General features: G+C 41.1%; 1 protein-coding gene across 1 annotated transcript; it reads left to right on the top strand.

Annotated features, from left to right (window-relative positions):
* The first annotated feature begins 24,594 nt into the window (after positions 1–24,594).
* Positions 24,595–34,245, top strand: GJA1 (gap junction protein alpha 1). The gene is made up of 2 exons (XM_056566451.1): positions 24,595–24,750; positions 28,979–34,245. Exon 2 carries the CDS (start codon positions 28,997–28,999, stop codon positions 30,131–30,133), a length of 1,137 nt encoding a protein of 378 aa, XP_056422426.1. The 5' UTR covers positions 24,595–24,750; positions 28,979–28,996; the 3' UTR covers positions 30,134–34,245.
* Positions 34,246–72,089: the final 37,844 nt, after the last annotated feature.

Raw genomic sequence — 72,089 nt, forward strand, 5'->3', positions numbered from 1 at the left:
GGCCCTTTAAATCTTAGAGAGCTGGCGCGCGTGCCCTAAGGAGCGGAGCCGCGCGCGCCAGGACATGACAGCCAGGGGCCGGGACAGGTAAGTGACTTGGGATGCGATTCGCGAGCGGGCGCGTCCCGCTATGCGAATCGCATCCCCGCCGGCAATGTCAGTGCAGCGCTCCCGGTCTGACCGGGGCGCTGCAGAGAGAGGAACGCCGCGAGCGCTCCGGGGAGGAGCAGGGACCCGGAGCGCTCGGCGTAACAGTAGGTTTGTGGTATGCACTTATAAAGGCAGAAAAATGAGCTACCGTACGCTTCAAAAATTATTTGAGTAAAACACCAGCCGGTGAATACTTTTGGCTTTTCTTTCACAGTATGTAGGCCCTTGACAGATTAACAGGCACAAAATAGTACACTACTTAGATGTAGGTATGGGGTATGCACTTTTCTGAGGGCAGAAAAATGTGATACAGTACGCTTAAAAAAAACGTATTTTTGTAAAACACAAGCTGGGGATTACTTCGGCCTGGACTTTCACAGTATCTAGACCCTTGACAGATTAACAGGTACAAAGTGGTACACTACTTAGATGTAGGTATGTGGTATGCACTTATGAGTGCAGGAAAATGCGCTACAGTACGCTTAAAAAATTTATTGGAGTAAAACTCCAGCTGGTGATTACTTTTGGCTGTCCTTTCACAGTATGCAGGCCCTTGACAGATTAACAGGTACAAAATAGTACACTACTTAGATGTACGTATGTGGTATGCACTTATGAGGGCAGAAAAATGTGGCACAGTACGCTTAAAAAAACCTTATTTTTGCACAACACCAACAGTACACAACATTGCTGCAGCACAAAAAAAGCTGTGTACTAACCACAAAATTTCACTCTGTCAAAGACTATTAGGAATGGACTGCTGGGTATTATACCGTCTACAGACTAGTGTAACCAGCAGATGAATAGTTATTGTGTAATATTATGTCTGATACTTGTCTTTGTTTGTACCCCATAATTGTAAGCTCTGCGGAATCTGTAGGCGCTATATAAATAAAATTATTGTTATTATTATGAGTTGTTGTGGAATAAACACACAGAATTGCGCTGAAAAATTCTTCCTGCCTCTTCTGCTAAGGTTGATGAAGTTGAGGCAGCTTGTTGAAATGTATGAGGCAACACACAGCTATCGGCCCCTTTCTGTTATACAATGCTGAAGAAAGTAACTGGGAGGTTAATGGCTGCAGTAAAAATAATTTTCAGTGAAAAAAACACTGCTCGCTGATGTGACTATGATGTGAAACGCAGCAATGTCCGTCCTATCTGTATGCAGTGTAATGAATGATATGACGAGCCACAAAATGGCTACCGATTACATAGGGCGGTGACATACAGAGAGAGCCTGGGGTGACTGGCTGCTGATAGGCTGCATCCTGCATGTGATTCAGGGTGATTCATGTGATTCAGGGCCGCCTACTTCCCTTCCCGCCTTGCCTTCCCACCTTCCCAGTGTTCCTTGCCCCATGTACTGACATGTGGATCTGCCATTTTAGATGCCCTTGAACCTGGACCGCAGGAAATGGAGTTTAATGAAGCGATTTGCGCGATGGAGTCGCGGCGATATTTGCATTCGTTGCGAATCAAATATTTCATAAAATTCGTAACGAATTAGGGTTCGTCAGCTTCGGTTCGCTCATAATGGCCGTAACCACCAGAGCTCCACGCGTGACTCAGCAGGAGCTCTGGACCACTGTCTGTAAATGCCGTAGCCTTTTTCCACAACTATGGGAAAGCTGCGGGACAGAACTGGGAGGTGCGGAATGAGAAGGGAGGCGGGTGGCAGCACCGGAACACTGCGCTAGGGGCGCAACTAAAAGTCAACCGCCAACCAGGGAGTATAAGAGGCCCTGCCCTCTCCCAACTACGAGATGAAGCCTCCCAGGACCTCTCCACCGTCACCCACACCTAGGGATGAGCGAATCAAATTTGACGAATGCTGTGTGTCATACCCATCTTATGTCGTTCCAGATGCTCCTGCTCCTCCTATTTCGAGTCAGTCATTCCGCCAGCAATCCATCAGCGAAGCCATGTCCAAGAGACAACAGTATGCGCCCACTCATCCAACGGCGCAGAAGCTGAATGTGCTCCCGTCCAAGTCACTGGCGCTGCAGTTCCTCCCTTTTCAAGTGGTGGACACTGCACTTTTCAGAGAACTGATGGCTTGTGCTGAGCTGAGGTGGAGAGTGCCAAGCCGTCATTTCTTTTCGAAGAAGGCAGTACCAGCCCTGCACAATTTTGTGAAACAGAAGGTGGGCCAGTCCTCGAGCCTGTCAGTGTATACCAAATAGTGATGAGTGGCATAGGCCATATTCGAATACGCGATATTTCGCGAATATATGGACGAATATTCATCATATATTTGCAAAATTTGCATATTCGTTACATTATTTTTTTTTGCGCATATGCAAAAATATATGCGCATATGCGAAAATATATGTGCATATTCAGGAATATTGAGCCCTCCTTTCTCTGATGGTATAGGGAACTAATGGGCTATTGCAGTGGTCTCCAACCAGCCAACCAGCCGTTGGCTGTCCGTGCATGCTGGAGTTGTAGTTTTGCAACATCTGGAGGTCCGCAGGTTGGAGACCACTGCACTAGCCCATTAGTTCCCTATACCATTAAAGAAGGGAGGGCTCAATATTCCCGAATATGCGAAGAGCATAGAGGGATGCAGTGATCACTGATATGTTTCAAACATGAAAGCAGAAGACTTGAAAAAGCTGCACTCACCCACTGAGAAGTATTTGCCAAACGATGCTTTATTCCAAGTGTCCATACAGCAGACGGCAAGTCAATAGCTGGAGGTGCGTCGGGCGAGAGCCAAAGCTCTCAGGTGCGGGGGGCATACCTCTAGACATCACTGTGATGTGTACTGAGAACAAAGAAAAAAAAAGCGAATATTCATAATTGCGAATATATAGTGCTATATTTGCAATATTCGCGAATATGCGATATTCGCGATTAAAATTCGAATTTCGAATATTCGTGAGCAGCACTAATACCAAAGTGCACGGCAGTGCCGACGTGTGGAGCTGCCAGGAACAATACATGTGTTTTACAGACCACTGGGTGAATATGGTTCCTGCACAAGAACAGCAACTTGGACAGGTCACGTCGCTTCTGCCTCCACGCTCACAGGCCGTTGGTCTTGTGACAGTGTGTGACTCCGCCTCCTCATCCTCCAATGTGTCCTCAACCTCCACTGCATGGACAAGTCTTTGTGCCCCTCCAGCATACCATGTGTGCAGGGCATGTCGGTGTCACGCTGTTCTTCAAATGGTTTGCCTTGGCGAATGGAGTCAAACAGGGGAGGAACTGCTAAGTCATTCATCAAGAAATTGAATCATGGCTTACTCCACAAAATTTGGAAATGGGAACCATGGTGACCGACAACGGGAAGAACATCTTGTCTGCGCTGCGACAAGGAAGCCTGAGACATGCGCCCTGCATGGCACACGTGTTCAATCTGGTTGTCAAGCGGTTCCTGAAGTGTTCTCCCATCTGCAAGACATCCTAACAATGGGAAGGAAACTTTGCATGCACTTCAGCCACTCGTACACTGCAAAGCACACCCTCCTTGAGCTGCAGCATCAGAACGGCATCACCCAACATAGTCTGATTTGCGATGTTTCCACACCTCCAAATTCCACCCTCCATATGTTGGACCGACTATACAAACAGGGAAAAACCATCACCGATTTCTTGATGATCCAAGCGGATAGGGGGACTCCCCTGTGTAACTTCACTGTCAACCAGTGGCAACTTATACGTGACACCTGCCATTTGCTCAGGCCCTTTGAGGAAGCCACATCATTAGTCAGTCGCTAGCATTACAGGATGAACAACGTCATTCCACTGCTTCATCTACTATAACACATGTTGGAAACGATGGCTAGTCAGGGCACTGGAGACGTGGCACCTACGTCTCACGGCCTCATGAACCCTGTGGGGGCTGAACTGGAGGAAGAGGAGGAAAATGTGGGGGGGGCCTCTGCGCTCACCTTCCACTGTCATGGCTGCTGGGGAGGGGTGGGGTGGCAGGAGCAGTACCAGCTCCATCAGCAGCAGCCTGAGTCTACAGTTGCTGATGAGTAGCTTTCTCCACCCGCATAGTGAAGCAACTCATCAGCAGTGGGTAGACCTAGAGCAGGACCTAAACTAGTAGGTGATGGCATACATTGACATGACCATGCCAACACCTTGAAGATCTGCTGGACTTCTCGGCAGCCAAACTTGATTTGTGGCTGCAACTAGCAGTTTGTCCTGGCAAAGCTGTCCTTCCCGGCCAGTAGAGTGCCATCAGAGGGGTTGTTTAGTGTGGCGGGGGCCATAGTCACCCCAAGGAGAACTCGTCTGTCCACAAAAGATAAATCAGGCATGGATCACCTAGGATTTCCACCCACCAATGCCTGATGCATCAAAATAGATTGACCACGGTGCCACACCAACACTTCACAAATGTGGATAGTGCAAAACAAGTTTTAGGTGCTGCTCCCCAGTTACAGACATTCCTCGCCATCAGACCATAAGTAAGTATTGAGGATATGCATTAGCTAAAACTTAACTTTTCATAGGATAAAATATACATACTAATTTTTTTTAAATCAAACAAAAAGAAAGGTGTACAAAAAACACCATGTGCAACCTACACTGCCATTTCCCATGGTCTTTAGGTGGAAATAGGGAGAGGTTCCTGTGTGGGAACCTCTCCCACACTTGCCAAGAAGGTAATTAATAGTGCAAAAGTAGGGCCTTACAGGGGAAGTTTTTATTCCCAGCTATTACAATGGACCATATTTTGTTCCCTTCTACCTTTTCGAGGAAAGTGTTACTCGTCTTAAGAAGGGCGGCCCCATACAGGAACCAATCCCTATTTTCACCTAAAAACCCTGAGAAATTACAGTGTTTGTAGGTGGAAATAGGGAGAGGTTCCTGTGTGCGGGCCGCCCTTTTTAGGGCGAGTAACACTTGCCAAGAAGGGAATTAGTAATGTGAGAGTAGGGCCTTACAGGGGAATATTTTAGCCACAGCGGTTACATTGGACCATACATTGTTCCCTTCCACCTTTTAGAGGTCGTTGCATCACATCAATACTTGTGGTGTTTTTTGCACACCTTTCCTTTGGTTTGATTTAAAAAAAGAAAATTGGGGGCAATATATTTGATCCTAAGCATATTATTAAAAGTTAAGTTTTACGTAATGCAAATCCTCAATACTTATTTGTGCACACTAACACATTTACAGAAGAGACCATTTTCTTCTGCCTATCTGCCTCAGCTACTATTCTGATCCTGCCACCCGCCTGATGCCACACATCTGATGCCAAGTTCTCCTTTTTTCACCCACCTTCGTCACCAGGTACTGGTATTGCCAACCACCACACCACTCTGTCACCGGGTCACTTTCAGGACTCCTTATGCTGCTGCTGCTGCTACCTCCAGGCTGTCTCATTCCGCCACCATATGTTCTCCTCATGCTGATTCCAGCTCCAAGCTGTCTCATACTGCCAGCAAATGTTCTCTTCATGCTGCCGCCACCTCCACGGTGTGTCATTCAGGCACTATGTGGTCTCCTCATGCTGCCGCAAACTTCAGGCTGCATCATTCCACCTCTATATGCTGCTGCCAACTCCAGGCTGTGTCATTCATCCACTATATGGTCTCCTCATGCTGCCGCCAACTCCAGGATGTGTCATTCAGCCACCATATGGTCTCCTCATGCTTCCGCCACCTCCAGGCTGTATCATTCAGCCACTATATGTTCTCCATAGTGCAGAAAGAAGGATGAGGAGGCACTCACAGTTTGAAGTTGCAGCAGGTTTCTTTGCAAACAGATGCGGAGCGACATCAGCGGGACACCATCACAGGTACACATGTGTAGCGACAATTGTTTCACAGGTAAATGATCCTCTCATAGTGATGTATGGTGTGTAGGGGGCGTAACTAAGAGTGAATTTAAAATCACATTAAAAGCAACACACACAAGAGGTACAAAAACCCATGTATATGCAAAAGCAATAACTTGACTGCATTACAAAAAGACGCTCAGATTTAAACCCAAGTTTCCTTGGGAATTTGTTTCCAGGATAATTCTTGCTTTACGCAGATTGTATGGAATGAATGTGTTCTCTAAAGCGTATATTAACTGAACGTATGGTGCAGCCAATGTAGAAAGCATTTAAAGCTACATATAATGGTGTACACTACATAATTTGTATGACAGCACATAGTGTCGCTAAATTGGAAAGACTTGCCTCCAATAGTTATGTTCTTGTCTTGACAAATGAAGTTGCATCAATTACATCCATTACATCTAAAATTTCCTGGTGACAGGGTACTATTCAGCCAATTGGTCCCTGGTTTTGAGCGACAGAAGATACTTCTAACTAATTAATCATGTAGATTTCTACATTTTCTGAACGAGATAAGTGGTCTCGTCCTTCCATATTCAGAAAGAACAGTGCCGCTCCCAACCAAGAACCAATTGTCATGAATGATCTTCTTGATTTTTTTCTGCCATCTGGCTGAAACAAAAAGAAAATGAAAAATGTGCGTCCTTCAAGCTGACCCCCTTCTCTTTTTTTTTTTTTTTTTTCTACCTTTCAGTAGAACGGACCTATTTTGTTTCAGTGCTCTATCTAGAGCTTTCTCTAAAACTACCTCTGGGTAATCTCTTATTGCCAGACGTTTTTTCAGGTCTCTTGCCTGCATTAGAAAGTCTTCATCCTGACTATTAACCCTTCACAGTTTCAAAAACTGGCCGTAGGGCACAGCCCTTTTTACATGGTCAGGGTTATAGCTCTCAAAATGCAGCAGAGAATTATAAGCGGTTGTTTTTCGGAAAACTTTTGTTACTAGATTACCCTCTCTCAAATCATGGACAAATCATGATGTCCAAAAATTCTAGCTCGTACGGACCGATCTTACTAGTGAATCTCAAATTCATATCATTAGAAGAATTGAGGACTGACACAAAGTCCGCAAAAGCGGAATCCGTGTTGGTCCAGATGATAAAAATATCATCCACAAATCACCGGTAACGCGCAATGGATTTACAATAGGAATTATTGCTGGAGAAAATAAATATTTTTTCAAACATAGCCACATAAAGGTTTGCGAGCGTGAAGGCCACTGAAGTACTCAGTGCAACTCCTCCAGTCTGAGTGTACCATTGATCCTCAAACTTGAAGTAGTTGCAACTGAGTATAATATCCAGTGAATCACATACAAAATTAATATACTGGGTGCTTTTATCAGACGCATTTAGAAATTCTCTAATCACTACTACTGCTCCTGCTTGATGTATGCTTGTGTAAAGACTCTCTATGTCTAGTGAGACTAAGATACAATTAGGGGGCCTTGTGGAATCCTTCAATGTTTGTAAAAATTCATTGACATCCTTTACTAGAGAGGGTATCTCTGAAAGAAGAAGATGGAGAAGCCAATCTATACATTTTGAGATATACTCTGTTAGAGTCCCCACATTGGAGACAATAGGTCATCCGGGTGGGAACTCAAGCATTTTGTGTACTTTTGGCAAGAAGTACCAGTTTGCCACACTGGGATTTTTGGGAAATCTTTTTCGGCCATCTTTTTTGAAAGAATGTTTTCTTCCACAAACATACGTAAAAGTGACTGTAGTTTACTAGATGATTTATTTGGAGGGCTTTTTGATAGTTTACTGTAAAACCTTTTATCTTCTAACTGCCGATTGGCTTCACTCACATAATACTCTTTTTTCATGATGACAATGTTCCCCCCCTTGCCACTTTTTTTTATCACAATGTCATCTCTTTTCTTTAATCTCTCCAGTGCTATTTTTTCTGTTGCTGAGATATTCTCTTGATCTTTTGGATACACTAGCGCTTTTACTTGTTCCAGAACTCTCTGCTGGAACAGGTCCAAGCCACTATCCGGGATGAAAGGTAGGCCGAACATGGATCGGTTGCCACCAGTGAACTCTGGAACAAGAATGACATCAATGGGGAGAGCAGGGTCATTTTCACAAAACAGGTATACCAGAGCCTCAAAGGCCCCTTTCACACTGCCGGTATTTGCAAACTCCCTCTTTTTATCTATTTTTTTGCATTTTGCCGGCCGTAATTTTGCTGGAGCATACCAGCAAATAACAGGTCCCAATGGACCCCATTTTATTCAATAGCAGCAGTTATTTTTGGAGAGAAAAACCGGAGAAAAATACGGTGCAGTCACTATTTTTTCTCCGGCTTTTCTCGATCCTCAAATAACACACTTCACAATGACGGAGACATCCGGCAGTGTGAACGTAGCCTAAGCCCTCTAATTTGGCTTGTGGGGCCTCCCTAAATATGCTAAAGCCCAGTGGACCGATACTGATGGGGTCTGCGTTGCTCATAATTTTTTTTATTTTGTGAAAAAAAACCTCTTCAAAATTATTAAAGCCTTAAAGAGATCAACCTCAAAAGTTATAGGGTCGAACTCTTCATTCAAGCAATATGTTAGACCCGTTTTCAAAAGGGTTTCAGTGTCCTTATCAAGCTTAACCTGTTAAGGACCCCGTGCGTACCTGTACGCCCTGAGTCCGCTCCCGATCTATAACGCGGGGCCACGGCGTGGCCCCGCGTCATAGCGGGTCAGGCCCGGCCGTTGTCTAACAATGGCCGGGACCCGTGGCTAATAGCGCGCGGCATTGATCGCGCTGCCGCGCGCTATTAACCCTTTAGACGCGGCGTTCAAAGTTGAACGCCGCGTCTAAAATGAAAGTGAAACCATGCCGGTTAGCTCAGGGAGCTGTGCGGGATAGCCACGGTGAAATCGCGGCATCCCAAACAGCTTACAGGATAGCTGGAGGGTCCCTACCTGCCTCCTCGCTGTCCGATCGCCGAATGACTGCTCAGTGCCTGAGATCCAGGCATGAGCAGTCAAGCAGCAGAATCATCGATCACTGGTTTCTTATGAGAAACCAGTGATCAATGTAAAATATCAGTGTGTGCAGTGTTATAGGTTCCTATGGGAGCTATAACACTGCAAAAAAAAAAGTGAAAAAAAAGTGAATAAAGATCATTTAACCCCTCCCCTATTAAAAGTTTGAATCACCCCCCTTTTCCCATAAAAAATAAATAAAAAATAGTGTAAATAAAAATAAACATATGTGGTATCGCCACGTGCGGAAATGTCCGAATTATAAAAATATATAATTAATTAAACCGCACGGTCAATGGCGTGCGCACAAAAAGATTCCAAAGTCCAAAATAGTGCATTTTTGGTCACTTTTTATATCATGAAAAAACGATCAATAAGTCCTATCGGTACAATGGTACCGCTAAAAACTTCAGATCACACTGCAAAAAATGAGCCCTCATACCACCCCATACGCGGAAAAATAAAAAAGTTATAGGGGTCAGAAGATGACCATTTTAAACGTATACATTTTCCTGCATGTAGTTTTGATTTTTTCCAGAAGTACGACAAAATCAAAGCTACATAAGTAGGGTATCATTTTAACCGTATAGACCTACAGAATAAAAAGAAGGTGTCATTTTTACCGAAAAATGTACTGTGCAGAAACGGAAGACCCCAAAAGTTACAAAATGGCGTTTTTTTTTCTATTTTGTCTCACAATGATTTTTTTTTTCTGTTTCGCCGTCGATTTTTGGGTAAAATGACTGATGTCATTACAAAGTAGAATTGGTGGCGCAAAAAAAAAGATTTTTAGGTGAAAGATTGAAAGAGTCATGATTTTTTAAAGGTAAGGAGGAAAAAACGAAAATGCAAAAACGGAAAAACCCCGGGTCCTTAAGGGGTTAAAGTCTGATAGATTTATAATGGTCAGGTTGTCTTCCAATACATCAGCATTGCCACTGGTTACTTCCACGACACCTTCTTGCATTTGAAGTTTCCTCCTTTGCTTGGCCCTCCGTGTATGGGCCCCTCTTGTTCTCCGCAACAGATGTTTTTCCAGAGTGACTGCTTTTGTTTTGCTCATCCATGCCACTAGACTCAATGCCACTAGACTAGAGTCTGTTGTCCAATAATCAGTTTTTTTTTATAGAAATTGAATTTCATAGTGTATTTAGGGAAGCCCCACAAGCCGAATTTGAGGGCTTAGATGCTCTGGTAGACCTGTTATGTGAAAATGACCCTGCTCCCCCCCTGATGTCATTCTTGTTCCAGAGTTCACTGGTGGCAACCGATCCACATTCTGCCCACCTTTCATCACGGGTAGTGGCTTGGACCTATTCCAGCAGAGAGTTCTGGAACAAGTAAAAACGGTAGTGTATCCAAAAGATAGAGAGAATATCTCAGCACCAGAAAAAATAGCACTGGAGAAATTAAATAAAAGAGATGACATTGTGATAAAAACGAGTGATAAGGGGGCGGGGGGGGACATCGCCATCATGAAAAAAGAGTATTACATCAGTGAAGCCAATTGGCAGTTAGAAGATACACGGTTTTACAGTAAAACTCCTTCAAAAATTTGAAAATTGCTGCTGAACTTTGAAGCCCTCTGTCTTCAAAAAGTAAAAACATGTCAATTTTATGTTGTCAACATAAAGTAGACATATTGTATATGTTAATCAATATATAATTTATTTGGTATGTCTATTTCAAAGTTATAAAAATGGTAAATTTTCAAAGTTTTCATGAAATTTTTAAATTTTTCACACTGAAATGATGCAAGTATCAATGGAAATTTACCACTAAAATAAAGTAGAATATGTCAGGAAAAAACTCGGAATCGGAAGTACAAGCATCCCAGAGTTATTAATGCTTAACGTGAAAGTGAAGCACTCAGACGGATCCTTCCAAGGAACAGCCCAGGATAAAAGCAGCGCACAAGACTTCAAAGGTAAAATGTTTTATTTACCCGGTATGTAACGCGTTTCGCTGGACAACCAGCTTCATGATGCCTGATGAAGCTGGTTGTCCAGCGAAACGCGTTGCATGCCGGGTAAATAAACCATTTTACCTTTGAAGTCTTGTGCGCTGCTTTTATCCTGGGCTGTTCCTTGGAGGGATCCGTCTGAGTGCTTCACCTGTGTTGCCAGGATCGGCTGCCGATCTTCGCCCGTTGAAGGGTTATTCCCCGCTTTCACCATAGTTGTACTTGGTTGCAGTACAACTACACTCGGTGAGCAATTTTGCTTTTCTCCATCTCCTTTTTATAATACGTTATCACACTAGGAGCACTCTCCTTGTCTATATTAACGTGAAAGTGGTCAGATGTGCAAAAAATGCCCTGGTCATGGGGTCAAAATGGGCTCAGTCCCCAAGGGGTTAAGACTACATGAAGAGTCTCATAGGTGACATCTTCTCTGATTAGAGTCATACACTATGTTTATGTCTTAAGAACATACACACAGTTGAAAACGGTGCTCATTCAGGGATGTTTTTACCATTAAGAGCGCCAATCAGACTTAGCATCACAATGGGCTGCATATATTGCCAGATCATGTTCTCCTTCTAATTCTATACAGTATATTGTGCATTTATCAACCTAGAGAAGCTACAATGCATAGATCGAAAAAAATAATAATTAACCTAGCATTTAGGTGGATTTGCAAAAAGTTCCTGGTAGAGCTTAGAGCAGGGAAAGTATGGTAGCAGTTAAATAGTTAAGGTGCTTAAAAGAAGGAGGCTGTGGATATATTGTTCCTCCCTTGTGTTGATCCTGTGATCTGGCCCTGACAATTGATGATTTGTATTGTTCACTAGTGTGGAGTGGCATAGGCCATATTCGAATTTGCGAATATTCACGAATATATGGACGAATATTCGTCATATTCGCTAAATTCGCATATTCGCAATATGCTCGTTTTATTTTCACAAATGCGAAAATTCACGTATGCGAAAATTAATATATGCGGAAATTAGCATATACAAAAATTAGCATAAGCGAAAATTCGCGTATGCAAAAATTAACATTTGCTAAAATGATATAAAAAATTAGCATATGTGAAAATTTGCACGCCAGTCTCACACAGTAGTATTACAGCCTTCTTTACACTACACAAGCTGGAAGTAGAGAGGGGTGATCACTGTGATGTGTACTGTGAAAAAAATAAAACTCCCAAAAAAACCGAATATTCGTAATTACGAATATCTAGTGCTATATTTGCGAATATTCGCAAATTTGCGAATATGCGATATTCGCGAATAAAATTCGCATTGCGAATATTCGCGAGCAACACTATTGTTCACAATTTCATTCTTAGTGTTCCAGAATCTTAAAAGCAATATTACACATATCTCCATTGGCAATTTTATTTATTAGTGGTGTTCACATTATTCTGTTACTGGGGTTATTAATATGTATTGCCGTGATTTAATACATAGTAACCTGTGGATTCATCCATGTTATGTCTCACTTACAGTATATCATGTGGACTTACTGCATACTTTCTAAATGAAAATCTGTTAAATACTGTGTTACAACTATGCTGCTTCAGTACTACTACTTATCTTACTACTTCAGCAACATTACAAATGGCAAAGTATAGAATCGAGAAGATGTAGACATTCACTGTATGTCCATTCTCTTAGTGTACAGAAGGTGGAGCTACAATCAAATGTATTTCTATACTGTAAACAGTACGATGTAAAGAAATGTGTTTCCACATAAAACCTGTTTGTGATTTGCAACCTGAGTATAATTCATAATAATAAATAATAGTTAATAACTAGGCTGTAATGATTATTTTAATATTAGTATATGTTTTTCTCCTACTCCTTCATTTTGTTATTGCCATTTATACATTTATCTGTTTTATTTCTTTCCATACACCCATCTGATAAGAAACAGATTAATATGGGCAAACCTGATCCATGTTGGAAAAATGTTTGATGGATAAAATATAGGTAATTGCTAGTTTCATGCTCCCCCAAAATGGGCAGTATGAGACACTGACAAGCTCCCTAATCACAATGATGTATGATTCACTCTGAATGTCTGCACCATTTCAGAGACATATTATTCGTTTTCCACCAAAGATTACATCATTCTAATTTGCTTGGGTTACTTGGTTAGTTGTCTTACTGTATGACTTGTAAAACTACCTGTTTATTAAGACAAAGACTTAATGGGAACCTGTCACTAGTTTCGTGCTGCCTGGCAGAGCCATACACAGGACTGTTTTTTTTAATCAGGCTCCCAACTAGAGATGAGCGAACTTACAGTAAATTTGATTCGTCACGAACTTCTCAGCTCGGCAGTTGATGACTTATCCTGCATAAATGAGTTCAGCTTTCAGGTGCTCCGGTGGGCTGGAAAAGGTGGATACAGTCCTAGGAGACTCTTTCCTAGGACTGTATCCACCTTTTCCAGCCCACCGGAGAACCTGAAGGCTGAACTAATTTATGCAGGATAAGCCATCAACTGCCGAGCCGAGAAGTTTGTGATGAATCGAATTTACTGTAAGTTCGCTCATCTCTACTCCCAACCATTACCGCCCACTCCCGCAACGTGTGTTTAATCCCGCTTGCTACCTCAAACATTTTGTCACAGATTTTAGAAATAAATCCCCCCGCCCCCCTGTGCCATTTTATCATCCTTTTTGGCTACTCTGCTACTGCTAGCTCCCACCTACATAAAGCTAAATTGGGTGTTATGGTACACAAGGGATCCCAAACCTATTGCAGTCCTCTACTGCATGGGCAGCATGAAACCCTTATCACAATGGTAATTTACAGACCTTTTCCAATTTGTGTATTGGTAGTCAAATGGGTACTTCGGTGGAAAACTTTTCTTTTTAAATCAACTGGTGCCAGAAAGTTAAACAGATTTGTAAATTACTTCTATTAAAAAAATCTTAATCCTTCCAGTACTTATTAGCTGCTAAATACTACAGAGGAAATTCTTTTCTTTTTGGAACACAGAGCTCTCTGTTGACATCATGACCACAGTGCTCTCTGCAGACATCTCTGTCCATTTTAAGAACTGTCCAGAGTAGAAGAAAATCCCCATAGCAAACAAATGCTGCTCTGGACAGTTCCTAAAATGGACCATAACTCTTTAATTTTTCATATGAGGGCTTATTTTTTGCAAAACCAATGTGCATAAAATATACTGCAAAACTGAAAAAAAATTATTTTGTGATCTTGAATAAACAAACAAAAAAAAAAAAAAAGAAAACATTTGAGGGCTTTGCTTTTTGTGCTGCTCCCTTTACAGTAACACTGATATGTTATTTTTATTCTGAAGATCATTGCAATACATAGTTTCTATAGATTTTGTTGGTTCAATACTTAAATAAATGAACAAACAAATAAATCTAAAATGATTATCCAGAAATGGATAAACAACTAACTTCTTTCAAAAACCATCCTCAGTATGTATGCGGTATTACAAGTTGGCTCCATTCACTTCAACGAATTGCACACTCAGCTGCAATACCTCACAGAACCTGAGGTAAAGTGTGGTGCTGTTTTTGGAAAAAAAAATTCTCTGGTTTTCTAATAACCATATTCTGGCCCCTATAACTTTTTAAAACATTTTTATCTTCAGAGCTGTATAATTTTTAGTGCCATTACGTATACCGTATTTATCAACGTATAACACGCACTTTTAAAACTTAAATTCAAGGCAAAAAGTCTGCCTGCGTGTTATACGCCAATAAATCTTTTTGTCACTGAATTAAAATGGCGGCAGCAGCGGCTGCTTGTTAAGGATTAGCAGCCTGGCCGCGGCCACTTTGACCAGTGCACGGCTCCCGCTTATTTTTTTTTCCTCCCTTTCCCCCCTGCTTTTTATTGTATTGTTTTTTCTTTTTGTTTTTTTTTAATCTTCCTTACCTAGCCGCGCTCGGCAGGCCAGGTCCAGTGTCGGGTTGTCTGGTGTCGGGATCGGGCTGCGGTCAGTGAAGCAGGATGAGTAACGTCCTCTGCTAGCTCCGCTGCACAGAATCAGGGACGTCACTCATTCAATGCTGCTGCCACTGTGACTATTCTAAGGTGGCTGTGGTTGGGCTGCTGAAATTAAACAAGTGGCGGCTGCAGTAAATGATGGGCGACGTCCCTGATGGTGTGCAGCCGGCAGAGGACGTCACTCATCCTGCTTCACTGACCGCAGCCTGCCAGACCCGACACCGAACCTGGCCTGCCAAGCGCGGCTAGGTAAGGAAGATGGGAAAAAATATATATATCAAAAACAGGGGGGGGGGGGGAGGGGATGCTAAGAGGGGGGCATGGTGAGAAGGGGACATGGTGAGAAGGGGACATGATGAGAAGGGGGCATGATGAGAGGAGGGCATGATGAGAAGGGGGCATGATGAGAGGGGGGCATGATGAGACAGGGGTGGGGGAATGATAAGACAGTGGGGGAATGATGAGAGGGTAAGGGGGGGATGGGTGTAAATGTGGCTAATAAAAGGGGAGGAATGATGTGGCACTGGAAGGGGGGACCAAACTGAAGTTCAGGCAAAATCAAAGTTAGAGGGATGATATGGCATTTAGTCTGTCATTTATCTTATATGTGTTATTTTTTTTAACTTAAATTTCCCTATTAAAATGGGGGTGCGTGTTATACGCCACCGTAAATACGGAACTTTATTGGTATCGTACTGGTGCCAAGGGTATTTTTTTAATTACTTTTTATTAAATGGGATTCGTGCATATGGTAATTTTTTTTTCTGTTTAGATTGGACATTTCTACATGTTGCGATACCAAATGTTTTAATTTGTTTGGGAGATTTGACTCTTTGATTTGAAAAATGGAAAAGGGTGGCGATTAAAATGTTAATTTTTTAATAATTTAAAAACATTTTATATATTATTTTGTTACACCTTTTTGACTTTATATGACTTTTCTAAGTTAAACAGATTTGTAAATAACTTCTATAAAAAAAATCCTAATTCTTCCAATAATTATCAGCTGCTGAAGTTGAGTTGTTCTTTTCTGTCTGGCAATCTCTGCTTGTCATCGGGAATTGCACAGAGTAGAAGAGGTTTGCTATGGGGATTTTCTTCTACTCTGGACAGTTCCCGTACAGCTCATAAGTACTGAAAGCATTAAGATTTTTAATAGAAGTAATTTACAAATCTGTTTAACTTTCTGGAGCCAGTTGATTTATATAAAAAAAAAGTTTTTTCCTGGCTAACCCCTTTAAAAAGTAAGGTTAACACATTGTTTTTTCTGGCATATATTGATTTACACATCTGTAATAAATGGGGCTGTATTTTTACAGATTGTGTGCAGACAATCACTTTTCCATAGAATTACATTAACATTAAAAACCGTGTCTGCAATTTTGCAGATGCATTTTTACACTTGAAATACACCTAATAAAACCAGTGTAAAGGCAAAGTGGAGCAGTTGCCTATAGTAACCAATCACATAGATTTTTTTTTCCATTTTAAAAAGGCTTCTGAAACAGGAAAGAAGCCATCTGATTGGTTGCTATGAGCAATTGTAGCATTTTTCCTTTAGGGTGCGTTCCCACAGGGCGTATACGCAGCGTATTTGACGCTGTGCAAAATTTATGGCAGCAGCGGGAAATACGCCGGCACTCGGCTCCGCCTCTAAAACTCACTACACACATAGGGCTGCCGACGGAAAGCCCTGTGTGTATAGTGAGCAAGGAATACGCAGCGTATTTCCCGCTGCTGCCATAAATTTTGCGAAGCGTCAAATACGCTGCATATACGCCCTGTGGGAACGCACCCTTACACAGGTTTTGATAAATCTCCCCCATAGTACTTTGGTCAGGATTTTGCACAGGATTTTTGACATAAAAAAAAAAATCTATCATGGAAACATGTGCACCTTTTTCTGTCGGTTCCACTCCTGGTTTTCACCAGAATACAGTGTGTGACTATAGCCTTACTATGTTTTTGAAGCAAATTACACGTTTACTCAACAAGTTTTTCTTGAAAATCTAAGTACCGTATATACTCGAGTATAAGCCGAGTTTTTCAGCACGATTTTTCGTGCTGAAAACACCCCCCTCGGCTTAAACTCGAGTGAACTCTCCGCCCTCAGTGGTCTTCAACCTGCAGACCTCCAGATGTTTCAAAACTACAACTCCCAGCAAGCCGGGCAGCCATCGGCTGTCCGGGCATGCTGGGAGTTGTAGTTTCAAAACATCTGGAGGTCCGCAGGTTGAAGACCACTGCCCGGGCCTTCGTCGTCATCCAGACCCCCTCCCCACTTTAATTTTGTACTCACCTCCACTCGGCGGGACGCTCGGGTGAGCTGGTCTGGGCCATCTGTGCTCCAGGACCGTCCTGTGGGGAGGGATAGTCGTTCCGGACTGTCCATCTTCACCGGGTGGGCCTCTTCTCCGCACTTCGCGCCCGGCCCCGGAATGATGACGTTGCCTTGACGACGACGCACAGGGACGTTGAACGTTGAATGCTCCCAACATTTTATTTAGCTGAATAACCCCATTTCAGAAATCTCCTGGTATCCAGCACTTTCCATTACATAAGAGCAATGCTGTCCTGAGTCACTTGGAGCCAGAATAGAATATGTTTACAGTTTAATATAATGTTATTACACATTTTAGCATTCTTAGTTCAGAATGGATTTACCAAACTATTGCGTGCTAAAACAGTAATAACAATAATAGTAAGGGTGTTTTCACACCACGTTTTGTACTTACGGTTCCCGAATACGGCTGGGAGGAGGGGGGGGCGGGGATTAATCGCTGCGCCCGCACTCAGCCGTATTCGGGAACTGTATTTAATGCATGTCTATGAGCCGACCAGAGTGAACCGCAGCCTCCGGTCGGCTGCTTTTTCGGGCGTATGCGGTTTCCCGACCGTAGGCAAAAACCGCGGTTGACCGGGAAACTGCATACGGTCGAAAACGCAGCCGACCGGAGGCTGCGGTTCACTCCGGTCGGCTCATAGACATGCATTAAATACGGTTCCCGAATACGACTGAGTGCGGATGCCGCGATTAAGCCCCGCCCACCCCTCCTCCCAGCCGTATTCGGGAACCGTAAGTACAAAACGTGGTATGAAAGCACCCTAACAGCATATTTATATAGGAGGTTCTTTGGGGTTTTATACATATGGCTTTGAAATAGAGATATGCTTTATTGTGATATCGGGCTAATATTTGCTTACTGGTATACATCATTCTGAGAGAAGCAGGATGGTAATTTCGATGAGCTGCCCACTATCTAGGATGTTCTGATCAAACTGTTAGGAGGTATCGGGAGCAATGGTTATATGAGGGCACACACACACAGCAAACCAGTCGACCCAGAAAGACTATTAGTAAACTGTCTTTGCTGTGGAGCGACAAACTGCCCCAATGGCTTGTGTGATGATGTGGGGAGTCACCACATTCAACAGTCGGTCCCCCCTAGTAGTAATACAAGGAACACTAAGAGCTCGGCGATGTTTAGGACATCCTGCAGTCACATGGATTGCCTCTCATGGCAGGACTTCCAACTAACATTTTTCAGCTCATTAACACACAGCATGGGTTTCCCAGGAAGGCCGGACAGCAACACTTTCTTGGCCGGTCTGGTAGCCAGATTTATCACCAATAGAGCATTTATGGTGAGACAGTTTTGGCAACGTACGAGTTGTGCAGGATCTATAGCCCCAGCTAGAACATCTGTTGGTTAATGTGCTGCAGGATGCTGTATGGAACCTGTATACCTTCATGCCCAACTGTACCTCATCCTGTTTTCAGGCTAGAGATGGCACAACAGGGTACTAGAGCCTTTTGTTCATTTGTACAGTTTTGCCAAATATTTGTATTCTGTTAGTCTGATATTGTAATGACATCTATTTTATCATTACATTAACACATATAAAGTGTAATCTGATTTCAACAACTCCATCTTGGTGCATTATTTTTGTCAATGAATGTATTTTTAGAAGGCTATATTCACAGTGTTAGGAATATCTGTTCTTTCAGGTCTGTTATTGTTAACTAATGGACCTAATTCTAGACAATGTTAAACAGATGCCAATAGTCTACTATTTGATTTCTTGGAAAGGTCAGTTGAAATAATGGACCATTGCATCAGTTAGAAACCGTTAATGCACCTGTTTCTATCTGTAAATGTCAGGTTTTTTAACTTTTTTTTAACTATTATTGTTTAAGATCAAGTCATCTGGCCTCACTTCCTTAGTTTTTTTTTTAGTTTTTTTTTTCTGAACATGCTCAGTTGCAATAACGGCTTGTAAAAAATGGATGAAGACAGAGGTTACTTCTATCACCATAGGGTTCTATGTTAAATTTATAGCAGACACTATGATGTCCGTTATTTCGGACGGAAAAAAATAAGGCATGGCCTGTATTTTTTCCATCAAAATAATGGACATTAAAGGAAAACTGTCACATGTTTGCTCCTGTACTATCCACAGGTACTGATGAATAGTGCGGGAGATGCTGATTACAATGAACCCTACCTTGCCTGGATCCGCCCGGCCGTCCGCCCGCAATCGTAGTTTTATTATAAGTGTATATCTTGCTGTAACTGGCACGGGCGGGGCTTCTGCAGCTTAACTGGCACTGATGTCAGCGCCGCTTATAAATATTCATCCCCCCTCCCTCCAGTTAGGAGCGGCGAAGAGAGGGAGAGATGGAGGGAGGAGGGATGAATATTCATAAGCGGTGCTGATGTCAGTGCCAGCTAAACTACAGAAACCCCGCCCGTGCCAGTTACAGACAGATTTCCACATATGGTAAAACTAAGATTACGGGCGAACGGCCGGGCGGATCTGGGCAAGGTAGGGCTCATTGGAATCAGTACCTGTGGATAGTGCGGGATAAAACATGTGACAGTTTTCCTTTAAGTGCAACTGATGCCAACTGATCATAGCGGAAATTAAAAATCACCCATTAAAATCAATGGGATCTGTTAATTTTGGTTTCATTTCAGATATTCAGACTCCTGAACTGATCTTAGGAGCGAAAATGAAAAATTCTGATGTTAATCCATTGTCACTCCAAGTCCTGTATGTAAAAATATGGCATGAAATACGACATAAGGCTCTGTTCTTGCTATTTTATAAAATGTAAGGGATATACATTGGAAGCATTGTCCAATACATATGTCCTACATGTCCATAGGACCCCATGCACTTAAAGTATGACAAAATAATGTCCTTTTACAATACACTGGGCCTGTATAAATCGGAATCCATTTTTTGTAGTGGAGAAATGCATAGTCTACTAATCTATCCTAAGGAATGGAAAACAGACAGAAAAGGTACCATGCTGTTTACATTTTATTTACAAATGGAGCCCATAGGCGACATATTTCCCTTTATGCCTATAGGGCGGGATATTTTGCAGCCTTTGGATACTCCATGTTAAGCTCAAAACAAGATGTGAACAGAGCCTTAAACTTTGGAATGCTCCCACCTCCAGTCCACTGGTTTATAATAGAATAGAGAGTCTGCTGATCCATAAGGTCAATGAAATCCAAATGATGCCAATGGATCAGCCATCCTTTAGGGCAAAATCATTATTCATAAGAAAGTTTAGATCTTTGGGCAGTCACTAGTTCTTGTAATTCTTAAATGTGGACTACAATTTCAATAAAAAGTTTAACTGGCAAAATCAGCTTAATTTTTAGGGGACTGAAAATATTTATTCTTACTATTTTTTTTATAGAACCCTGCCATCGGTTAGTATCACTAAATGGATTTGCTGGTTTAATTCAAGTGAATTAGGACAGAAAACTAGCTTTCAAACACCAGACCACCAATGAACTTACATTGATCAAACCAGTGACTTAACCCTATTATGGCAGCACAAAATGCCATATCTTTTTATTGCTTGGGAAATCTGTAAACACAGTCTAAACGTGAGATTTGATTTAATCCGTTTCCTCTCACTAGTTTAATCCAAGGTTTTACCAGGAAAGTGCAAACTATCATTAGCTTAGGTTTGTGGGAGACATACCGTATTTCATTTCCCACACATCACTATAAAGCATATGGCGCATGACTGTACAAATATATTTCCCAATAAGAGCAAAAGATTATATTTCTGGTCATCTTCTGACTTCACTAAATTGCTAATTGGGACAAAAAGTGGAATTCCAGGATCATTATATATTGTAAATGGCCACTTTTCTTTTCAAGTGATGGTCATTTTAGCTTGGACAGTAAGTAGTTTTACACAGTGGGTAGAGAGTTAAAAAGAGACCTAAGTCTGTAAGATTCAAATAATAAGTGCAAAGAAAAAAAAAACCTTCCTGAACCTTCTGTCAAACATACAGATCCCTGGATTAACCTTTTATAATACTAACAATCCTGTATGTTGTAATTTTTTAAGGAAATTCTAGGCTCGCTTTTTATATAATTCCCTAGATTTGCTATGTATGATTTCTTATAGATAAATTGTACAGTATCTCACATACGTGAGCACACCTCTCCCATTTCTGTAAATATTTTATTATATCTGAAAGAAATGACACTCTGCTACAATGTAAAGTAGTGTTGCTCACGAATATTCGCAATTCGAATATTATTCGCGAATATCGCATATTCGCGAATTTCGCGAATATAGCGCTATATATTCGTAATTACGAATATTCGTTTATTTTTTTTTTGTTTTTTTTTATTTCACAGTACACATCACAGTGATCACCCCTCTCTGCTTCCAGCTTGTGTGGTGTAAAGAAGGCTCTAATACTACTGTGTGAGACTGGCGTGCGAAAATTCGCATATACGAAAATTCGCATATGCTAATTTTCGCATATACGAATTTTCGCGTGTTCTAATTTTGCATGTTAATATTCGCATATGTTAATTTTCGCATACGCGAATGTTCGCATATGCGAAAATAAAACGAGACTATAACGAGTATGCGAATATTCGCGAATATATGACGAATATTCGTCCATATATTCGCGAATATTCGCGAATTCGAATATGGCCTATGCCGCTCAACACTAATGTAAAGTGCACAGCCATGTATAACAATGTTTAATGGTGTGTCCCCTCAAAATAACTCAACACACAGTCATGTCTAAACCTTGGAAACAAAATGCAGTACACCCCTAAGTGGAAATGTCCAAATAGCCAATATTTTGTTTGCCCACTATTATTTTGCAGCACTGCCTTAAGCCTCCTGGGCATGGGATTCAGCAGCATTTCTCAGGCTACCACTTAAGTCCTTTTCCCCTCCTCTCTCCCTAATGACTTCACTGAACTGCTGGTTAGAGACCATGCGCTCCCTCACCTTCCTTTTAGGATGCCTCACAGAAGATCAATAGGGTTTTGGTCTAAACACATGCTTGATTAGTCCATCACCTTTACTCTTAGCTTCTTAAGCAAGGTAGTGGTGGTCTTAGAGGTGTGTCTTTTTTATATATATATATATATATATATATATATATATATATATATATATACCTATAACATATACCTCATATACAAAAAGAGCAAAATGTTTTCTCCCCTCTCCTTCCCCCCAACCAACCCACTCCTTCAGTCCTACAAACATTATACACATTACAGATATGTAATTGTATACATATGTTGTATACAGGTGTGTTTGGGGTTGTTATGAAGTTGGACTACTGCTTGGTGGCCATATGAATAAGTTTATCTTGGTCTCATCAGACCACAGGGCATGACTCCAGTAATCCATGTTAATAGTATGCTTGTTTTCAGCAAACTATTTGTGGGCTTTTTTTGTGCACCATCTTTAAGAGAGGCTTTATTCTGGGATGATAGCCATGCAGGCCAATTTGATGTAGTGTACAGTATATATTCCAAGCAGTGACAGGCTAACTCCCACCCTTTCAACCTCTGCAGCAATGCTGGAAGCAATCATACCTCTATTTCCCAAAGACAACCTTTGGGTATGATGCTGAGCATGTGCACTCACCTTCTTCTTTTTTTTTTTTTAGCAGCACCAGTCCCAGATGTGCAGTAAATGAGCCACAATCAGCCATCTATACAGAATATACATTTATATTATAGGTCAGAAATGTGTACACCATAATAAGTATAGGGATAAAACACTGGAACGCAGAAGCCATATCTTCTTCTGTATATACAGCTGTTCATATGTGACGCCACACGCTCTGCTACTTTCAGATATACTGTCCATGCATTACAAAAGATGGACAACCCCATTACCCCTAAATGCCCTCCCACCCACCCCTGAACACTGACCAAAGCCCTGCCATGCAGCCCATACCCCCATACACTCTTCTCCATGAGCGGGCAAGGCTTGAAGGGGCAGTAAGTTAGCAAAGGCCAAAAGACAATGGGCACCAGCTGATGACAACACTAGGCATTGCTTAAAGGGCCAGTACCCCTACTAGCGTGTACGCATTGAAATGTTTTAAAAACCATTCGAACATCACGTCCGATCAAGAACATGGAAAACATTACTTTCTGTCTGTATGCTTTTCTGTATTATGGGAGATGTATTGTTGATCCCAAAAAACTGTATGATGCTCCAATAAAGAGAAGTCAAACCTCCTCCATAAACAATTGAATCCAGGAATGTCGCTGCTGCCCTTTATAACTTAGCAATGAAGACTACCAGATAAGTTCCTACACGGAATAAGATTGTAACAAAACCTCAGCTGCCCATGAAAGTATTACAAAGGCATGGAGATGCGTGCATTCCTCACTGGTGTGGACTGCAGCCCGGGGCCATACGGCGGCCGCCCGCCACAAATGCATGGAGGTCAGCGGAGGCAAAACCAAAAAGGCTCAATGGGCAAAACACACGCAGAAACAGCGCGCCTCGTAAGGCTCCCGAGACCTAACGAAGCAAGGGGAGCCCTGCAAAACGCGTTGTCTCTGCATGTACCCCACCCAACAAACCCGCCTGGCTCCACCTTTGCTGCCCACCGCGCACCCGCGACAGGCAGCCACCGTGCAGCGTCAAACCACGATCCACACTCACCTTCTTTAATCGACTATGATGTGGCCTGTTCTGAATGGAACTTCCAGTAACCAGTATGTGAGAATGATAACACTTAATTTAATACACCTGCTCCCCATTCACACTTGAGACCTTGTAACACTAAACAGTCACATGACCCCATGGAGGGAAAATGGATAATTGGGCCCAATTTGAAAATTTCCACTTAGATGTGTGCTCCCTTTTCGTGCCAAGATTTAGACAATAATAGCTGTGTGTTGAGTTATTTTGAGGGGACACAACATTAAAATACTGTTAAACAGGCTGTGTACTTACTACTTAATTCCCTTATGTGAGATGCTATATCGGTGTTAAGCACATACAATGAATTATGATCCAGGTCTAAGTAATAGAACCACTGTAACATAATGTAAAAAGAAATAATTAATTTTAAAAATTCAATGTCAATTTATGAAGCTTTGTTAATTGTAAAGTGCAGTAGAACTGTCTGATCTAGCTGTACTGACTTTGTCATCTGGCACAAGTCTTAGGGAAATGTTAACTGAGAAAGTTTTAAAGAAGCATAAACCATTCAAATAGGAAAAAAGAATAATATGTGATCACAATAGGGATTGTATGTTAAACATCAGGCTTTCTATAAAACTTCTTAAAATTCCTCTTCATTTTCCTTACAACTCTCTCCTCCCTTCTCTTCCCAGTCCGTCCACCCCGAAGGCGGAGTTGAGGATTGCAAACTTTTTAAAAGCCTTGAAAGAGTGTCTCAGCTGGAAAAAAAAAGTTTTGCAACTTCTGTAGGAGAAGGAAGTCTGCGGAGAGAACAGGCTTTAAAGTTTAAAAGACACTGCAGTCACTTTCCTTCCAAGAGCTCCCTGGAGTTTGTTTTCATCTGGTTGGATCTGAAAGGTATTGTGATTTATTGGCTTTTTTAAAGCTTTTTACCTATTTGTTCTATAGTTGCCCTGTATTATATTTATTTTGTATTTCTGAATAGCAAATAAATGGCTTGGAAAAACCTTTCCTTGGAAGTTTACACAGGAACCTTTACAGTTTGTGAAGGAGCTGACTGAATTTTATTGCAATTTACATTCTGAATTATCAACTAGTTGTGACAATCTGGGCGTATAGAATCAATGAACAGAATGGGATTCAAGAAATGTGTTCACATGGAAAAATTTTCTTTTTTTTTTTATCTGCCTTCATCCCTGTTTGTCCATTTATCCATCAGTCTTTTTATATCCTATCTTTGTACCTATCTATTTACCTATCTGTCTCCCAACCTATTAATATTCTATCTATTTTATCTATCTATCTATGTCTGTCTATCTAGCCATCCATCTATTTCATATCTATTTATCTATCTACCTAGCTATCTAAATATTATCTATCTGTCCGTCCATCCTTCCGTCCGTCCGTCTGTCTATCTATTTATATTTCTATGTGTTGATGGAATAAATGTCACCATTTTGCATGGGTCTGTGTGCTGCGGAGGATTCCTTTTTCCATCTAGCTTTCTATCTATCTATTTGTCTATCCATCTATCTATGTCTATCTATCTATGTCTATATATCTATATATTTCTATTTCTCTGTCTATGTCTATCTATTTCATATATATATATATATATATATATCTTTCTGTCTATCTATTTATCTATGTCTGTCTATTATCTATCTATCTCTGTCTATCCATCTATCTATCTATCTATCTATCAAGTTAGTGTTTGTATCTATCTGGCAATAATATTATCTATCTGTCTCTATATGTATCTATTTATCTATAGTTAATCATCTATATATCACAAGTCTTTCTGTTCACCTCAAGTCAATTTATAAATCATCTATCTATTTATCTATCCATCCGAAGTTTGTCCATCCATCCCTCTAGTCATCCATCCATCAAAATAGCTGAAAACTGCTGTGCTGAACGCTAAGTAACAGCCATTCATATAGTGGTATTTAGGGCATTCTCTTTGCCAGCTGGATTGAGTTGTCAGCTCTTTGTAGTCCGTGATCAACTAGAATACTGTGCCAACTACTGCTGGTGCTGAAAATAACATAGCTAATAACAAAAGAAAAAACAATAATGTGATTTTAGTGTGTCTAAAACAGTTTTTTTTCACCTTTTGTGCTGATTATAAAATATTATGACATGTATACATAGATGTATGCTTTATGTGGATTGTATCATGCTATATCAGAACACAGATACATCCTGTAGCTACCTAACATATGCTGAATGTACCATATGACTGCAGGTTGGGTCACGTAGAAGCCTTTTCAAAAGTTCAAAATTAACTATTACTATAAGGCTGGAGACAGAGCTAGTTTTTCATGTAATTCCGCATGCAGTTTTTGTAGATAAAGGCAAAACTGGATCCAACAAAGAGAGAGGTAGAAGTTATTTATTTGCCTCTAAAAACTGCATATGTAATTCCAGTCTAATCCTTGCCATTATTTGGGATAAAGTTTAGGTATATAAATTTAGCAGGATAAATTTGGCTCTTCGTAGATTTACCAGCAGCGCTATGTAAAACCCAAGTAACTTACTGTGATATCCCTTTGAGCTGTGCTAAACGACAAACTCAGCTCTGCTACATCTTCTATTCACTCTGATACATTTGCATTCATTTGTATTCCTTACATTTTATTAGTTAACCACAACCCTACAACTGCAGATTATTATTTGAAGCAAAGAGCTCTGAAGGCAGCATTACAGTAAGACTGCTACTAGACTCCCCCAGGACTGTATGTTCTCTACAGTATTAGATTCTACTCAAGCAGCTTTAAAATAAGGGCAAAAGAAGTTTATTTCCTAATGTCCTCAAGAAAGCAAACCCAGTGCTCCAGGTTCACAGCTGCCTGTAGTGAGAATGTGCAGGACTTGGAATTTCCATGTGTTCAGGCACTAATAGTTGGTAATCCTGCTGAGTAAGATTTTGTAGGTTTAAGCCTATTGTGTAGAGGCGCCCCTGCCCACATTTCTCTTCTGTCCTAGGTTGGTATAAGAGGAGAGGGGAGCTGCACTCCCACCTGGTTCCATTTACATATGACAGCACTTCTGTGTGCTCGGCCATTCCAACATCTGCTTGCAAGACTTTGCTATTAACTACTGAGAATTTTATACTTTACTGATTCTAAAAAAAATTCTATGTATATCTATCTGTCTATCTATCTATCCATCCATCCATCCATCCATCCATCCATCTATCTACCTATTAGTCTATCTATCTATCTACCTATCTACCTAGAATACTGGAATCACCACTGCACTCCAGATGAAGAAGAGTTTAGTTTGTTGATTATTCACCAAAAATTCTATGTTTTATTATCTATCTATCTATTTGTATATCACATACCTATCTATAAATTTATTTTCTGTCTATCTACCTACCTACTTATCCAATATCTACCTATCTTTTTAGGTTCTATCTATGTCATGCTCATCTATTTATCTTGCCTAACTATTCATCTGCCTACCTATCTGCTATGTATCTATCTGCCTATTTGTCTATTGATCTATCTATCTATCTTATATCTACTTTTTTTTCCAAGTTCTATATACCAATCTATGAAACACACACACACATATATATATATATATATATATATATATATATATATATATTACATACCTATCCAATATCTATCTATTTTTCAATGTTCTACATATGTCATGCTTATCTATCTATCTATCTATCTATCTATAACATACCTGTCTTTTTATTTATTTATTTATCTGTCTATCTACCTACCTACCTTTTCAGGTTCTTTCTATGTCATGCTTATCTATCTATTTATCTTATCTATCTATCTATCTATCTATCTATCTATCTATCTATATGTCTGTCTATTACATACCTATCGTTTTATTTATTTATCTGTTTATCTACCTACCTACTTATCCAATATCTACCTACCTTTTCAGGTTCTTTCTATGTCATGCTTATCTATATATCTGCTTATCTATCTATTCATCTGCCTACCTATCTGCTATGTATCCATCTGCCTATTTTTCTATTTAACTATCTATCTATCTGCCTATCTATCTTCTATCTATTTGTTTATCTATCCGTCCATCTATCTATCTATTATCTATCCTTCTCACAGTGATGTACGTGGCAGTGTTGGAAAACAGCAACATAATAATGAGTTCATTGTGATTTTGGACAGGCTTTTCGCTTGAAGTCATATATCTGTCATGCATCAACTATGAATTGTATCTTTCCCTGAGCACATCCATCAGTCTTTAATAAAACTGTATTCTTCATTAACTGAGTTTTCCGGTTTTATATGAATAAAGTCTATTTACCACATGATGAAAAGTTATGCAAATTTTTAATATACTTTTGTTTTAGTTCCTTGCCATTTTCCAGACCTCCGCTGTCAGCCGCTAGAACCTGAAGACCATCAGCTAGCTTTTTGCTACAATTGAATTCAGTCCAGGCAATCCTCAATAAACTCAAAAGCCTGAACTCCAGATCTTTACTACTGGGACAGGGATGTGTGCATCCAATGTATTTAGTTCACAGATAATTGCCTAGACTGAATATAGTTGTATACTTAGGTCCTTTATTAGAATTGCATTGGTTTCCCAATTACTTTTCATTTTATTTCTTTTTTCTTTTTTGAATTTATATGTATGGAAGTTATATCTCATCAAAGTATTTCAATAAGCAGTAACGTAATAAAATCTCTTTCCACATATGGCTGTCTATGCAATGACAACAATTTTCACTTATTTCAGTGAAAGTTCTCTGATAGGGCTTGACGTTAGTGTGGTCAATATGAGTCATGTGAGGATTCATCTCAGTCAGAAATTGCCTCACTATCCATCTGCTAAGAATGACATAATGGAATATTCTTTTTTTCTTAATAAATCCTTACAAAATATTTCCCAAATAATGTCTTCTGAACAAAAAAAAGGCATCAACTGTTTCCTCATCTAATGTATAATGGCCATTTATTTAAACTATGTAGAAGACCAGCATCATGAGTCATTACAACATTTCAATATTTTAATAACTTTATGAACAGAAATTAAGCAAACATCTATCATAAATCTTATTTAAGAAGCCTAACGGTTTCTTTTACTTTGACAAAATCTTTTGACAAATTTACATTTTATTTTATAGGTTACCCAACTTTGAAGGATGGGTGACTGGAGCGCCTTAGGAAGACTCCTAGACAAAGTCCAGGCCTATTCCACTGCTGGAGGAAAAGTGTGGTTGTCCGTTTTGTTCATTTTCCGCATCCTTCTACTTGGGACGGCAGTAGAATCAGCATGGGGAGATGAACAGTCGGCATTTACCTGCAACACTCAACAACCTGGTTGTGAAAATGTGTGCTATGACAAGTCCTTTCCAATTTCCCACGTGCGATTTTGGGTTCTTCAGTTTATATTTGTCTCAACGCCCACTCTACTATACTTGGCTCATGTGTTTTACATAATGCGTAAGGAAGAGAAACTCAACAGAAAAGAGGAAGAACTTAAGATAGTTCAAAATGATGGCGGCAATGTGGACATGTACCTCAAGCAAATTGAAATAAAGAAATTCAAATATGGTATTGAAGAACATGGGAAGGTTAAAATGCGTGGTAGCTTGCTTCGCACCTATATCATCAGTATCTTATTTAAATCCTTTTTTGAAGTTGGTTTCATTGTTACCCAATGGTACATCTATGGGTTTAGCCTAAATGCTATCTATACATGCAAAAGAGATCCCTGCCCTCATCAAGTTGACTGTTTTCTTTCTCGTCCCACTGAGAAAACAATTTTCATTTGGTTCATGCTGGTGGTATCTCTAGTATCTTTAGGACTGAACATTATTGAGTTGTTCTATGTCAGTTTCAAGAATGTCAAAGATGGCATTAAAGGTAAGAAAGATCCCTATGCCGTCACAGGTGAAGCAAATCCAACAAAGGAATGCACCTCTCCTAAATATGCTTATTTTAATGGCTGTTCTTCTCCAACTGCACCTATGTCACCACCAGGTTACAAGCTTGTTACGGCAGATAGAAACCCTTCCTCCTGTCGAAATTACAACAAGCAAGCAAGTGAACAAAACTGGGCAAATTATAGTGCAGAACAAAATAGAATGGGCCAAGCTGGAAGCACCATTTCTAACACTCATGCACAGCCATTTGATTTTCCTGATGACCACCAGACTGGCAAAAAAATGGCACCTGGACATGAAATGCAGCCTCTCAGTATACTGGACCATAGGCCTTCAAGCAGAGCAAGTAGCCATGCAAGCAGCAGACCAAGACCTGATGACCTTGAGATCTAGTTAACTTTATGCTATGGAAGACACATTTATTCCATGGAGGAGGTACTTCACAGTCTCAAAGGAGAAATATAATGGAGTGATAAACTTTGAAAAGTTACTTTTTCATGATGTGGGAGGTACACATTGATATTTAAGTAACTGATTGATCAAAGGTATAGAACAACCGATTGTGGATCCTTTACTTCTTATGCCAAGAGAAATCCCTTGTGAACTATTTGATCGTAGTTTGATTTCTGGAACAGTTTGGCATTTCACCCGAAGACAATACTCCATAGCAAGGGTCCATTATAAGGGTGTTTTTGTATAGCGGAGAAAAATGTAGATTTAATGGTTAATCGATTATTTTTCTGTAAACACATTTGCATCTTTAAGGCGTTAGGTTAGGTTCAACCAAAGCAAAGCACCCTTGGTAGGTATGGGTAGAGTGGAAAGTTGAGAATGGTGGGAAACTTTTTTGGGGGATTTCATACCATGGGTTACGTTCGTGACCACTATTGAACTGTTAAGAACATTATTATTATATTTTAAGGTTCACGTGGTATTTCTCATTTTTTTTCTGCAGCCGTCACTTTAGTTTTAGCCATCACTGTGAGTAAGTTGTCGACAGTAGTTTGAATATCCATGTATTTGTAGCTACTATCCTGAACCTTTGTTTCCTAAATTTGAACTTACTTGTTATGTCATCACAAAAATAATAATTTAATGTTTGCAATTTAAATATTGTTTATTAATAACTTATAGTCCTGTCTGGGGAAAAACCACAGAAACTTATGGGACTGATATAACTACTTTATTCAGCTTAGAATGATTCATTTTCAGATGTACTTCCTGTAGTGTGTTTCCCAGATAAGTCCTAAGACTTCAGTTAGAGTTTTGCATGGTTTCCTGTTAAATTTTCTTTCTCTTGACACTTTCTGCAAGGGTTAAAAGGAAATTGAACTTAGTGAGTCAGTGACTATTGTTAGGGACCATAAAAAATGCATACATTAAAGGGGCTGTCCAAGATTGTTAAAATGCTGCTCCACACCTTTACCACTCCTGTCCACAAGTTGTGAGTAGTACTGCAGCTCAGTCACATTCACTTCAATGGAGCCAAGCTGCAATACCAGGCACAACCTGTGGACAACAGTAGCACTGTTTTGCAAGAATAGAGCAACGTTTTTCTAATCCTGGACAACTGCTTTAACTGCAGATGTGTGTAGCTATTAAGAAGTGGATAAGCAGGGCAGAAGTTAGGTACGTGAAATAGTAGTAGATGTACAGATATAAATACATATATAGTAATTATTTGATATCTGTTTGCAGATCACCTGTGTATCCTGAGTCCCAAAACAAGTAGTAACTCTGCCAATATAACCATAACTCCCAGACAGCATTGCCTTTCGCAAAACAAATAAGGTGACCCTTACATATAGGGAGGGTATAACAGATGCTTGGAGTCAGTAGGACGCTTGCTTTTATCTCAAGAAATGTAGTGTTTACAAGAGTGCTGTGCCTGAAAAGCAAATAGTCCTTCATTATTGTTCTTTCCAAAAATGATAGTTTTTCACATATTCTATTAAGGATGCACTTGATCAACAAGTAGCATTGTTTATTAGTGTTTTTTTTTGTTTTTGTTTTTTTAAGCAAGACGAATAGATTTATTGCATAAATAATTTACCTTTGTTTAGTTGTAATCAAAAAAGCTTGAATGATAGTGATAATGTAGTACTGTAAAATACTTTATTTGTTTGCTTAGAGCTGGAAAAGGGTCTAATATAGCTGCATGGGCCGTGATAAGAGGAGAAATGTACCACTTTCTAGAATCCCAAAGAATATCTTACTATGACAAGAACATGGAATAATCCAAAACTTTGTTCCTTCTTTTTGTACTTAAGGGGGCATCTTTTGCACAGCCTTAGACAAATGCCCTTTAAGGCATGTTTACTTATTAGCCATAGTCCCTGTAATAAAATATTCCTCAATATATACAGCCTGGGAGCTTCAGCCATACTCTGGGGTTTTTAATCTCTTTCAATATTAGGGTTCCATGTTGTAGACATTAAAGAGAATGTGTCTCCTAGATTTAGTTTTTCTGACTAGATCCACATATGGAAACATGTTCTTTTTCTAATCTGTTTTTATTTTCTGATTGTTATTTTTTTTATTTAACTTTTTGTACATTATTATATGGACTGCCATCTTGCCTGAGATGTTTTTAACAGCAGTTAGTGGTATGCATTGCTGCTGGACCCATGGACCGTAGACAGCAATAGACAGGACAGGAATAGTACTATTCAGATGAATTAAAACCCCTTTCAGATGTCATTCTACAGGGAGGTAGGATGCTGATATCTGCTGTGAATGGTGGTGGATCCAGTGTTATCTCTCTACTGATGTCATCTTTCACTGTGCTCTTGAAAAGAAAGGTTAGGGGAAAATCTGTACAGTACAGGAAAACTCAGCTTATTTTTAGCCCAAGTGGCCAGAATGGAAACTGCAAGATTTCCAGAAATATTAAAAAATATAGATAGAGAAATAGAAAATAAAAATAAAAAATGTATTAAAAAAATTATTGAAATTATGGTTAATATAAAAACCAGATTTAAACAATATGTAATCTTCTGATGACACATTCCCTTTTAGACTCACATGATCTGTTATAGGTGGATTGAAGGATTTCCTTACCTGGAAGATATACAGGTTTTTGAAAATGAGTTTTCTAAAATAAGACAACCCCTAATATAACCACATCAATAAACTCTGCTTGGAATCTACAGTATAACTCACAGGCTTCTTCTCAACTGATAATACTGCACATGCAAGCATACATTTCATTAAACAATGTGGAAGCACAGTAAAATACATTAAGAAGAAGCATCTAGGAGGAAATACATTTCTGCCTGAAGAGCCCACTTTTGTGATTTTTTTGTTTGTTTTTTGTTATTCTGTACTGTACTCTAGGCTTCATTACTCTGAAGTTTTGTATTTTTATTGTGATCTGGTTGCTTCAACCATTTGTAATGTTTGCACTTGGGATATGTTTAGAATGCAAGAGTCTGGAAATATATGTCTTCATTAATACACCTCTGGCTAATTTATTTAAACATCACAACTGTTAAAGCAAATCTGTCACCATGAAAAGGCTGCCAAATCTTCCAGCATCACATTTTGTCCCATACACAAATACTGCCCTCATGCACGCATACAAAGCCTCCATGTACACGTGCACAGCCCCCACATGCGTGCACAGCCCCAATATACACATACACAGCCTCCAAATACACATACACAGCCCTCATACACACATACAAACCTCATACACATCCCCCAATCACAAATAAACTGCCCCCATACACACATACATAGCCCCCATATAAGTAAATGCCATAGTTATCCTCCAGTGCTGAGTGCTGCCAGCTGATCTGCTCCTCTATTGTAGGGAGAAGAAAGTACATGTTGACCAACGTCACTGGCTGGCATCTTCTAGCAGTGGCTGCTGACAGAAGCCAATGCTGTTTTAAAGTGGCAGTGTTCTGGAAAGTTAGTGACTGTACCCCCTTGATGCTGCCTTACATGGCATTCAAATAGGCAAGTGGGCGGTCTCACTGAATGATTGGCACCTTTATCCCTTTATAAGCATGCTTACAGAGATAACCATTAGTCACTAATTAGGAAAGCCCACTGGACACCTAAAATCAGCAGAGACATATATAAATAAAATACAAATTATACTGAAACGTTCCAATAAATGCTTTATATTTATTTTCTCAGCTTCCACTGTCCTATAACAAACAGCTGGTAGATCAGGCTGCTCAATCAATTTGACAGGTTTTCTTTAAATTCACCGACTGTACAATTGTAGTGCAACAGGGGTAAAACATCTCTATTTAATATTTACAGTGCCATTATCTTCATCCAGAAGTAAAGATCCAGATAGGATGTGTGTAGTATGTATGACTATTAATATCTGAAAAATAGAATGTTATCTTTTGTACGCAAGAGTAATTGTCATTATTTTTCATAAACTACTGTTAGTTTTAGCTTTGTTGCATGTATGCATTCATGGTTCATTAGCACATGGTTTTCAAAGTGCTTAATTTAGACAATAAAGTTCTACTTTAGTAATAAATGGTGTGGGGTTGTTTTTCTTTTGTCTTTCTGGAAACTGATTTTCACACATTATAAGTTAATTTGTAATATTACAGCAAAAATATTAAACAATTGGTACAAAATTACCAGGGATGAGGAAATCGAATCTGACGAATCCGAATTCGTTACGAATATCAGGAAGAATTTGATTCACAATGAATGCGAATATCGCCGCGATTTGATTGCGCGAATAGCTTCATTAAACACCATTCAGTGCAGTCCAGGCTCCAGGGCATCTAAAATGGCAGATCCACATGTGAGGACATGGGGCAAGGAATCCTGGGAAGGTGGGTAGGCGGGATGACCCTTAACCCCTTAAGGACCCGGGGTTTCACCGTTTTTGCACTTTCGTTTTTCCAATGATTCTGCCGCTTGAATGCTCATGCCTGTATCTCAGGCACTGAGCAGTCATTCGGCGATCGGACACCAGGAGGCAGGTAAGGGGACCCTCTTCGTGTCCTACAGCTGTTCAAGACGCCGCAATTTCACCGCGTTGGTCCCGAACAGCCCCCTGAGTTAACCAGCATTAGTTTAGTTTAACTTTAGATGCCGTGATTAAACCTGAACACTGCATCTAAAGGGTTAATAGCATGTGGCACCGCGATCAGTGCCACATGCTATTAGCCACGGGTCCCGGCCGTTGTTAGAAGCTGGCCCCGACCCACTATGATGCAGCGGTGGCCCCGCATTATAGAATGGGAGTGGACTCAGAACGTACAGGTACGCCTTGGTCCTTAAGTGGTTAATCACATGCTGCCTATCAGCAGCCAGCCACCCCTATGATGTCACAGCCCTATATAATCGGCAGCCATCTTGTGGCCAGTCACTTCAGCTTTTTATTGTGGAGAGACAGTTGCACAGAAAAGCATTTTTACAGCAGTGATTCACCTACCAGTCACCTCAGCGTACAGTTACAGAGAGAGAGAGACAGAGAGCAGTGTGTGTTGCACAGAAAAGCCTTGTTACATAAGTGATTCACCTCCCAGTCACATCAGCGTACTGTTGCAGAGAGAGAGAGAGAGAGAGAGAGAGACAGAGAGCAGTGTGTGTTGCACAGAAAAGCATTTTTACATCAGTGATTCACCTCCCAGTCACATCAGCATTCTATTACAGAGAGGGACAGAGAGCAGTGTGTTGAACAGAAAAGCTTTTTTTTAATGCAGCGATTCACCTCAAGCCCAAATCCAGCCAAGAAGCACTGATAGGAAAGGGAGTGAGAGAGAAAGTGCAATTTTGGGTGTAGTACACAGCGACTGTGTGCTGAAGCATCGGTGTGTACAACAACTGAAAAGCTAATAATAGCCAGCCAGTTAGGGTGAGCAGAGCACTAAAAGCATATTGTCCTCTATTAAGTGGAAGCTGTGCGTATCTAAGTGGTGTACCATTTTGTTCCTGTTAAGGTCTCAAAGACCTAGATACTGTGAAAGGCCAGGCAAAAGAACACACCTGCTGGTATTGTTGACAAATACTGTTTTAAGCGTAGTGGAGCGCATTGTCCTCCCCTCATAAGTGCATACCACATACGTACATCTAAGGGGTGTACAATTTTTTTCCTGTTAAAGTCTTAAAGCAATACTACGCTGCTCAGCATTTGAAACAAACTGTTCCAAGCAATGGAGTCGGCGCCTGGAGCTGTTGATGTGATCGCCCTGCCCCCGCATGATGTCATGCCCCACTCACTCAATACAAGTCTATAGGAGGGGGCGTGACAGCTGTCACGCCCCCTCCAATAGACTTGCATTGAGGAGGCGGGGTGTGTTGTCATGAGGGGTGGGGCTATGAAGAGCTCCCAGCATTGGCTCTAGCGTTCGGAACAGTTTGCTCCAAACGTTTGCAGCAGAGAGCCCCTTTAAAGGGGTATTCCGGGCAAAAACATTTTATCCTCTATCCAAAGGATAGGTGATAAGATGTCTGATCACAGGGGGCCCGCCGCTGGGACCCCCCACGATCTCCCTGCACGCATGGCGTGATGTCACATTCCCAGTCCCAGAAACCCAGAGGTTTCCAGAACTGGAAACGCAGCTCCCGCATAGAATGTGGGTGCTGCAGGGAGATCGCGGGAGGTCCCAGTGGCGGGCCTCCCTCGATCAGACATCTTATCCCCTATCATTTGGATAGGGGATAAAATGTTTTTGCCCAGAATACCCCTTTAAGGGCCTAGATACTGTGAAAAGCCAGGGAAAAGTACACACCTGCTGGTGTAGACAAATACTGTTTTAAGCGTAGTGGAGCGCATTGTCCTCCCCTCATAAGTGCATACCACATATGTACATCTAAAAAGTGTACTATTTTGTTACTGTTAAAGTCTTAAGCCAGCAAAAGTACACAGCTGATGGTGTAGAAGACAAATTCTGTTTAAAGCATAGTGGAGAGCATTCTTCTCCCCTCATAAGTGCATACCTCATATGTACATCTAAGTGGTGTACTATTTTGTTCCTGTTAAAGTCTTAAGGGCCTAGATACTTTGAAAGGCCAGCCAAAAGTACACACCTGTTGGTGTTTTAGACAAATACTGTTTTAAGCATAGTGGAGCATATTGTACCCCCCTCATATATGCACTAAGTATGTAAGGCCGAGAAGTGCCAGGACATGCACAGAGGAGTGGCAGAGGCCTAAATTCATCAGGCAGAAGTCGCAGCAGACTAGGGTTGAGTGGCAGCAGGAGTCGCAGCGAGGGGCCTGAGCTCCCAGTATCAGCTAGCGGTCGTGTCTCGACCAGCAACCCATCTGCCATTATTTATTGGTTAACTCGGTCATCCACTTCATCCCAAGTGACATCTGACACCCCCAGTCAACAGTCAGCGCGTTGTATAGCAATTGTTTATTTAAATTATATAAAATATTATTAAAAAATCTACAAGTCACATGCAGATTACAGGCATCTCTATTTGAATCACTGCCGCAGAGCGTCTGGATTTGGGAGCAGGGTCTGGGCGTCACAATTGAAGAGATTAAAGATATTTTTTTATTAAATTTTTATTTAGATTAACTTTAATTTATTTTTGTTTGTTTTTTATCCTTTTTTGAGGACCCATTGGAGAGCAAGTCAGGTGCCAGCAGCCTCGGTTATTGGATTGGCTATGAAGAGTGCTGTAGAAGTGACATTAAAGTGAAGAAATCCATACCCATTAAATCATTTAATTAAAGTGCTGATTTGACTATCAGTAAGGATTGTGTTTATAATGTGAAAGTGTCCAAAACATTTTATCATGTTTCATTCAGGCTTCAGTTTTCAAGAACTTTTGTAGTTTGCAGACTTTGTTAAAGACATTTTATAATTTATGAAAAGTGACTTTTATATTTTTAAATAATATTTAATATAATTTAAATAAATAATTGCTATACATAAAAGCCAGGTAAGAAGTCCAGAATGGAAGGTAACTCTTGTCACTACATTCTCATGGCATGATGGACATTTCCAAAAGAATCTGCATGTCATACTGAATAACAGTGTTATTTCACTAACCCAGCACACTCCCTATGCATGTTACAGCAAGGCAAAGTGTTCTACACCCCTATTGAAGCTCTCTGTAGCCTGGAAATAGTTGTTTTTAATAGTGATCTGCCGCAAATAAATTTATATCGAACCAATTTTTTTCGGAAAATTTGGCGAATCCGCCTAATCGAATTTTTCAAAAAATTTGCTCATCTCTAACAATGACTATAAATAGAGAACCTATCAGAATGCATCAAACTGACACAATATGATGAATGGATATAAATCTTTATTATAATCAAATAGGATAAAATATGATAAAAAATCAGCAGCAGTTAGAAAGAAAAGGACTCCAAACAAAAAAATGTCAAATATTGTCCAATAGGTACATAGAGTGGCACATAAATATAAGCATATGATACTCAATAAGAGGTGGACTTAAGAACAAGCCACAATACATATGTGTAGGAATACACCTAAAAATGCCTCAGTAAACCCAGTACACTAATGTAAACAGAAAGGACATATATAAAAGCATAGCATGTAAAGTGTCATTTGCCTAGTGCTATCGGCAGTATGAATGCAGGGAGACAATGATGTTAACCATACAAGTCTGAGGGGAAGAAAACCACCTCAATAAGAGTTGGAACATCGATTGTCCCTGTGATAGAAATAATCATATAGAACTGTCCATGCATCTAGCCATCTGACACACAGCTATACTTACATGAGTCAGGAGCCTACCCCTACGCCGTTTCGCTAACTCGCTTCCTCAGGGATTGTCATATGGAGGGTAAAAGGAAGTTTATATACATGGTATTGACCAATAAGAAGAAGTTCTATATAACTAAATAAAGTACCTGGTGCAGCTGTGCGCGCTGTTCGCGCGGCGTGTAATGGTCTGCGCCATCTTGTGTTCAACGGAGCATGTGCACGACACCGCCACGGCACCATGATGGTAGCAGGTGCACGCGCAGTGAACACAAGAAGCTTAAACTGGTAAGGGAAAATCCAACGCATGCGCAGACTGATAGGTAAGCTGCGCATGCGTGGAAATGATCAGCCCGTACTCAACGAGTGCATACATACTACTAATAATAGTATTGGGAGCGCTATATTCAAAAGATGGACAACACAAACCACATATAGTGAGGACAAAAAAGTGCAATGTGCTCTTGTGTATTGTGGCTTGTTCTTAAGTCCACCTCTTATTGAGTATTATATGCTTATATTTATATGCCACTCTATGTACTTATTGGACAATATTTTACATTTTTACATGTTTGGAGTCCTTTTCTTTCTAACTGCTGCAGATTTTTTATCATATTTTATCCTATTTGATTATAATAAAGATTTATATCCATTCATCATATTGTGTCAGTTTGGTGCATTCTGATAGGTTCTCTAGTATCTTTTGGCGTCAACCATTGGTCAGTACCTTGTTTGTTTATGGCCATACTTTATTGGTTTATATAATGACTATAAATAGCTATAACACAATATGAAACCCTATTCAGTGCCATGCATTCATGGTGCAGCAGCATTAGGGCCCATTCACACAAACATATCTTGTTTAAAACTCACAGCGGTTTACCCGCAGCGAGTTTGAAAGGGGCTAGCCCTCCGTCAGCTGTCCGCAGCTGATTTTCAGCAGTGGAGTTTCCACTGGGGAAAATCTGCTGCAGACCCCATTGTCTTCAATGGGGTCTGCGGCAAACTTTCGGCAGCGGATATTCCATTGCTGAAAATCGGCTGCAGACAGCCGGCGGAGAGCCAACTTCTTTCAAACTTGCGTCAGGAGACCAGCTGTGAGTTTGAAACAAAATGCACTTGAGTGAAGGAGCCCTTAAGGATTCATCTAGTGGGATTGGGAGACAAGCCCGCTCCGAACCTAAAAACTATATAATATGATTGCCTACACAATAAATGTCAGAAAAAAAGAGAAATACTACCAATGCCAGGAGAAAAAAAAATGTGAATATGAAACAATTAAAGATCCCATCTTCCCCAGAACACTAAGAATAATATATAAATGAGCTTTCCCACAACCCATTGACATGCAAGTGGAACTTGCAGAAAAAAAAATACAGCAGATTAGGCATGTGTGAATGTACCTTAACCTCTTAAGGACCCAGGACGTACGGGGACACCACCGCACGTCCTGGCGTTTTCCGGTCTCTGCCGCTCGCCGGGCAGAGATCGGAACTGGATGCCTGCTGAAATCCTTTAGCAGGTATCCAGGGCAAACGCCGAGGGGGGCCATGCAGGCCCCCCATGTCGGCGATCGCCGCAAATCGCAAGGGAAATTGCCCTTGCGATCTGCGGCGATACCGGGCTGATCGGGTCTCTGGGACCCGACCGCCCGGTAATTTCGCATGATCCCGGCTGTCACAGACAGCCAGGACCATGCTAAAGAATAGGAGCGAGGTGGCAAGCCTGCCACCTCCTCCTATTCCCTGCGATCCGTCGGTTAGTTAACCGACCAATCGCAGGAGGGGGGGCGGTTACTTCCTCCCGTCCTGCCCGGCCCCTTGAAGTCCGGAGAGGACGGGAGGAAGACTGGAGGACGCGGCGGGGGACGGGGGAGTGCTGGGGACCGGCCCCGGTACTTACCTCGTCCCTGAAGACCCGGATCCAGACGACGAAGATGACAGGTGAGTAGATCTTCAGCCGCGGTCGGGCCCTTTACAGCAATGCACGTCGCCGTAAAGCGACATGCATTGCTGTAATAGGACCCTGTAAACTACAACTCCCAGCATGCCCAGACAGCCCTTGGCGTCTGGGCATGCTGGGAGTTGCAGTTTTGCAACATCTGGAGGTCCACAGTTTTTGGACCACTGTGCCCTTCCAGATGTTGCAAAACTACACATCCTCAGCATGTCCTTACTGTCCAGGCATGCTGGGAGTTGTAGTGCTGTAACATCTGGCCCTTCAGATGTTGCAGAACTACAACTCCCAGCATGCCTGGACAGTTTTGGCATACTGGGAGTTCTAGTTTTGCAACATCTGGAAGGGCACAGATTGGGAACCACTGTATTAGTGGTCTGCAAACTGTAGTCCTCCAGATGTTGCAAAACTACAACTCCAAGCATGCTGGGAGTTGTAGTTCGGCAACATCTGGCTCTAAAGATGTTGCCGAACTACTACTCCCAGCATGCCTGAGAATGTTTGGGAGTTGTGGTTTTGCAACAGCTGGAGGCACACTGGTTGGGAAACATTGTTTCCTAACTCAGTGTTTCCCAAACCGTGTGACTCCAGCTGTTGCAAAACCACAACTCCCAAACATTCTCAGGCATGCTGGGAGTAGTAGTTTTGCAACAGCTGGAGGTCCCCCCCCCTGTGAATGTATAGGATACATTCACATGGGCAGGGGCTTACAGTGAGTATCGGGCTGCAAGTTTGCAATGCAGCAAATTTTGCGCGGCAGCTCAAACTCGCTGTAATCCCCCGCCCGTGTGACTGTACCCTAAAAATACTACACTAACACAAAATAAAATAAAAAGTAAAAAACACTTCATATACACAGCCCCCCTCCCTCCCCAATAAAAATGAAAAACGCCTGGTACGCCACTCTTTCCAAAATGGAGCCTCCAGCTGTTGCAAAACAACAACTCACAGTATTGCCGGACAGCCGTTGACTGTCCAGGCATGCTGGGAGTTTTGCAACAGCTGGAGGCACCCTGTTTGGGAATCACTGGCGTAGAATACCCCTATGTCCACCCCTATGCAAATCCCTAATTCAGGCCTCAAATGCACATGGCGCTCTCACTTTGGAGCCCTGTCTTATTTCAAGGCAACAGTTTAGGGTCACATATGGGGTATCGCCGTACTCGGGAGAAATTGACTAACAAATCTTGGGGGTCTTTTTCTCCTTTCACCCCTTATGAAAAGGTGAAGTTGGGGTCTACACCAGCATGTTAGTGTAAAAAAATTAACTTTTTACACTAACATGCTGGTGTTGCCCTATACTTTTCATTTTGACAAGAGGTAAAAGGGAAAAAAGCCCCCCAAAATTTGTAACGCAATTTCTCCCGAGTACGGAGATACCACATATGTAGGCGTTAAGTGTTCTGGGGGCGCACAACAAGGCCCAGAAGGGAGAGTGCGCCATGTACATTTGAGGTGATTTGCACAGGGGTGGCTGATTGTTACAGCGGTTTTGACAAACGCAAAAAAAACAAAACCCCACATGTGACCCCATTTCGGAAACTATACCCCTCACGGAATGTAATGAGGGATGCAGTGAGAATTTACACCCCACAGGTGTCTGACAGATCTTTGGAAGAGTGGGCTGTGCAAATTAAAAATGTTGTACAGCCCACTGTTCCAAAGATATGACAGACACCAGTGGGGGTAAATGCTCACTGTACCCCTTGTTACGTTCCTCAAGGGGTCTAGTTTCCAAAATGGTATGCCATGTGGGGGTTATTTTGCTGTCCTGGCACCATATGGGCTTCCTAAATGCGACATGCCCCCCGAGCAAAATTTGCTCTCAAAAAGCCAAATATGATTCCTTCTCTTCTGAGCATTGTAGTTCGCCCGTAGTGCACTTCAGGTCAACTTATGGGGTACCTCCATACTCAGAAGAGATGTGGTTACAAATTTGGGGGGGTATTTTCTGCTATTAACCCTTGCAAAAATGTGAAATTTGGGGGGGAAACATACCTTTTAGTGATTTTTTATTTTTTTTTCACGTATGCAAAAGTTGTGAAACCCCTGTGGGGTATTAAGGCTCACTTTATTTCTTGTTACGTTCCACAAGGGGTCTAGTTTCCAAAATGGTATGCCATGTGTTTTTTTTTTTTTTGCTGTCCTGGCACCATAGGGGCTTCCTAAATGCGACATGCCCCCGAGCAAAATTTGCTCTCAAAAAGCCAAATATGACTCCTTCTCTTCTGAGCATTGTAGTTCACCCTTAGTACACCTCAGGTCAACTTATGGGGTACCTTCATACTCAGAAGAGATGGGGTTACAATGTTTGGGGGGTATTTTCTGCTATTAACCCTTGCAAATTTGGGGGGAAACACACATTTTAGTGAAATTTTATTTTTATTTTTTTACATATGCAAAAGTCGTGAATCTCCTGTGGGGTATTAAGGCTCACTTTATTCCTTGTTACGTACCTCAAGGGGTCTAGTTTCCAAAATGGTATGCCATGTGAGGGATTTTTGCTGTTCTGGCACCATAGGGGCTTCCAAAATGCAACATGCCCCCCAAAAACCATTTAAAAAAAACATACTCTCCAAAATCCCCTTGTCGCTCCTTCGCTTCTGAGCCCTCTACTGCGCCCGCCGAACACTTTACATTGACATATGAGGTATGTGCTTACTCGAGAGAAATTGGGCTACAAATATAAGTATACATTTTCTCCTTTTTCCCCTTGTAAAAATTCAAAAATTGGGTCTACAAGAACATGCGAGTGTAAAAAATGGAGATTGTGAATTTTCTCCTTCACTTTGCTGTTATTCCTGTGAAACACCTAAAGGGTTAAAACGCGGACTGAATATCATTTTGAATACTTTGGGGGGTGCAGTTTTTATAATGGGGTCATTTGTAGGGTATTTCTAATATGAAGACCCTTCAAATCCACTTCAAACCTGAACTGGTCCATGACAAATTGTGAGTTTGGAAATTTTGTGAAAAATTGGAAAATTGCTGCTGAACTTTGAAGCCCTCTGGTGTCTTCCAAAAGTAAAAACACGTAAATTTTATGATGCAAACATAAAGTAGACATATTGTATATATGAATCAAAAAATGTTTTATTTGGAATATCCATTTTCCTTACAAGTAGAGAGCTTCAAAGTTAGAAAAATGCAAAATTTTCAAATTTTTCATAAAATTTTCAAATTTTTCACCAAGAAAAGATGCAAGATACCACAAAATTTTACAACTATGTTAAAGTAGAATATGTCACGAAAAAACTATCTCGGAATCAGAATGATAACTAAAAGCATTCCAGAGTTATTATTGTTTAAAGTGACAGTGGTCAGAATTGCAAAAAATGGCCGGGTCCTGAGGTGTAAAATGGCTGGGTCCTTAAGGGGTTTAACTTGGTTAACACTTGCACTGGCTGCTCTGCCAGTTTTTCCTTTCCCTGTTTCATTTTAAACCCCATTGATTTTATTGGGTCTTGATTTAAACCATATCAGTTTACATCCATTCCATAAATTTTCTTTTTTCTTTATAGAGAAGAAATAGTGGTGATGTAAATGGAAAAGTGTGCTGTTGGCATCCTTTTTGTAAAGATCCGTTCAGGTACATGAGCAAGTTATGCTTCAAACAGTTGACACATCGGAGAACATAGCCTTAATTGACCCACAGAATAAATTTATTGTCATTTTTAATGAGCAGTAAACTCAGGAAAACAAACACGCAACATAAGTCAGGCTCCTGAAGAGTATCCATCCTCTTGGGAATTTTACATTGTGCTCTATCATGCTGAACCTGTCACATAAGTCTTTAGTTACCATCCTCTGCTGTTGCGTAACTAAACAGATCATCTTCCTATGAATCGTAGTGCTGCAACTGAGCATGCCTGACCAGCAAACTAAAGCTTAAAGGAGAACACCAGTGAATTTTTTTGTTATCCATTATGCCTGGGCTGTTTTATTGTACCTTACACGGCTCCCCTGTGCCACCATCCCATCTCCTGGCCTTGGTCTTTTTTTGGATTTTGGTGCTCGACACATAAAACTGTGCTCAGCTAATCATTGGCCACATTGATAGACTGATGGCAGCATCATGTAATGGGCCTGGGCTTCTTCCTGGTGCCTAGGCCAAATACTTAACACTGCCATTCAGCCTATCACTGGTTAAGGTGGGATATCGCTGTGGCCTGTTGGCACTAAAACGGGACAACGATATTGGCTGCCCCATGGAAGCAACAAAAGGTAAGTTTCAATTTGTTGCCATTGATGAGGGATTATGTAAGAATCTACTTAACAGATTTAACTGCTATGTATTGAAGATTTTTACCTTGTTCCACATTTTGACAATTAAAGCCAAATTTTGTATATCACAGAATAATCCTTTAATGATAACATGTCTGTATTGAAACATGCAACCTAAAATGTATTTTATTCATCTTAATTCCAGTCTGGGGGTTTTACTTATTTTGTCTTTGTGGTATGAAAAAATAAATAAATAAATAAATAAATAAAAAAACTAATTTTTTTTTTTGAAGAGTATAAACAGGCAAAATAGTTTCACCATAATATTACCATTTTAAAGTCCATACAGTGGTCCCTCGAATTACAATATTAATTATTTACAGGATGTCCATTGTAAAGTGAAAATATTGTATTTTAATACCAGAACTCTATGGAAAACAAGTAATTGATTCTGAAGCCTCAAAAATGTCACACCGACATTTAAAAAAAAATGAAGTTTAAAGACCAACTAACTGAAGAAATCTACAAATCACTGTATATATACTGGACAAGGTCCTGTACAGCACACACAGAACCACAAAAGCAAAGTGGAGATACCCTCATCCAGTTTTCAAAAGAATGGCTTGTTCTGGCACAGGTAAAGAGCAGCACAGTACTGCACTGAACCTTAGGGGGAACTGCTAAACAGCCAATCAGTGCATGCACTCCAATAGTGCAGCTGTTTTACCAGTAATTGCCCCCTCTGGCTAGAAGATATGTATCATAGAATCTACAATACGTGTGGCATAGTATGTTGTGTATGGTTTCAAGTAACACTGGTCCAGGAAATGTTCTGAATGAGAGACAAAGATGACAGTGTCATGCTGCCTGCATTGCAGCTAATGAAGTGAATGTGGTAATTTTGCAGGAAGCAAATCACCCCAAGCCATGACCAAAAATCCTGGATGGATTTCTGGCAATTGATGGACTACAGTAAAGATAACTTCCATGCAGAAATGAAACTACCTTCACTTTCATTAGTTGTGATACAGTCAGTGCAACACTGCAGTTTTTGGCTGTGCGACTTGTGTTTCAGCCAACGTCGCCACCATATCCTAGCCTTACAGCTTTACAACAATATAACTCAGCTCAATAAAACATGAATACTTTCTGAAGACCATCTCATATCAAAACATTGGCAGGGAAAATAGCATAGTTAAAGGTGTCTTCAACCCTATCGCCGATCTGCAAAAAAAAAATTTGGGATAACAATTTATATTGCTGCTTACAAATTGTTATCAGAAGAGCAACTTGGAGTCAGATAGAAGGGAGAGCACAAAGGAGTGCTATCAGACAGGAGAGACCACAGAGGAGTACTATCATACAGTAGAGCACAGAGGAGTACTATCAGACAGGAGACAGCACAGAGGAGTGCTATCAGACAGGAGAGAGCACAGTAGAGTTCTATCAGACAGGAGAGAGCACAGAGGAGAACTATCAGACAGTGGAGAGCACAGAGGAGTCCTATGAGATAGCAGAAAACACAGAGGAGTGCTATCAGACAGGAGAAAACAAAGAGGAGTACTATCAGACAGGAGAGAGCACAGAGGAGTACTATCAGACAGGAGAGAGCACAGAGCAGTACTATCAGACAGGAGAGAGCACAGAGCAGAACTATCAGACAGGAGAGAGCACAGGGGAGTACTATCAGACAGGAGAGAGCAGGAAGGAGTGCTATCAGACAGGAAAGAGCACAGATGAGTATTATCAGACAGGGGGGGAGCACAGAGAAGTTCTATCAGATAGGAGAGCGCACTGAGGAGTCCTATCAGACATAAGAGAGCACAGAGGAGTGCTATCAAACAGGAGAGAGTACGGAGAAGTACTATCAGACCAGAGAGAGCACAGAGGAGTATTATCAGACAGGAGAGAGCACAGAGAAGTCCTATCAGACAGGAGAGAGCACAGAGGAGTACTATCAGACAGGAGAGAACACAGAGGAGTCCTATCACACAGGAGAGAGCACAGAGGAGTGCTATCAGACAGAAGAGAGCACAGAGGAGTCCTATCAGACAGGAGAGAGCACAGAGGAGTCCTATCAGACAGGAGAGAACATACTTGGCTAGAAACCCCATCTACTGGTGCATTGGTTTACTGAGTGGCTCATTTGCTATTCATATAATGTCATCATGGTGTTTACTAATGCCATCATTGCCTGCCAGGTCTCCCAAAGTTTTTCCTAACTATTGGAATATGTTCTAATTCTTTGCAGACTATTCTTTGTCTGGCTTTTTGATAAGAAAGCAACATTACTCTGTTGAAGTACATTGGAGCTTCTTTTGGTATATAGGTAAGAAACATGAATGAGGACTAGGTGTACATCTTCTGTATCTGGTATGAAATCACTGAAGGCATGTAGGGGCATTTTTGAGTCGGTTTCCCTATTTACAGTATAGGGGGCACACATTCCAAGAGAGTATGGGCTCTTCCATGAAAAAAGTTTAACTACTTATTTCACTGGTCTAAGTTACTGCTTTTTATACCTGGATAATCATAAAAGCCTTATCTCCTATGTTCAAAAGACATACAGCATGTCCACTGCCCCCTATTGTCAATGGGCCCTAATACACAGGCACAACAAGTCCCTGCTCAGTTTCCCAGCTGTGTGAGAAACACAACAACTGTAAAGTGTAACCTTGTAATGGAGAATTAAGCAACCTTATTTCAGCAATCTGGACATGATGTAGTTAAGCGGAAAAAATTATAGGTATATGACTTTATACCTCTGATGGTAATAATGTTGAGGACAAGGCCAATTGATAAGCTGTCTTTGCATCTGAGAAAGGGGCTATATGCCCAGTATTTTGTTATTCACAGTATTTTTGAATAAAGACACAAGAGACAAGCCTTTCACTTGGCCTTGTCTTCAACTACATCAGAGGGCTTACGTCCCATACCCATGTTATTCTGCCTAAATAATTTACTGATGTACTTCAAGGGAGAAGAGGAAACAGTGCTGAACAGTACATTTTGAGAAAGAAGATAGACATTCTTGTGATTGCTTTTTGGAGTGGTACATCTGTTATTTCCACTATGGATGTAGATCTGCAAGTAATGTTTATGGTTCCATTCAAAATCCATTGAAATAACTTCATGTTCAGAAAAATAAACCTATGTTCAATATAGAAAATGTATACTACAGTATGTTGGTACAGTTGGATGCATCTAGCACTGACATTCATTTTTAAATGCATATTTCTTTCTGTTTGCTATATATACGTATATATTTGACAGTCACAAATGTGCTAAACTGCTTTCACCCTTCATGCCCTTTGCATGTAAACCCAACACTTATTTTAGTATAAAATAGTTGAATCCCCAACATCACTATTCTCTCAATAATAAGAATTTTTGTGTCTGTCTTTTCTTCTATGGAAAACAAAATAAGACCAAATCCAAAATTCTACTACTACTACGACGACTATGACTACGACTAATAATAATAATAAAAGAAAGAAACGCATATAAACCAATCAGCTCATCTATGTATTGAACATCCCTTCAAAACATACTACTGTATTTCTTGGTCATACAGGAATGGTACAGCTGTGGGCAGAAGATTAAAAGACTTTGTCTATATGAATAACAGGAAATTGAATAGAATAGACATGGCTAATTGACATGTGTGCTACGTAAGTGTTTTTGTATAGCCCCACTGAGTATTCAGCACTTTACTTATCTTACATGGGAATATAGGAAATAGATACAAATGGTTTGAGAAACAGCAGACAAAAGAATCCCGTTTACAATGGTTCTGAGACCTCTAATTAGGTAAAAAAAAAGATAGACTAACCGGAAAACTACATAACAAGCAAGAAACATAAAAGGATTGTGTTAACATGACCACAGAGCTAAACAAAGCCAACCTAGACATTGTTTGTGTAGATAGTGGATATATTAGAAAGATATTGAAAGTTAGACTAAATATTATTGTGGTAGCCCTTGGGGGGGGTGTATGGTAGTGGTGGTATGGTATCGGTATATATGAGGGGTTAATGTTAACCCTATAGTTCGTGACGCCAGGCTGAGGGCTGGTATGCTGAGGCAATGCTCCGGCCTATCGCCGCCCTTCCCAGTGACGATAGGTGCATGAAATGACTGAAGGTCCACAAGGAGATTGAACTTGAACTTGAACAACTTTACTTAAGTGCTTGCGATACATCCAAGGCACAGTAACAGTCTCATACAAACAGTCCTTATATTGCTCAGTGACTGACAGTGGTTGCGGACCTTGAGCTATTTAGAAAGTCTCTGAATTTAGGGTAGATATTTGCAGATCCGTCTGGATTTAGGGGTTATATAAGGTCCGGTGATGCTGCAGAGTGTCTGGGAATTGATACACTGTCTATTCTGAATGACTCAGCCGTTGCTGCAAGGCTCGGGCCTAACTCACTGCGATAGTTGCTGCGCCGATCCTTTTTGTTTGACAGCCCAGGAACAAGAGAGAGAAAACATGGCTGCCGCTCCCTTATATGGGCAGGGGGTGGGGTGAATCCGATTGGTCCGAACATCTGTCACTCACCATTACACAGAGTAATGGGATTGCATATATCACAGGGCCTCCAAAGGTCCTTAAGCAGAATACCATAGAGTTTACCTAGTCACGTGACTCGCAGGTCCTGCAACGCTATGGAACCGGTAATTAACCATTTATTTACATATATTATTATATTTACATTACCCTTACATAAATTACTAGGCTATTAGTTGGAATAGAGGTGACAAGGGGTAGGCTACACAACATGGATCCCTGCATCCTAGGGACTCTGGCAATGGGGACCCACACATACATAAGTACCGTATAAGATGCGGTACCGGGATACCACATTATTATATGGGTAATCAACAACAATATTTGTTCTTGCATAAAGCTTAGGTAAACAGAGAGATGTTCAGACAAGTTGTCAATCGGTCCTCAATCGTACCATACAATATAGAGTTATGTTGGCCAAACCCACCAATTGTGGAAATACCAGTTGACCACTTAAAGTACAAAAGGGTCTCTGGACACTGAAATGTTGGAAAAGGGAAGGATAGGCTAGATTTTTTCACCATGCCCATGTCTTTTGTTCTCTGGTTTTCTCTTCTTTCTCCATTAGGAAAATGAGAACCCTAAAACTAGTCGAGTGTGGAAGTTAATGGAAGAGGGGGACTGTTGGCGAGACTTAAATATTAAGAAATGAAAGACAGGAAAGGGCAAAAGTGAACTTGCATAGGCATGAGGATGGTTGTCCAAGGCTTTATCGTGTGCATGGGAGGGTAGAGCTAGCCTATCCAGTCTGATCCCAGAGAAGAGAGTTAGCAAATAAGGCTATGATCAAAAAGTGTCAGAGCACAATGCATTGAAGCTTGCTGGATATAGTGCTACATAGCTGCAGACTGGTCAGCATGGCCATCTTATCCCATTGACCACCAAAGTGTCTACAATAGCACATGAGCATCAAAACTAGACTAGAAAGAAATAAACAAAAGTGCCTTGAGTAAAAATATTTTCACATGGATAGCTGGATGCATGTCCATCATGAACCTGAGGAAGAGAAAGGATTGGGTGCACTAGGGGAAGAAGTTGAGCCCATTAAGGCACAGTGATTGGCAGATGTGATGTACTAGGAAGAATACCAGAGCTGGGGATAAATACTACCACTCAACCAATCACTGGCTGAAGCAAAACGTAACTGTGGTGAGCTGAGCTTGTAGTCTGACGTGTTGAAGCCTAGCACCAGGAAAAGGATCGCAACGGAGGCCAGGGCAGCAATACCAAAGGCACTCGGGGAGCAGCGGAAACTAAGAAGAGGGTTGTTTTTTGTTGTTTTCTTTTATGTAAGCTGCCTGGGCATGATTTAAAAAAAAAGTTTAATGCCAGAATACCCCTTTATAATGCTACGGTTCTCTGCTATTTCTATAATCTAAACCTGGCTAGGTTAATTTCGCCTTCAAAAAACTGTCCAGAGGAAAAGTAGCTGAGTTGCCTATAGCAGCCAATCAGATCGCTTCTTTCATTTCTAACAAGGCCTCTTGTTAGATTTTGATAAATCTCCTTTTGAGCGTGTATTTTGGTCTGTTTTTCCTCTGCTTCCCTATATGGCTCATTCACTTTTTAATGTTTTAAAACCAGCTCAGGAACAGTAGTAGTTTCTTCTTACACCGCATCAGAGTTATTAAGTAAACACACTTTTGTTATACTTTTTTTTGTTATTACCAGCAAATGTGTGAAGATTCTGCAATCTTTTTAACATTTGCAAAGGTTTTATTGCCTTAACCTACTGAAATCCAGTTAAACTCCTCTGACATGCTATATAGAATAATAGTCACAACATTTGTGTTTGCCTAGGAATGGCCACTGCCTGCAAAAGCAAAGTAAAACCGCACTCCTACCCACAGGCTGTCATTTATTTTTATATTTTTAGTTGTCCTAGGCAGACATAATGGCAGAGTATATTCCACATGAAACGCTGCATGATACAGCAGACTGATGACTTCAAGCATCTTCCTCTGAAAAGATGAGGAAATGAAACTGTTCTGTGACTTCTTGAGAAGACTGAAAATGATAGGTTACTCTTGAATAATATATTACATATACTGTAATGGTTCATTGTCTAACACTTCATAGCTTTAGCATTTGCCATTTAACACTTAAAGGGGTTGCCCTGCAGTTCGGAGCTCCGCTCACAGCGTTTGGAAGTTCATTATTCCGAACACTGTGTGCGGGCTTCCGTGTTCGCAGCCGCCGGGCGTGGCGTCACGCCTGGCCCCTTTGTATTGTCTCGCCCACCCCCTCGTGACATCTCGCCCACCCCTCAAAGAAAGTCTATGGGAAGGGGGCGTGACCGCTGTCACGCCCCCTTCCCACAGACTTTGGTAGAGGGGGCGGGCATGACGTCACGAGGGGGCGGGCGAGACGTCACGAAGGGGCCGGGGGGACGTCACGCCCAGTGGCCGTGAACACGGAAGCCCGCACACAGCGTTCGGAGTAATGAACTTCCGGACGCTGTGAGCGGAGCTCCGAACTGCAGGGCAGCGCACAATCCCTTTAAAGTGTGCCTGTCGCCAACAAAAACTTTTGATATAATGTAGATAATACTATTATATGAATATATGCAATATACATTGATAAAAAATATTGTATAATTTTGGGTGAAAAAATTTCCCTGCAGTTATTGCCTGTGTGTCTCTGTGAGGTGTCCAAAGACAGGAAATGAGGGCAGGACAAGCAAGGATCTGTGTAGACTCCTGGCTTGTCAATCATCCTGCTGTGTAAGCAATGTCATAGAGCCTCAGTGTGCAGAGCCCTGCTTGTCCACCCACTTCCTGTATTTGGACTCCTCATAGAGACACACAAACAATAGCTGTAGGGACAAAAATGTACACATTTTTTAACCAATGTATATAACAAATATACATATAATGGTATTATCTACATTATATAAAAAGTTTTTGTTGACGACGGGTACACTTTAAACAATTAAAAATGGTATACAGTTAAATTGCTGAAAGGTTTTTAGAAGCTTCAGAAAACATTAGGAAGCTGTATATGCATCTCTTGTAGTTGTAAGTAAAGCAAGTCTCCTGAGTAACGTGAGTCAAGAGCACAGAACTTGGATTTGATCTGAATTTGGTTGCATTTGCAACTTGCCGAATCTGGCAACATTGGGGCTGAGCTGCGGGTATAGCTCAGCCCAACAAGGAAGAAGTTAATTATGTGGCTGAATAGTGCCAGCTAACTCCTCGTGGGGGAGGGGGATACATTATACAGCCATCTTTACGGTTGTATAATCTATAAAATGAAGAGTGTGATACTTACACTCTCGTTGCTGGCCCAGGTCTCTTCTTGTTGAGCTCTGTTCCCTTGTGACATCATCGCTAAAGGCGGGGCTACACAAGAAGAGGGCCAGACCAGCGACAAGATGGTAAATATCTTTCTCTTCACTGTATACATTATACATCCATATAGATGGTCTGTATAATTATACTTCCTCCCTCAAGGAGTTAACCAGCACTAATTAACTTTTTCCTTGCTGGGCCGGCACATAACACTCAGCCCAGCAAGATATTACAATAAACCATCAAATTTACTGGTTTACTGGGACAGAAGAGTTAAGTTGTGCTGCTCTTCTTGAGTTTCAGAAAGCATGCTCAGCTCCTACTCTTGAGTTCCACTTTCGAGAATTCGCCCAAATTGGGCTATTGAATGTGTTTCAGATTCAATGTCAATTTGGATTTAGCCCTATACATACTAGGCCAGGTGCAGAGTGCCTGGATTGGGGTGTTTCTCTACAACACTCTACAATAGTGTTTCCCAACCAGGGTGCCTCCAGCTGTTGTGAAACTACATACAGCCTTCAACTGTCCGGGTATGCTGGAAGTTGTAGTTACACAACAGCTGGAGGCACCCTGGATTGGAAACACTGCTCTAAGCTCAACGTACACTTTGGCGAAATTGCAAAATTACTTTTGTGCTATTTTTTTTCTCCTCTTTCCCATGACAAATTTTAAACTAAGATTACATATTAGATATTGAAAATAAAATAAACACAAAACATATTGTATAAGATAGATTACCAAAATAAAGTACAATGGGGAAATAAATTAAAACTGTTCAAAAGATAAGCTGTCTTTGTTGCCCATAGCAACCAATCACAGCAAAGGTTTTATTTTTCAAGTGCCCTTTATGAAATGCTCACTGTGATTGGTTGTTATAGGCAACAAAGACAGTTTCTTTTTTTAGGGTGCACATGGTGATCCTCTGTGGATTTAAAGTTTCTCACCTTTAAGTTACACCACTGATAATGGCGGTGTAGTTTTGTGGGTTACACTGCTACTTACCTGCAAAACTGTCTAACCATGAATGCTTAGATCCATCATGGACACACAATTTGCTGCTAAACTGCCCTTTTACCTACAAAACCACAAGGTCAGTAAGGGCTGGTTCACATCACGTTTTCTCCCATACGGGAGCAGAGTGAAACGTTCGGTCCGGTCAGCTCATTTTTGCTCCGTATGCGCTTTTACAACCGGACCTAAAACCGTGGTTGACCACAGTTTTAGGTCCGGGGAAAAAGCGCATACAGCGCAAAAATGAGCCGACCAGACCAAAAACGCTGCGGCCAGATGTTAGCTGTAAATCAATTAGAAATCGCTCAATTTGGCGTTTTTTTTTAACCCTTTTCGAGTTTTTTCACTTTTTTTTGCGTTTTTGGCGTTTAGAAGTCTATGGGAATAAAAAAAAATGCCAAGAAAAACGCCATGTAAGTTTTAACTTTGGCGTTTTCTCAGGCGTTTTTTTAATCTTTTTTGGACTTTAGCGCTCCAAAAAGTGATGGAGATACCTTTTTTTTTTTTATAAAATTTTGTAGGGTACCATTAAAAAAAAAATAATAAAAAAGATACAGAAGTGATAAAAAAAAATTACGAAATGTATCTTTTTATAACAAAATTTTTATTAATTTTTAAACAGGGATCAATTTATGTGGGCGGGCAGAGCACTAAAAATGTAGACGGCAATAATAAAAATGTAGTGTGTGTGTGTTTTTCACTTTTTATTCTTTATTTCTTAGATGGTACTACTACTCCCAGCATGGAACACACACTGTTCCATTGCGATCTTCCTGTATAATTTATAGATGCGGCGGACGCTCTTCTATGGTCCCATGCACTGACGTATATATACACCTATTCATATTTCCCGCAGAGAGCTGTGATTGGCCAGATGGCTCCAGCCAATCACAACCGCTGTGATCGTCCTATCTATTGCAGAGATGTGGAGCGGCTCTATACAGTGCTCGCATCTCTGCTCTGTACTGCAGCCAGTGATATGAATAGAACATCACTCATTCATATTTCCCGCTGAGAGAGGTGATTGGCTACAACCATCCGGCCAATCCCCACTCTGGGCGAAAAATATGAATGAGTGATGTTCTATTCACATCACTGGCCCGGAGTATAGTGCAGAGATTCGAGTGCTGTAAAGAGCTACTCCGCATCTCTTCTATATTATGGATGATCGCAATGGGCGATCTGTCTATTAGTACAGGTACTACTACTCCCAGCATGGAACAGTGTGTTCCATGCTGGGAGTAGTAGTACAACCTAAAAAATTCTATGTACGGCTGGAGATATTTCAATAATACCTGGTACACATATTACTTATATGTCAAATAAAAAGATATGATAGTTAAATTAACCCTTACCTACACCCTTTTTGTGCATCGGTCTGGCTTGCAAATCATGCCCAGTCCCACAAAGCCACGCCCCCTTCTATTTTCAGCTTACAATATCTTCACCACAAATCAGTCCCACCTGAGGACAGGATATGAGGATGGGATATAAGGACGGTATATGAGGTCAGGATATGAAGACGGGATGTAAGGATGGGATATGAAGTCGGGATATGAGGACAGGATATGAGGTCGAGATAGGAGGACAGGAAATTAGGTTGATATAGGAGGTCGGGATATGAGGAAAGGATATTAGGATGGGATATGAGGTTGAGATATGAGGACCGAATATGAGGATGGGATAGGAGGCTGGGATAGGAGGTCGGGATAGGAGGTCAGGATATTAGGATGCGATATGAGGTCAGGATATGAGGACGGGATAGGAGGTCGAGATATGAGGACGGGATAGGAGGTCGGGATAGGAGGTCAGGATATGAGGATGGGATATGAGGTCAGGATAAGAGGAGGGGATAGGAGGTCGAGACAGGAGGACGGCATAGGAGGTCAGGATATGAGGACGGGATATGAGGTCAAGATAGGAAGTCGGGATATGAGGACTGGATAGGAGGATGGGATATAAGGTCAAGATATGAGGACGGGATTGGAGGTCAGGATATGAGGACAGAATATGGGGTTGGGATAAGAAAACAATATATGAGGACGGGATATGAAGTCAAAAGCTTCCTCCTTTGTTGATTTTCCTCCCCAACAAGGATTAGGAAGGAAAAAATGGGCAACGGCGGGTACTCAGCTAGTGGTTTAATAAATAAATATTGGTGACGGAGCCCCAAAGCACTTGATAAGAAGGAATATCAATCAGTGATCTTATTAAAGGGTACTCCGCTCCTAGACATCTTATCCCCTATCCAAAGATGTCTGATCGCAGGGGGTTTGGCCACTGGGACCTCCCGCAATCTCACAGTTTTCTTCACTACACCGGCCCCCTAGCAGTCTGAAAATTATGTTCAGGGCGCCAGCTTCGGGCGGACGTGGTTGTGATGCTCCCGCCATTCATGTCTATGTCATGCCCCCTCCTATAGAGATGAATGGAGGGGGCGTGGTGTGATTTCACGACCATGGCTGCCAAAGTCAGTGTTCTGAACATAATGTTCAGAATGCCGGGGTGATGGCACAGAGATCGCAGGGGGTCCTAGCGGACAGACCCCCCCCCCTCCCCGCGATAAGGTATCTTATTCCCTATTCTTTGACTTGGGGATGAGATGTCTAGGGGTGGAGTACTCCTTTAACCCCTTAAGGATGCAGCCCTTTTTCACCTTAAATGGGCACTGTCATGAAATCTAAAAATTGATATGTTGTAGTACTTAAGTACTACAACATATCTCTAATATACTTTAATTAAAAAAAGTGATTTTAAACAAGTTTAAAATCACTTTTACATTCGGCCACTAGGGGTCGCCCTCCTAGTGGCCGAATGCATTCTGCAGTGACGTCACTACTGGATTTCGACTCATTTCAGCCTGGCAAATGAGTCGAAATCCAGTCACTGCGGTGCTCGCTCGCGCCTGTCAATCAGACAGGCGAGAGCGAGCACGCTGATAGCTGGGGCTGCGCGCATTGGCCAGCTCCACTGGCCTCGCGCGCGGCCCCGCCCCCCCTTACCCTGTCCGGAGGCCGTTACCCTGTCCGGAGGCAGCTCATTGATCCTCTGGTAAGTCTTCCTCACTGGAGGAATGGGGTGGGGGAAGCGGGGTTCGGGGGAGTGCCGCCGCTCAGCACTAGAGGTATGGGGGTGGGGAGCGGGGTTCGGGAGAGCGCCGCCGCCGCCGCTGCTGCTGCTCCCGAAGTAGCACTGCTTATTGTTTTCACCACAGGGTGCCTCCAGCTTTTTCACCACTACAACTCCCAGAATGCCCTGACAGCCAGTAGATAATAGGGCAAGCTGGGAGTTGTAGTGGTGAAACAGCTGGAGGCACCCTGTATAGTGAGCTAAGGGCGGAAGTGCCGGCTCCAGCAGGCATCAGTGACGTGGTGCCTGCTGGGGAAGTCTGCCTGGTAGTGAGCACACTACCAGGCAGACAAAAAGGGATTTTAATATAGTAAAAAAAAAATGTAAAGGGAGGGAGGGGGTTAGGGAGAGATGGGCAATAGGCAGGGACAGAAAGAAAGAAAAAATGGATGGTGGGAGCTACACTTTAAGGACTGAGACCTTTTTCGCAATTCTGACCACCGTCGCTTTACGAATTAATAACTCGAAAATGCTTTTACCGAATATTCTGATTCTGAGATTGTTTTTCGTGACATATTCTACTTTATTTTGGTGGTAAATTTTCGGCGTTACTTGCATCCTTTTTTGGTGAAAAATCACAAAATTTCATGAAAATTTGCATTTTTCTAACTTTGAAGCTCTCTACTTGTAAGGAAGATGGATATTCCCAATACATTTTATTTTTATTCACAAATACAATATGTCCACTTTATGTTGGCATCATAAAATGGACATATTTTTGCTTTTTGAAAAAAATTAGAGGGCTTCAACTAGAGCAGCAATTTTCAAAAATGTCATGAAAATTGCAAAATCTGAAGGGACAGATGTTACAGAACTACAACTCCCAGCATGCCTGGGCAGTCTAGGCATGCTGAGAGTTGTAGTTTGGCAACATCTGGAGGGCTACCGTTTGGGCACCACTGTAACAGTGGTCTCCAAACTGTGACCCTCCAGATGTTGCAAAACTACAACTCCCAGCATGCCTGTCTGTCTGGGCATGCTGGGAGTTGCAGTTTGGCCTTCCTAGTGGTTGCCACAGTAAAGATCACTTTACTTTCACTTTCGTTTCCCCCCCCCCAACGTGGTTTCCCTACCTGTGCCTGTCTCCAGCAACGATCAGGGGTCCCCAGGCATTTTCTCCTCCAGGTACCAGCCTCCATCTTCTCCCCACGTTCCCCACGACATCCAGGGGTGGGCAGAATCCCCCATTCTGCCCACCCCTGGATGTCGTGGGGAACGTGGGGAGCCTTGGCAACCCACTGTTCTGCGCTGCCATTGGTCAGAAACAGTTCTGATCAATGGCAGGGGATTGGAGGAGATTGCAGCACTGCGACCTAGCTCCTATCCCTCAGGATGATCGGGGCTGTCACTGACAGCTCCGATCATCCCTATTTTCTGGGTAATCGGGTCACCAGAGACCCGATCAGCCGGGAATAGCAGAAAATCGCATGTCTGAATTGACATACAATTTTTTGCGATCGCCGACATGGGTGGGGGGTCTCAGGACCCCCCCGGTCCCGGCCCCAACCAGCTAGCGGCGGGGACCGGAATTCCCACGGGCATACGCCCCACGTCCTTAAGGACTCCGGATGCAGGGCCTATGCATACGCCCGGCGTCCTGAAGAGGTTAAATGTTGTCTGAAGAATGTTTTGCCATGCTGAATACCCTTGGGCACACAAATCATGAAGATCTGCTTCTGGCAGCTCCTTTTGCAATTGCTGACCAATGACATCTGTGATGTGTTTAACTGGAGACAAGGCTAGATACTCTGACAACCATGGTAACGTATAGGCCACACAGTCTGCTAACAGTGGCACGTGTAACATGTGGCCTGGCATTGTCATATTGAAAATCAGCTCCTGAGCACTTTGGAGAAATGGACGTACAACTGGCTCCATGGCCAAATCAGTGTAATGCTTAATTGTTAGTGTAGCTGAAATAAAAACTTGAAGAGTTCCATTAACATACATTATGTTTCCCCACACTATAATCCAGTATAACTGTTGTGACAAATATCTAGAATTGTATCCAAAACAAAAGCAGGACTCACTGAAGAAGAAACATCTCCATTCCAGCCTCCACTGAAATCTTGCTTTGCCATATGATAGCCTTTGGCAATGGCGTGGGGAGAACACTGTAGCTGGACATCTGGCTCATAGCTCAATGTCGTGGAAGTGCCTTCTAATGGTTTGTAGACACTCTTTTGACACCATAGGCTTGGCATATGACATCCGGTTTTACTCACAGTACAAAATGGATCACTACGTGCCATGTGTCTACCTGACTATCCATTGTTGGTCTCCCAATCACATTGGGCAATGCTGACACCTTGGTCTACATGTATAGTGATAAACCAAAATCTGTCAGTTCAGGTATTCTGTCTCTCTAAGTTTGTGACAAGTAGCGATAACCAGCACATTGATGAACCAGAGGCATCACACAATTACGCTGTATTGGCTTAATCCGATTTCTGAGGTTTCATATGGCTGAAAAAATTGCTTGGCCATCTTGGTGTAACTATTTCAATGGACTACTACATTACATGTGCTGAAAAGGTGTTTTATTATCTTATAGGGGTACTCTAGAGGATGAAATTTTTTTTCAAATCAACTAGTGCTAGAAAGTTAAACAGCTTAATAAATTACTTCTATTTAAAAATCTTAATCCTTCCAGTACTTATCAGCTGCTGTATGCTTCACAGGAAGTTGTGTGATTATTTCCAGTCTCTGTTGCCACTTTTGTCCGTTTTAGGAAATATCCAGAGCAGGAGAGGTCTATGACAATTGTTGTATGATCTATTGAGACGAGTAGTGCCTTGTTTTGTTTTGTGATAATTCTTGTCTTTTATCAATATTCCTGACAACCATGTTGAGGCGGTGTTCCTACTTTCAGGTTTTTAACTGCAATTATTGAATATAAAGCCAGAAGTGAATTTGAAAACAATATTTTCTTTTTTTGTGTGTCCATTCATCATCTGTTCCTGGCTTTGTATTCAGTAATCGCAATAGAAAAAACACTGAACATATGAACACACCCTGAAAAACGGAAATGCCAGGACCTCATAAACTCTAACCCCTTAACGACGAGCGCCGTAAATGTACGTCCTGGTGAGGTGGTACTTAACGCACCAGGACGTACATTTACGTCCTAAGCATAGCCGCGAGCATCGGAGCGATGCCCGGATCATGCGCGGCAGGTCCCGGCTGCTGATCCCAGCCCGTAATGGTGGACACCTGCGATCCTGCGGATGTCTGCCATTAACCCCTCAGATGCCGTGATCAATACAGATCACAGCATCTGCAGCATAGCGGTCACTAAAACGGATGATCGGATCGCCTGCTGCGCTGCCGCGGCGATCCAATCATCCAGCACGGCAGACGGAGGTCCACTCACCTGGCTCCGCTGCCTTCCCGGCGTCTTATGCTCTGATCTGCCTTCCCGCAGACCAGAGCAGAAGATGACCGATAATACTGATCAGTGCTATGTCCTATACATAGCACTGAACAGGATTAGCAATCGAGTGATTTCTATAAATAGTCCCCTATGGGGACTATTAAAGTGTAAAAATAAAAGTAAAAAAAAAAATAAGTAAAAAAATGTGAAAAAACCCCTCCCCCAATAAAAATTTAAATTGTCCCATTTTCCCTATTTCACCCCCAAAAAGTGTTAAAAAATATTTTATATACATATTTGGTATCGCCGCGTGCGTAAATATCTGAACTATTAAAATAAAATGTTAATGACACAGTACGGTGAACGGTGTGAAGGTAAAAATAAATAAAAAATCCAAAATAGATGCTTTTTTATAATATTTTATTCCCCCAAAAATTTATAAAAATGGATTAAAAGTTCTATATGAGCAAATATGGTATCAATAAAAATTACAGATCACGGCGCAAAAAAATGAGCCCTCATACCGTCGCTTATACAGAAAAATGAAAAAGTTATAGGTCTTCAAAATAGGGGTATTTTAAACATACTAACTTGGTTAAAAAGTTTGCGATTTTTTTTAAGCGTAACAGTAATAGAAAAGTATGTTATCATGGGTATCATTTTAATCGTATTGACCCAAATAATTTTTACTGTAAATTGTACGGCATGAAAACAAAACCTTCCAAAATTAGCAAAATTGCGGTTTTCTTTTTAATTTCACCACACAAATAGTATTTATTTGGTTGCGTCATACATTTAATGGTAAAGTGAGTGATGTCATTACAACGGACAACTGGTCGTACAAAAAACAAGCCCTCATACTAGTCTGTGGATGAAAATATAAAAGAGTTACGATTTTTTGAAGGCGAGGAGGAAAAAACAAAAACGTAAAAATGTTATTGTCTGCGTCTTTAAGGCCCAAATGGGCTGCGTCCTTAAGGGGTTAAACAACACACCTGTCCTTTATAACAATTAGCTATGATTCCAAACCCTCAGTTGGTTCAAAACATGTACACACAGTTCATTCTTTTGCATGTGCCCATATCTTTTTTAAAAGATTCTGCAATATTAGTTAGTTTTTTTGTGTTGCATGCATGAAAATGACATTTTTTTTAGTATAACACATTTATGAAATGAAAAGATTTAGGAAATAGTAAGAACATGGATTAAATTTGTTGTAGCAGTAAAAGGGACTAGCTGAAGGGCAGAACACTTTCTACAGAAGCCAGGTGTGCTTTATTTTACTTTCCGATGACAACCCATTAAAAATGTTTGAAATTCTGTTGATGTAGGATGGAAACCAAATTGTCTCCATGCCAGAGATGTGAAGGGATTGCCCAGCCCGCTGATATATAAATTATAGGGTCATGATAATTTTCATATTATTGATGTAAAACAAGATTAAATATAATTTATTGTGTCATATTTAATTTTTACTATTTTGGCTTGTGTTGCTCAGAAAACAAGAGATTTGTCTTATCTTATCTCCCACTTCAAAACTCACTAAAACATTTTTGAGATTACACATATTTTTGTATAAATAATAATTTTTTTGCATAAATAATAAAAAATGAGAGCTGTCCCTTCACTCCATGAATCTTGAAAGCCCCTGATGGTTTTACATCCAGCAACGTCTACAGTGTAGCTTTAAACAGGACCTATGGTCAATCCCAAAAATTTAATTTTTTGTATAACCCTGAAGCTTCGGGTGCCTTGATTTAAACAGTTCTCTAAGTTTCCTGCTCCACCCATGGCCGGTTCTCCCTACAGGCAAAATAGGCAGTTGCCTAGAGCACCCTCTTGATGGGGGGGGGGGGGGGGGGGTTGGGGTGCCACTCTGCCTGCTGCAAGAAAGTTAGTAATCAGCCTGCATGTGAAGCATCCTCTGCTCATCCGAAGTACCCGCCCGGCCAGAACAGCCTTCACATGAGGAGGGGGTTTGTTACAGTGTGTCAACCCAGTAGTAGGTGATTATATGAGGAGTGGGTTTGTTACAGTGCATAACCCTAGTAGTAAAGTAGGGCGTGTCAAAGGGCGGAGGCAATTGGTGAGGTCAAGGGGTGTCAAAATTAGCTTTCACCTAGGGTGGCGAAATCCTTGCACCAGCCCTGCTTTCACCCCCCTAAGATATAGAAGTTTATTATTTGGTTGAATGTCTGTATTTTTAACTGAATTATCAAACCGGTGGAAATGACACTCTTACAGTCAAAATCAGGATTCAGATGAAAACTATAAAAATTCTGTAAAAATTCTGGGTGTGCCACTGGTTGTGAATGCTAGGTTCAGGGGATGTGATTAGGGCCTTAGGTGGCATGAGTCATGAGCCCGGCAGTCACATCCCATTCATACCCATCTGAATGTTTAAAGTGCAATGAAAGAGTAAAGCCCAAAATATCTCAGGAATTTGGAGGCTTAGCAAGTAAGTAAAAACCCATTAGGAATCAATAGCCTGAGGCTACACAATTATATTTCAAAAAATCCAATTTTTGGACTGACCGCAGGTCCTTTTTAAACTTTAAAATAACCAAAGGCTAATATCACAATGACTAAATAAATATCACCATACAGTGCAGAAATTATACCAAAGCAGTGTGTAAATAATAGCTTCATATAAAATACTGATGCCCTATTAAGTATCTAGCTAACTCACATAGACAGCTGAACACATAGCTCTTACCAATTTTGTGGGTCTGTCATGGGACAATTTCCTTTCAGAATTTCCATTTAAATAAATGTAATCCAAAGAAAAACTACATTTTGAAGAAATCCATGTTAGAAGCATATGTGTTACTTGTATTTTATGCAGTATAATTATATGTTTACATACTGTATGTTTTGTGTTGCATTTTGCAGTTTTACCTGTTTACTTTAGTAAAGCCTCTCTACCTAAGACAACAATATTAAAACATAACATGGTAGGTGGGGGACTTTTATAGATGTTGCACTAAGGCCTAGGAGCTTCAAGCTATTTCTCTGAATATGTATTATGTTCCGCTCTTCAGGCCGCACGCGCTGACCATGAGCGCATGGCCCCATTAAACCCTGCTGCCGGCAGGGCTGGGATCCACATCGCAGGACGTGCCCGCATGCGAACCCCAAGCCGTCCCTCACCTAGTGCTCGTTCTGCATCTTCCTCTGCTCCTGCACGCATGTCCCCATCCCCTAGGACGTGCGCTAGACCTCGGAGATTTAACCCCCTTAAGGACTCAGCCCATTTTCACCTTAAGGACCCAAGCATTTTTTGCACATCTGACCACTGTCATTTGAAGCATTAATAACTCTGGGATGCTTTTACTTTTCATTCTAATTCCAAGATAGTTTTTTGTGACATATTCTACTTTATGTTAGTGGTAAAATTTAGTCAATACTTGCATCATTTCTTGGTAAAGAAAAATCCAAAATTTGATGAAAAATAAAAAAATGTTTTTTTACTTTTAAACTATCTGCTTATAAGGAAAATGGACATCCCAAATAAATTATATATTGATTTCAAATATACAATATGTCTACTTTATGTTTGCATCATACAGTTGACATGTTTTTACTTTTGGAAGACATCAGAGGGCTTCAAAGTTCAGCAGCATTTTTCAAATTTTTCACAAAAGTTTCAAAATCTGAACTTTTCAGGGACCAGTTCAGTTTTGAAGTGGATTTGAAGGGCCTTCATATTAGAAATGCCCCATAAATGACCCCATTATAAAAACTGCACCCCTCAAAGTATTCAAAATGACATTCAGAAAGTGTGTTAACCCTTTAGGTGTTTCACAGGAATAGCAACAAAGTGAAAGAGAAAATTCAAAATCTTCATTTTTTACACTCGCATGTTCTTGTAGACCCAGTTTTTGAATTTTTACAAGGGGTAAAAGGAGAGCAATCCCCCTAAAATGTGTAACCCAATTTCTCTCGAGAAAGAAAATACCTAATATGCTGATGTTGAATGCTCTGTGGGTGCACTAGAGGGCTCAGAAGGGAAGGAGCGACAATGGGATTTTGAAGAGTGAGTTTTTCTAAAATGGTTTTTGGGGGGCATGTCACATTTAGGAAGCCCCTATGGTGCCAGAACAGCAAATAAAAAAAAAAAAAACACATGCCACACTATTTCGTAAACTACACCCCTCAAGGAACATAACAAGGGGTACAGTGAGCCTTAAAACCCCACATGTGTTTGATGTCTTTTTGTTAAAGTTGAATGTGTAAATGAATTAATTTTTTTCACAAAAATGCATTTTTCCCCAAATTTTACATTTTTACAAGGGGTAATAGGAGAAAATGCTCTGCCAAATTTGTAATCCCATCTCCTCTGAGTATGGAAATACCCCATTTGTGGATGTCAAGTGCACTGCGGGTGCACTACAATGCTCAGAAGAGGAGGAACCACATTTGGCTTTTGGAAAGCAAATTTTGCTGAAATGGTTTTTAGGGGCATGCCGCATTTAGGAAGCCCCTATGGTGCCAGAATAGCAAAAAAAAAACAAAACACATGGCATACTATTTTTGATACTACACCCCTCAAGGAACGTTCCAAGGGGTACAGTGAGCCTTTACACCCTACAGGTGTTTGACAAATTTCCGCTAAATTTGGACGTGAAAATGAAAATTTTTATTTTTTTTCCAACTAAAATGCTGGTGTTACCCCAAATGTTTTATTTTCACAAGGGGTAATAGGAGAAAAAGCCTCCCAAAATGTTTAACCCCGTTTCTTCTGCATATTTGTACAAACAAATCTTAATTAAAAAGTCAAGGTGTAAATTACATACTTTTAAATGAATGTATTGAACTGTATGCAGTTAACAAGACTCAGGCACTTTGAATATAAATCCATATTGCACAGATTTGTAGTATGGCATAAGAAGACTATTATGGGCCAAACTTTATCTCTGAATATCTAAAAAATTTTACAGAGGTAAATCGTTATTATTTAAATAAAGAGTCATATGGAAGTCAAGAAAAACTTGGCATACTGCAACATGTGACCTGTTATGATAGTTACATAGTTACTTAGTTCATAAGGTTGAAAAAAGACCAAAGTCCATCAAGTTCAACCTTTATCCCTAATGACTCCCTACTGAGTTGATCCAGAGGAAGGCAAAAAACCCTCATACTAGAGGTAAAAATTCCTTCCCGACTCCAAATATGGCAGTCAGAATAAATCCCTGGATCAACGTTCTGTCACTATAAATCTAGTATACATAACATAAGGCTATGTTCACATGGTGGAATGTCCGCATGAAAATTTTCCACTGACAGATGCAGAACATGTCGGTGCTAGGACTGCTCGAAAATATGCCATCTTAAAAAAAGGCAAGTCTATTCTTTCTGCGGACACCAGAATCAGAATTTACAAGGCAGAAACATCTGTGGCAAAAATTTAGCATTATGCCTAGTGCAGCAAAATTCCATTGAAATCAATGGGACTCTGCTGCAGTGGAATGTCCTCCTTTTTTAGAGGTGGGTGGGGTGCAAGAGCCAACATGGAGGTAGCCACTCCCCCATATGTGTAATACAACCAAAGAATAAATTGTCCAGCACTATTTGATTCCAAACTATTGTATAGACCTGCACCTGTAAGCCAGGTCTATACAATAGTTTGGAATCAAATAGTGCTGGCCAACTTATTCTTTGGTTGTATTACACATACAGGGGAGTGGCTACCTCCATGTTGGCTCTTGCACCCCACCCACCTCTATCAGGTGTATATAAGGGGCCTTGGATGTTTCAGACCTTGCAATGCCTGTTGAACTGTTCACACAGAGTCATATTCATAGTGTAGGGTCCGTCCCAGAATGAGGTCACCTTACCATGGTAGGACGGTCCACGCTATTTGGCCGCCAAATTTGCAAGCTAAGTACCTCATGATTTCATAGTTTCATATTTTCATTTATTGCACTACAGCTGTATGGCTTTTCATGTTTTATCTATATACTCATGTTTTATCTATATCTTTGTGCTAGCAGTGTGCTGCTATATTCTCCTGTTGCTGTATATTTAGCCCAGCAGCCTGCACCTGTAAGCCAGGTCTATAAAATAGTTTGGAATCAAATAGTGCTGGCCAACTTATTCTTTGGTTGTATTACACATACGGGGGAGTGGCTACCTCCATGTTGGCTCTTGCACCCCACCCACCTCTATTAGGTGTATATAAAGTGCCTTGGGCCTTCATCATCATCCAGCCCCCACCTCCCTTCTTTAGGGAGTCATTATTCTGGGGCCGAGCGCGAAGCGCGGAGAAGAGGCCCACCCGGTGAAGATGAACAGCCCGGAATGACTATCCCTCCCCACCGGACGGTCCTGCAGCACAGATGGCCCGGACCAGCTCACCCGAATGTCCTGCCGAGCGGAGGTGAGTACAAAACTAAAGGGGGGAGCGGGGGCTGGATGATGAAGGCCCACGCAGTGGTCTTCAACCTGTGGACCTCCAGATGTTTCAAAATTACAACTCCCAGCATGCCCGGACAGCCGATGGCTGTCCGGTCATGCTGGGAGTTGTAGTTTTGGAACATCTGGAGGTCCGCAGGTTGAAGACCACTGTTAAATCAGACATTGACAAGCGGTGATGATGAAGGGGGTGGTGTGGGATGATGACAGGGTAATGATGAAGGGGGGATGATGAAGGGGGGTTGATGACAGGGTAATGATGAATGGGGGATGATGAAGGGGGGATGATGACAGGGTAATGATGAAGGGGGGGGATGATGACAGGGTAATGATGAAGGGTGGGGATGATGACAGGGTAATGATGATGAAGGGGGGATGATGACAGGGTGATGATGATGAAGGGGGGGATGATGACAGGGTGATGATGATGAGGGTGTTAATAACGGGGGTCTGGATGATGACAGGGGGATGATGTATTTCCCACCCTAGGCTTATAGTCGAGTCAATAACTTTTCTTGGGTTCTTGGGGTGAAATTAGGGGCCTCGGCTTATATTCGGGTCGGCTAATACTCGAGTATATACGGTATATACTCATGTTTTATCTATATCTTTGTGCTAGCAGTGTGCTGCTGTATTCTCCTGTTGCTGTATATTTAGCCCAGCAGCCTGCACCTGTAAGCCAGGTCTATACAATAGTTTGGAATCAAATAGTGCTGACCAACTTATTCTTTGGTTGTATTACACATACGGGGGAGTGGCTACCTCCATGTTGGCTCTTGCACCCCACCCACCTCTATTAGGTGTATATAAGGTGCCTTGGATGTTTCAGACCTTGCAATGCCTGTTGAACTGTTCACACAGAGGCATATTCATAGTGTAGGGTCCGTCCCAGAATGAAATCACCTTACCGTGGTGGGACGGTCCACGCTATTTGGCCGCCAAATTCGCAAGCTAAGTACCTCATAATTTCATAGATAGATAGATATGAGATAGATAGATAGATATGAGATAGATATATAGGACATTGGCAAATAGATAAATACTGGGTTACAGAATGTGTACATTTAAATAATATGTTAAGAAAACAGCCTTTACTCGTGTTTACTCTGTGTTCTTCTGTGATATCTATGAAGCCTGTGTAATTCATGCATATTTAAATCACTTAGTGGATAAACTAGAATGCAATACATTTTTTTTTTAATTCTGGCAGCAGCACAACAGCTTTGTGATTTCAGATGTACTCCACAAGTCAGCTTGTGCATTTCAAGCAGAGCTTCCTAGCAAAGCATAGTGTGACCTTTGTATTCCTGTGAAGTGTTTTCTAGCTATAAACCAGTTAAGAAGCAGATACTTAAGCAACATGTTTAACTGTATAATAAAATAATTTAAATACATTTATATCAAGGTACCCAGTATTCCATGTGGTGCGTGGCAATATCTCAGAAATAACGACCATAGAACTTGTAGTGCCAGTACAAGTACAAAAATATAACGTGTTAAATACAAAGGTTGTGTTTCTATACTTAAAGCGTTTTTTCAGCTTGTGATAACTACAATAAGTTTTAAAAATATAAATGTAGAAATCTGATTTTGTACTATTTCTCTATACAAATATTTAAAGAGAAAAAAAAAAGATGTTTTACACGATTTCAATTGTGATTGATTTTGTTAAAATCCTCAAGAATTCTCACAGAGCCTGAAACTTTCCTTGTTATTACTAAGTAAGTGCTTCAAGTAGATACGAGTGTTCTTGTATTTCATGCGAGATGCCACTGTAATAACATATGCATGCTAAGCATTACTGACAGTAAACAGGGAATTCTTTCATGTGTCTATGACCTAAAATCATCACCTAGATGGTAATTAAGAAAAATAATCATTTTAAAACCACTGGAGATTGTGATGACCCGGCAGAAAAAAGCGCCAAGCACGTCTACAGAATCATAAGGAAACAGAGAACAGACTCATGTGCCTGCCACGTCTTTGTAAACTGTTACAGGAAATATCTACACTGAAAAAAAAACACTCTCTCCGTTTCAGCTTCCAGACCAGGTAGGGCAATAATTGTCATTTACTATTACATGACAGGGCCAAAAATGAACAAAAAGGAGATGGTTAGGGAAATGAGTGATAGAAGAGCAAAGGTCAAATGTTTTTATAATCTAAGTTGTTTTCTTTGTCACATCAAAAGCAGCAGGTTTATTAAAAAGTGTTTTGGTCACTTTTTCGTGGAATCCTAAGCATGTGCATTTGACGTCAAGAAGATTTTTTCCGTTCGAAATGAGAGAGTTATTACAGGATCTGAATAAAAAAAGGATGGCCCAAATAAACCATTTGACGCAACGGCTAATAAGATTTATTATACATAATAGATAATAAATTATGTTTTAAATATGTGGAATGGCTATATTTGCATCAGTCACCTCTATGACTATATTTAGAACTCAGGCAGCGGATCCTAAATTAGTAACCCATACTCAACGTGCTCTTTTCAAAAAATTCTTGAAAATGTGTGCATAACTATTTCTGTGTCTTGTGCTAACTGCTTTACAAGTTCATGTTACTGAAAACAATTCAGTGAGAGGTTGACCAGAAGTCTGTAGGCCTGAGCTTACAGGTTTCAGGCCATTTTTTTTGTTAGGAGTGCTGCAACATCTACCTAGTAAGAAGACAATTGATTGGACAGGTTATATTTTTACTCATTTACTCATTTTTTTTCTAATTAAAGGGGATATTCTGGGCAAAAAAATTCTATCCCCTGTCCAAAGAGCCGTCACACCCCCTCCCATAGACATGAACGGAGGGGGTGTGGCATGACGTCACGTTCCCCAGTCCCAGAAACACAGAGGTTTCCAAAACTGGAGATTCAGCACCCGCATAGAATGCGGGTGTTGCAGGAAGGTCGCGGGGGGTCTCAGCAACAGGCCCCCCACAATCAGACATCTTGTCCCCTATCCATTAGATAGGGGGATAAAATGTTTTTTCCTGGAATATCTCTTTAAAATAGCTCCAAAGGCTGCGTCAGACAATTGCCTAACCCCTAACCCCAATTTATTGAAATAAGACCAATGGATTAGCCTCAGTTAAAGGGGTATCCCAGGATTTTTTTTATTTGACTATGCTACAGGGGCTGTAAAGTTAGTGTAGTTCATAATATAGTGTCTGTACCTGTGAGTGACGTTTTTCTCACAATTCCTATTGTGATTTTAACCCCAATATTTATTTTTAACAGCATACAAAGTGACTATTGTCTCAGATTTTTCCCAGGTTGCAATGTGGCCAAGACCTGACTCACTAGTCAGCTGATGACAGGGATCCTGTCTGCTTCAATGGGTGGAGGGATCGCTTGGTGGGAGAGAGATCAATCTGCAACTAATGCAACAGCTGTAGACACCCTGATTGAAAACCACAGGTCTTTGAATGGATGCAGCTCATTTTATGTTCCAATGGGTGGGGTGGCTGATGTGTGGTAGGGAGGAAAATGGAATTATGGCATTTGTAGGCAAAAAAGAAAACTCAAAAAGAAAATGCAAGTTCACAAAAAGCTGGTAATCTCACAACATAGCCATTTAGCCCCCGCGACAAGCACAGATCCTTCCTAAGCATGTCCATTACTGTCTGCCAGGTACGTACTAAAATCACCTTAAGGTGGATAACCCCTTTAAGGTCTCATTTGTACACTACATGGTGTACAAACTAACAAAATCTCCCTAAAATATGAACATATATGAATATTTTCAATGCATATGTTGGAAGCATTCCTAGCACTTACAGCAAACGTTCACCACAAATATGGCAAAAAATCACCACAAATATGATAAACATAGCTTTTGGGTACTTTTGCATATTTTAAAATGTCTAGATATCAAAAATTCATCAGTTGCAAAACTACTTCCCACTACAACTCCCAGCATGCTCTGAAAACCAAAGGTTGTACGGGCATGCTGGGTTTTGCAACATCTGAAGGGATATATCACCAAATAAATACATAAATATATCACCAAATAATGAAAAAATGTTGCTGAAAGAGCCATATGGAAAACTACCACCAAATAAAATCAGCAACAACAGGTATACAAGGATGTACAAAACATTATTAATGGTCCTTTAAAAGACACATTTTGAGACAATATAAGAAAAGCACAGTGCACATAGCTGGATAAAAAATGCAGAAAAAAGCATTGGTTCACATTGATAAACTAAAATAAAGTGCATAAACCACATCAAAACGCGTACGTTCCACGCCAAATGCACTTAGTCAGGTGGGGAAAGCACATAAAGCGCATTTGCCGTGAAACATACGTTGGGGTAAGTGCAGGAGGTGTATGGCTCTGCATTGGTAACCCCTCTTTGATTCATCTCTGTGTTGTTCCACTTTCTTGAGCATTTCCATTGAGGTTGTATACATCTCTGTTTCTACTGCTATGATTGATGTGGTTTATGCACTTTATTTTAGTTAATCATTGTGAACCAATGCTTTTGTCTGCATTTTTCTGCCATTTTGTCCAGCTTTGTGCACTGTGCTTTTCTTATATTTTCTCAACATTTGTCTTTTAAAAGGACCATTAATAAAGTTTTGTACATCTTTGTATACCTGTTGTTGCTGATTAATTTATTTGGTGGTAACATCTGAGGGGACCCTGGTTGGAAAATACTGGCCTATACAATGGAATTCATCACTAGAGATGTCATGAATTGTTCGCCGGCGAACAGTTCCGGCCAACTTAGCATGTTCGCATCGCCGGGCGAACATATGTGAAGTTTGATTCGCTGCCTGTACTTTAACATTGCGGTAAACTTTGACCCTGTGAGTCAGAGTCAGAAGACACATTATAGCCAATCAGCAGCAGTCCCTCCCTTCCAGACCCTCCTACCCCCTGCACGGACGCCATTTTACCTTCATTCGGCATGCTGCAGGCTTAGAAAGTGGAGGGACTGAGAAGCTGCTCCTGCTGTAATAGGGAAAGTGATAGCTAGGTTGCTGCTAGGTGGTGTATTCAGGGTCCACTTTACTCCTAAAGAACTAGTGTAACATCTGCTTTAAGGACAGCACCCAAAAAAGTCCTTTTTAGGGCTAAAATATCAGTCCGTGTGTCTTGCAACAGCTGGAGGCACCCTGGTTGGGAGAGAACCGCTGGTTAAAAGGGGTACTCCAGTGTAAAACTTAATTTCCTTCAAGCAACTAACTACAGTATTAAAAGGGCTATAAGTTCAGTCCGTGTGTCTTGCAACTGCTGGAGGCACCCTGGTTGGGGACCTCTACTTAAAAGGGGAATTCCTCTGGCAACCTTTTTTGCTCATTGTCACACTAGTGCAAATCACATTTGGTGTGACAGTTGTTCAAATAAACAAAAAAAAATACCTTTTTTGGCTGTGAAATAAAACCAGTACTGCCTAAAGGGGGGCTCTAACTATGTGCTGCCTAAAATGGGGGAATCTATGTGCTGCCTAAAGGGGGGATCTAAATATGTGCTGCCTAAAGGGGGCTCTATGTGCTGCCTAAAGGGGAGGCTCTAACTATGTGCTGCCTAATATGGGGGAATCTATGTGCTGCCTAAAGGGGAGATCTAACTATGTGAGGCCTAAAGGGGGGGATCTAACGATGTGCTGCCTAAAGGGGGCTCTATGTGCTGCCTAAAGGGAGGCTCTACCTATGTGCTGCCTAAAGGGGGGCTCTAACTATGTGCTGCCTAATATGGGGGAATCTATGT

Source organism: Hyla sarda, chromosome 3, assembly GCF_029499605.1.
Source record: "Hyla sarda isolate aHylSar1 chromosome 3, aHylSar1.hap1, whole genome shotgun sequence".
NCBI classification, from domain to species: domain Eukaryota; kingdom Metazoa; phylum Chordata; class Amphibia; order Anura; family Hylidae; genus Hyla; species Hyla sarda.

Bases quoted from the DNA above. Each gene is read 5' to 3' on its own strand.
- GJA1 (XM_056566451.1), top strand. From the start codon at position 28,997: ATGGGTGACTGGAGCGCCTTAGGAAGACTCCTAGACAAAGTCCAGGCC.